Here is a 72,089-nt window from a genome sequence, read left to right as displayed (position 1 = left end):
TATCTTAGCTAAACCTTTTCAGAGTTTTTTTTTAAAATAACTTTTAAAAAAAATTATCTATTGAAAAACTATTTTTTATCCCTTTTTAACTGATACGCGGATCTCATCTTTTATTATTTGAAAATGGGTTTTTTATTGATTTACAAGGTTATTTGAAAATATATTATCGTTTGTTCTTATCAAGCTCGACATAGAATGACAAGTTGTTGTCTGATTATGGTATACAAAAAGTTATTTTTGTATTCGAGAAAGTATTGGACAGGCTTTGTTGTTACGATTTTCTTCTTTTGTTTTTTCTTTATCATTTTTATGTATAGATTTAAAATTTTCATTTTCATTTTATAACTAGAAATTAAGAACGGTTCAATAAATAAAAAGAAACATGAGAGAGATGAGCGGTGAGTTACCAAATCAGTCTTCATAAGTATTTAATGTCTAAAATTGGATGGACCGATAGAGGGGCTTGATTATAAGTAGTGAATTTCAAGCGGGAGGGTCAAACTAATAAAATTAGATTGGGGGGTGATATTAAAACAATTATAAAAGTAGGAGGACGTCTGAGACAATTAACCCCTGAGTTTTGCCATGAAGAACACGTGGAGAGCCCATGGAGCGTTGTTGGTGGCAAGTTGATAGTATATACAGGTATGGTAGTTTTACGTGGGGTTGGTTTATCCCATGGGTTTTCATCAAAGCTTTTTATTTGGTGCAAGATATTTTCTTAAGAAAAGGCATTTTAATAGAAAGTAGGTTGATGAAAAGTAAATTATTTTTTTATATTTGATATTATTATAATAAATAAATTAAAAAATATTTTATAGTATTTAACTATATTATTAAAAATAAGCTAAAAATAATTTATTTTTAAAAAATTTATTAAAAAATTAAGGATGAAATATGACATGTACAAAAGTTAAAGGAGAATGAAGTTAAAAAAATAATTATAATTTTATAAATTATTTTTATTAAAATAAATAGTAATAAAAAAATGAAGAGTAAAGCTATTAAATAAAAAAGTTGAAATACAATGAAATTATTTAAAATATAATAAATAATAGTAAAAAATTAGTGACCAAAAATTGTAAATGAAAAATTTTAAGAACAAAAAATAATAATAATCAAAATTAAAAAAATAACAATTAATGTAAAAATTGAATTTTAAAAAGATAAATTAAAAAAATATTCAAAATAATATATATATATATATATAAAAAATTAAAATGATCAAATACTAAATTTGATATAATCAATAAATTATAAAATATTTTTAATTTTTTTATAAAATTTAAAAGTATTTTATTTTAAAATAAAAAAATATATTTTTAAAAAAATTAAATTAATTTTTTTTCTTAATCATAAAATGTTTTTTATTGTTAAACCTCGGTAATAATAAAAGCGCTGAAAAAATTGAAAAAATATTTTTTTATGAAATAAACAGCGCCTAAACGTCTTATTTAAAAAAAAAGATCACCATGTCAAACCTTGAGGTCATCCCACTGGTACGCACTGGGCTTATCCTTTTATAGCTCGAACAACCAGGATACCCTTAACTTATCTACGCTAGCCTAGCTCAGGGCTTAGATTCAGGCCCCTAGCCAGGATGGTTTTAATAATCACCTGGACACCATTATAAGTATATACGGCCAACGATCACCTTACGACTATCTTGAAAATATGATAATGAATATTTTTTATTAAAAAAAATATACTTTTAATGTAAATATATTAAAATAATAAAAAATAAAAAAATTTATTTTTTTAAAAATAAAATAAATAAATAAATAAATTGATTTCCAAACATGTCCTAAATTTAACTCGAATCTCATTAGTTATTTAAAAAACTAGATAGCATGCCGGTACATTACCGCATGTTTATGAGAGAAATATATTTTATGGTGTTATGATTATAAATAAATATTAAAAAAATAAAATTAATAAAAAATAATTTTATAAAAAATTATAACAAAAAAATAGAAAAACAAATATACAAAAACATTATAACAGTTTATAATATTTTTTAAGGAAAAGTACAGTGTTTACTCCATATAATTTAGTTTTATTTATAATTGTAATTCTTAACTAACTTAATATTAAAAAAATATATATATAATCTTAGAAAAAAATATAAAAAACAAAAAGTATGAAGAAAATATTATAGCAATACATAGTAATTTGAGAGAAGACTACAAAAATTTATAAAAAAAATATTATAGAAATACATGGTAATTTGAGAGGAGACTTACAATACTTTCTCTATACATTGTAATTACAATTCTTAACCAGTTTAATATTAAAAAATAAAATTGACAAAGATAATTTATAAAAAAATTATAAAAAAATAAACAAGAAAAAAAATCACATGGAGGAACGCTATAGTAATCCATAATGTTTTTTTAAAATTATAAAGTTAAATTCTCAACCAATTTCATATTAAAAAAATAAAATTAATAAATATAATTTTGAACAAAATTATAAAAAAAACCCGACGTGGAAAAACACTTTAGTAATTCATAATGTTTTATGAGAAAAACTACAATTGTAATTCATAATCAACTAAATATTAAAAAAATAAAATCAACAAAAATAATTTTATGTAAAAAAAAAGGCAATAATAGAAAAAAATTAGGGGAAAAAACAAAATAAAAAAATTGATAAGCAATTTTTAAAAAAATCATAACGTAAAAAACCATGTTGGAAACACTGTAACAATTTACAATGTTTTAAAGAAAAAAATTATTCAAAATTTTTTTTAATCAACTCAATATTAAAAAATAAAATCAATAAAGATAATTTTATGAAAAAAAATAGAAAAAAACAAAAAAAAAACTATATAAAAATACTGTAATAACTCATAATATTTTAAATAAAAAATCACAAAACTAAATTTTTAACTAATTTAATATTAAAAAACAATATTTTAAATAAAAAATCACAAAACTGAATTTTTAACTAATATAATATTAAAAAAACAAAAAAAAACTATAGCTATCTAAAATAACATATAAAAAAATTATAAAGCATCATCCCTGTTTCAGAGGATTACTTAATACTAAAGAAATCGGACATGCCAGCAAGTCTACAATCAAGCAAATACAAAGATGCATATTTGATAAGAAAAATGGAAAAAAAGAAAAAAATCAGGAGATAGATCAAACAGATTGAAATCTACAAGGCATGGTCCAACTTAAAACAGAATAAAATATCGAACGTTTGATGACAATACATTTTAGATCATCATTTCCTATCAAAAATCAAATTTTATCAAACAAAAAACTCAGCCCCTATTGCGATTGGGCAAAATTTATTAACTTTTTATCTAAAATTATTATTTCTTATATATTTAATTTTTCAATGTATTCATATTAAAAATATAAAAAAATATTTAAAAAATAATTATTACTACACTCTAAAATATCACATTAATAATAAAGAGTGACTTATAAATTTCTATGCCATAAAAACTAATTTATTGGTCTCTTTATAATAAAATATTTGGAAAAGTCTCCCGACGAGCATTAACCATCCTCAACTTGTAGTTTTTTTGTTGTTTCAAAGATTCCCCGCCTCCTTTATCTTTAAAAAAACATTTAATTGACAAATTGATTAAATCATAAGAATATAAGATTTAAAATATATAAATAATTGTAAAATCCTTAAACAAATAATAAAACACCATCCGAGATGTATGTACTCTGCTCCGAGTGGTACACTGATTATTAAAACTTCCCAGGCCGCTTGTACATGCATCCCTTCTCTCTTTTTTCAACCTCTCTCCATAGCAGAAAGAAGGGAGAACATCCCAGGAAACCCTCCCTTCTCCAAAATTCCTCTCTCTATACAGAACAGATTATAAGGGTTACTGTCTCTCAAATTCTCTCAATCATAAGGAAAAAAACCTCTAACCTGATTTCTCTCGCCATTGTTTTCAATCCCCGTCTGGTACGCCCCTCTCAATATTTAGGGTTTGCTAGCCGGCTTTGTTTTTGTTGTTTTTTTGTTATGCATTGAATGATTTTACCGATTCTGACAAGCAATATTGGTTGTGATTGGAGTATTTGTTTTCCAGTCGAGCTTTTCATCTCAGGCTTCCATTTTTAGAGTCTTGATTTGATTTTAGAGTTTGTTTGTTTCTTTATTGTTACTGTTTAATTCCAATCCCAGGTTTTATGTTCTTGCATTTTGATTGATTCTTTTTTGCGGATTTTTCATTATTTTATTGTTCTGGATGGTTTATGGCTATGAACCATTGTTAATATTTTTGTGTTTTGATTTAATAATATCTTGGGGTTTTTATTTTTTGATTGTTTGTTTGTTTTGTTTTGTTCAGCACTGCTAAACTGCACACACTTTTTCTGTAACTACTGGTTTGGACCTGGATTGATGTTTTTGTTCTGCAAAAAGGATTGAAAAGATCGGCATTATGACGAGCGGGGTCGAGTCTTTAACTTTTTAATTCGTGGGTGAGGGTTTTGATAATCTTCTTTATGTTTTAACAGAATATTCATCATGAGTAAGGATCGCAAGACTACCGAACTTGAGGAGGGATGGGAATATATGCAGAATGGGATCTCAAAGCTTAAGGGGATCCTGGATGGATCACTAGAGCAATTCAGCTCCGAAGAATATATGATGCTTTACACGTATATTTCCTTTTCTTTTTTATTAACGTTGTTTTGATGAAATGGTTAGAAGATTCTTGCAAACGTTCTAATCTTTCTTTATTGTCAACACTTCAGAACTATCTACAATATGTGTACTCAGAAGCCACCTAATGATTATTCTCAACAGCTTTATGACAAGTATAGGGAAGCTTTTCAAGTATATATTAACTCCACGGTGAGGAGGATTGGCATCTGTTTTTTTCTCTTCAATTTTCTGTTTGGTCCATGTTTATCAGTTATCATCATGCAAGTATAACCGCTTTCCTCTAGACATTGTTATTGTCAATGCCTGCATTGTATGATTCGCTGGATAAGGTCTTTTCTTTCCATTTACAATGCAAAAAAGTAAAGCTACAAAACAATGATGTCTGGTGATGTTAGTTCTAAATCAACAGCTGTTTGGTGCAGTGTACAATGAGTTATTTTGTTATGCCATGTTGCATCTATCACTGCAATATAAAACTCTCTTCAGTTCAATGATCTTGTAAATTGAGGGTGGGGTATGGGTGGTTTGTTCTTGCAGTGTATCCCTGGGTTTTAGTTTTATCTATTAAAGAAGTTTCAGCAGTATCGTTTTATCAATGGCCAGTTTGTTTGGCTTATCCTAATGAATAATTCAACTTTTTGGCCTTTTTTACTGTTTAACATTCATAGTTATGTTTTCCTTATCAGGTATTACCGTCAATAAGGGAGAAACATGATGAGTTTATGCTGAGGGAGCTTGTAAAAAGATGGGTTAATCATAAAATTATGGTTAGGTGGTTGTCACGCTTCTTCAATTATCTTGACCGTTACTTCATTGCTCGGAGGTCACTTCCACCACTTAATGAAGTTGGACTGACTTGCTTCCGTGATCTGGTTTGCTAATTCCTTTGACTGCTTCATTTTCTCTAACCATCATTTGGATTACTCATTTTCCTGTTTCAGAGATAATTTAAATGATTTTGTTATCAATTTTCATTTTTTCAGGTTTATCAGGAAGTGCATAGTCAAGCCAAGGATGCTGTGCTTGATGTGGTAAGTTACTTGAACTTTTTTGCTTCTTTAGGCAGTGAGATTCAATTCCTCCTAATAACAAAGTTGAAATTATTGTATGTTGGCCAGATTGGTAAAGAACGTGATGGGGAACAGATAGACAGAGCACTGCTAAAGAATGTTTTAGATATATACGTTGAGATTGGAATGTCACAAATGGATCATTATGCAGATGATTTTGAAGCACACATGCTTCAAGGTACTGGTGCTTACTATTCTGTTAAAGCAGCAAACTGGATCCGAGAGGATTCTTGTCCAGATTACATGATAAAGGCAAGAATTTATTTGCATGGGTCTTCCTAGTTGTTTTATGATTAACATTTTTTATCCTAAACACTGTTTGTGGACTTGCAGGCTGAGGAATGCTTGAAGAGAGAGAGAGATAGAGTTTCTCACTACTTGCATTCAAGCAGTGAGATAAAATTAGTGGAGGTTAGTTGGCTACATATCACATGCACAAGATTATTGGTTTCTTCCTTTTCTGTGCTGAAAAATATGTATTTGCTCATTTATCATACCTGTTCTCACATATACCATGTGTTATGCACATACATAGTTTTGTTTTGATTACATGCTGTGTCTCTGCCTAATGGTAATCAGCTAACTAAACTGTTAAAGGAAGCTATAAAATAAAAATTTATCTCATCTTGTTCCCTGTCCCTGTATTTGCTGTTTAGCACACTTGGGGAGGACAAGGAATCTTGTTATTATTCCTTTTACTTGGATGCCATGACCTTACTGTCTTGGGTTTTTTTTTTATGAATAGATTGTAGACTAATAAATAGTGACATGTTATGTAGAAAGTGCAACATGAGTTATTGGTGGTCAATGCAAATCAACTGCTAGAGAAGGAACATTCTGGAGTTCGTGCATTGCTCAGAGATGACAAGGTAAATGTTGGTTTGGCGTTGCTTCAAGTCCTGATTCTTACTGGTCGTTGTGTCATATACTGCAAATAATAATATATTCCCGGTTACACCTTGTCAGGTGGAAGATCTATCCAGGATGTTTAGGCTTTATCATAAGGTTACCCATGGCTTGGAACCTGTTTCTAATGTATTCAAGCAGGTTGGTTGGCATCCTTTGTTTTTGTTATTTTGCTACCAAAAGAGCCCTTTTATCATGTATTTTTTTTTATTACTGATCCTTCCCACAATTCTCAACAACCTACCCTCTTTTTGTGCTTTGGATAGCATATTACTGCTGAAGGAACAGCCTTGATCCAGCAGGCAGAAGACGCTGCGAGTAGCCAGGTTTGTTGCCGTGATTTTATTCTTTGCATTGCTTGATCTAAATTGGCATTCTAGCATCATTTTAGTTGCTTGCTACATGTGTTAAAATTATATTATGTGTGTTCACCAAGAGTTTTTGCATTTTTCATGTGATTTTGACCATTCTTATAAGCACTATAGTAGTTGGGGGAGGACAACACTAGTCTTGTAGTTATGATAGTGTGTCTTTTACATTTCTGCTGACTCTTTTTTATGGTTATACGGGAAAACATTTAGAGCTGTTACTCTTGAGGTTGTAATGCTGACTCCATATTTCCACAGCTATTTTTTAATAATGCAACTTCAGATTCAATATATATATAAGTTAGATGTATCTTTTTTTCAATTGTTAATTGTGGTGCTAAAGGTGGTTTTTGCTTCCACAGGCTGCAAATGGTGGTGTTCAGGAACAAGTAAATCTTTTGCCTTCTATGCTTTAGATACCTATTGATAATTGGGAAGGTCAAATAATTGACTTGATGGATTGATTTCAGGTTCTCATTCGAAAGATAATTGAGCTGCATGATAAATACATGACTTATGTGACTGCTTGTTTTCAAAACCACACATTGTTTCACAAGGTTGGTGGCAGACAACATATTCCGGCTCTTCAAGTTTTGTTTTGTCATTTTGTCTAACATGTTTGCTCTCCTTTTTGGGTTGTTAAATAGGCCATGAAAGAGGCTTTTGAGATCTTTTGCAATAAAACAGTTGCTGGGAGCTCAAGTGCTGAACTACTGGCAACCTTTTGTGACACTATCCTCCGAAAGGGTGGAAGTGAGAAACTAAGTGACGAAGCCATTGAAGAAACATTGGAGAAGGTGACCTTGCAAAGGATTTTAATTAATTTGCAAATCATTGGAGTCTGATGGATTTCTCGGGGTGATATATTGAGACCTATTACTGATTATGGCTTTGAATTGTGGTGGATTTCTCTAGGTGGTTAAGCTGCTTGCATTTATTAGTGACAAGGACCTTTTTGCTGAATTTTATAGGTAGGACTGATCTCTGCCATTCATTTCATATGTTTGTTGTTTGTACCATTTCTTATTCAGTCATTAGTATACTTGATTTATATTCCCTTTTTTTTTTCTTTCTCCAGGAAAAAACTTGCCCGTCGACTTCTTTTTGATCGGAGTGCTAACGATGAACATGAAAGGAGTATACTGTCAAAATTGAAGCAGCAATGTGGTGGACAATTTACCTCAAAGATGGAAGGAATGGTGAGCTGGGGGCACTGGTATAATGTTTGTCAATGTGTCCATGTAACTGTGGTGATAAATTGTCTCTTTTGTGTTTCTTTTCCAGGTCACAGATTTGCAATTGGCAAAGGAACATCAGTCAAGCTTTGATGAGTATCTTGCCAATAACCCATCCACACGTCCGGGGATTGATTTGCAAGTAAATGTTCTCACAACTGGGTACTGGCCAACATATAAATCCTCTGATATCAACCTACCTGCAGAAATGGTAAGGATTTACATTTGCATATTAGACAGTAGGGTTTTTTCTGTATTTGTGACGTAATGGTAATCTGGCAGAGAATCAAAAACAGAATTTCTTGTCCTTTTTCTTCAAAATGAACATTTTGGAACCTTTTGTTTCAGGCTAGGGGAGTGGAAGTTTTCAAGGAGTTCTATGACCTGAAGAGCAAGCACAGAAAACTAACATGGATTTACTCTTTGGGATCTTGCCACATTAATGCCAAGTTTGACCAGAAAACTATTGAGCTGGTTGTGACGACCTACCAGGTACAGTATCAAACCTACCTTCGTAGGATAGTGGAGGGATGATTTGCATATATTTTTCCATCATTATTGGATTGAGATTTTTGGTTCTGATTATTTGATTCCTGTCTATCTTCTACAGGCTTGTCTCCTGATGCTTTTTAATACTTCAGACAAACTCAGTTACTCAGAGATTATGACCCAGTCAAACTTGAGTGATGATGACTTGCCTAGATTGCTTCATTCCCTGTCATGTGGCAAGTATAAAATCCTTAGCAAGGAGCCAAACACAAAGACTGTTATCCAAAATGATTACTTTGAGTTCAATCACAAGTTCAATGATAGGATGAGGAGGATCAAAGTATGGCAGTCTCTTAAGACTCTCTACTGTCAATTATATTTTGATGTTTTACTACCAACTGCCTGTGAAATAGGTCACTGACACTATTGCCTTTTCACATTTGGGGTTGGGGTATATACTCTGGATATTAAATACTTGAAATGGTGCAACTTAGGTTCCTCTTCCACTTGTTGATGAAAGAAAGAAGGTTGTTGAAGATGTCGACAAAGACAGACGGTATGCTATTGATGCTGCAATTGTGCGCATCATGAAGAGTCGGAAAGTGTTGGGTCATCAACAGCTTGTCTTGGAGTGTGTTGAGCAGTTGAATCTCATGTTCAAGGTATGGCATACACTTCCCTTCAAATTTATCAGACGAAGTTTAGAGAAGCTGACAAATATAATGGGAGGATCTGGGGCCTGTGTTTAATTTTATGACTCGTATCAAGATTAGAAAATGCTATAGCCCTGTTGGTCCAGTGAGGGGATAGCTTTCAAGAAAATCTTACTTTCTGGTTCTTAGATAGAGCGGATGCTCTTATGAATTAATAGAACCCTGACATTTGCAAGCATGATACCTGTAGATAGAACATGAGTTTTTCTACTCTGCTATGATACTTCTTTCTGAATATGCGTAGTTAGCCTTTTTTGAAAAATCCACCTAAATCTCACTGAGTGAGGATTAGGAGGCTAGTAGCATTGCTGCTGTCAATAAAAAGATATCGAGGGGTATCCTCAATATTAGAAGACCTTTCTTTTATGTAATCTACATATCCTTGTATGATAACCGATGGATTGTAATATGCAGCCTGACATTAAAGCTATCAAGAAGCGGATAGAAGATCTGATCTCCCGAGATTATTTAGAAAGAGACAAGGAAAACCCAAACATGTTTAAGTACCTGGCTTGATTTTTGCTTAAAAGGAGCTGAAAGGGAGTATACAGTTGCAGTTATCCAGATTAATCGTTGTAAATGGTGTAGTTGCAATTGCCTTTAGTCATTACACAAAAAATGAGAATACAGGGTCAGGATTGTTGTACATTTTCTCCTCAATGCAGCCAGCTTTCTGCAGTGGTCTCATCTAACCCGCATTTACTGAATGTCAATAGTAGGAAGGATAACTTCTTATTGGCACAAGCTTGTTTGATGCCATATGCAATGCTGCCTTGCTATTACTACATTATCTCGTTGAAATATGGTAATTGCCCCATTTCGCTTTGATTTGCTATGTTGCACTATGGCACTGAAAAAAATTAAATCTTACTCGACGGAGAATGCCATCCTTTAGGAAAGCCTGTTATGATGATTGAAACTGCAATATGGTTTTCACAAGTGCTTTTATTTTTTGAATGCATAAAGGTGTTGCTGGTCCTGGATTTCGATTCAATTGTTTGTGCGTGTTGCACAGGTTATGCTGTCGCGCATGTTGTGTCAATTGTTGTTTGTGCGTGTCCAGGTTATGCTGTCGCGCATGTTGTGTCATCCGATGGTGTAACCCTAGGCATGTTGTATCATCCGATGGTGTGTAACCTTAGGCGGAGTTGCCATGATTCTCAAAATCGGTAGTCTTATGGAGGCTGAGGTTCCGTGCTCTGTTTCTCTTTTCCTTAACTGCCGCCCTCCCCGAATACACTCTTTATTTCTTGGTTGTATATATCGACCGGCCGCCCTTTCTAGAACAGAAGTGCCAGATGTGGTAGTTGGCCCCTCCCGAATACACTCTCTTTATTTCTTGGTTGTATATATCGACCGCAACAGTCTTTTTAGGTTTCCCTCAAAATTTGACGTGGCTTCTCTTCTTTCTGGTCCAGCCTTGTATATCATTTGTATTGAGCTAATTGACCTCTTCTCGGTAAAATTGATCTAGGTTCCATGCGAGTACCCGCCTCTCTCTCTCTCTCTCTCTCTCGGGAACTGCATTTTTATGAGACGATTAGGTACCATCAATCCGTTCTTAAAATGGTTAATTGTCGTCTCTTCTAAAGGCATGCGTGAAACTTTTTCAGGTTTCCTCAATGCTTTCTCGTATTTGTTTTTCTTTTTGGAGGGGGGGATTAGAGGGATGGGGGTACAGTTGCAGGCCTGGCCCGGAACGAAACTGGCATTTAGTGTTGGTAATAGAGAAAAGGGCTTGTAAATAATTTTAGCATTGGAAAACAAGAGAATTTATTGCAGTCCAAAATAGTCTTATGTTATTTTTTCGACTGGCTAGTCCAGAGTACAACGTTGTTAACCGCACACAGACACCTTCCAAGCACTACGTATTTTTCAAAATTGACGCACCTCTACACGAATATACCTATATCTTCTTCCTCGCCCAGATCCGCTTTGAATAAGCCTTTTTTTAAGATTGTCAAAGCACTCAACGACGATTGATGCCCTTCAAACTGATAGATGCCATTAGTGCTGCTGGAGCCCATCCAAATCGGGTCTTGTTGGATATTCAAAACCTCGAAGCACTGGCATGCGTTCCAAATCCTCTTCTGAATAAGCAGGGATGAACCAGCATCTCTTATCCAACCCAAACACCTGGCATAGAAAACAATAACTCGCCATTATGATAAGCTTTTCTATTCTACATTTCAAGTACCGTGACAAATCATAGCAAACATGATCTGAATACCAAGAGTCTATTCAGGGGCAGACTCAAATAACTCTTTGTTTCTCAACTGTTATCATATGGTATGGAAAGCCAGTAATGAGGAAGCTTTAGAACCGTGTAAAGCATGGAACCTTCCAAGTTTGAATCTTACATTAGTGCAACCTGCTTCTATGTGCAGTTTGACATGCAAGTGCCAGCAGCTTCGGAAATGTCAATGTCATCCCAATTGCAATAACAGATACTAATCTAATAATTTCCCGAGTGAAAGGTAAACTCAACAAAATAAGAACACGGGCTGAGATGAATGTCAGTCCATATGGGGACATGATGAACAAGCCGTTTTCCATGTAAGGAATCAAATCATCAATTATGATGGAGAGTGGAACTGATTATGGAAATGTGTAATGGGAACACAAAGTGTATACCATGTTGCGATCCAAACCTCAATTTCAAGGAACAGTATGGTCCTTGCAGGTTTGGAATTACTTCGTGAAAGTTCAAAAATATGCAAGCAACTAGCGCAGGTTTTTTTCAGCTCTAGCAGTGCAAGTGCAGTGTAAAACCTCATTATACAATGAAATGGTTATAAATTGAAAGGTAAAAGAAATGATGAAGAAGCAAGCACACATACACAGTGATTAGATAAAGATTAACGGGAAGGACCAAAAATAACCTGTTCAAAGTTTTTCCTTCGACCAAGGTCATAACGCCATTTAGGATTGGTTTTCTTCTCGAATGCCTGAAAGTAAGAAAATAAACTTTTAATCGCGGCACCAGATGAAAACCCATGTAACATGTGAGGAAAGAAAAGAAGCAAACATAGCAAAAGGCATCACCTCAATGGTGGTGGTATTGCCTAATACCAACGATATGTGCATAACCCGGAAGCCCATAATACTCAATGCAAATGATAAGTTCAAAACTGAAATAATCAAATGATAAAAGTAAGAAAAAAAGAAAAGGACACGGACAAGAAATGAAAATGGACAAAACAGACAGATTTCCCTCCAACTTACCAAATGTGACAAAAGTGGCAACAAGGGTTCCCGGTGTTCCATTTATTACACCATCAGTGAAAAATGCTATAAACAGCCTCAATAAGGATAAAGTGACAAGAGTTGTCAAGAGAAATGTGTAAAACTGCATAAGAAACAAGCAACAAAAACTAGATTGGGAGTTTGTTTTAGAGAAGAGGATATATTTATAGCATGATACGATTAAAAATTTTAATAAAGAGAGGATGTTATAATTTATTAGCAATCAATGCATGTCGATATTCCACAATAGAGAAAACAGAGGAGGGGTTACAGGTGTGCACAAATGGCAAGAATGACCAGTGCTTTAGATGTATTTCAATGGCTATTTGCACCAGCCATCTGTAGATAATTTAGAGTACTTGCAAGAACCTATTAAAGAACACTATCTCAAGCATATGTCTCACAGAACAGCAAAGGTATGAAATAAAGTCTTGAATTTGCAGTTATTTATGGAATAGAAAGTTATTTCCCCTGTTGGTGCTTGAAGCTGTGAGCCTTGCAACCCACAGAATGGAGGACAAAATGAAAAAAGAGAAACAAGAGTTCATTAATGGTGAGGACATCATATAATCAATGGTCAGAGAGAGAGAGAGAGAGAGAGGAAGTCAGGTAATTTATTTAGGAAGGTGAGGGAAGATGAAGCAGCAGCTTTTACATGGAATCAGAAGTTTAAAACTATTATGACATAATAATGTGATTTGGAACAAGTAAGATTATTTAGCTTCTAATACAGCTTCCAAAAGCAACACACACCTTCCAGGTGCCACAAGAATTTACATTTATCTGTACAAACTCCATCTTTCACCATGCCAACGATCAATTTCTTTATAGTCAAGGAATCTATCTCACAAACATTTTTGTGATACTTTAGGACGTACATGCATGCTGTGAAGATATAGGCATACGATTGATACCATCAAAGGCAATTGTATCTTATTGTAAGTTGAGTAAAAAGATTTGATGAGTCTAGATAATGTTATATGCATATAAAACATTTCGCAGATGTTAATTTATGTTTTATGCATACAGAAAGTTGATTTCAAAATTGGTAAACCATGAATTAGCTGTACACAATGATAATTCCATTCACTGAGATAAATAATCTGCATTCCCGCTCAGGAATGTGCATCAATATACCCAAGTTTCTTATGATAGTTAACATACCAAGAAAAGAAGGAAATACTTGTAGTTCAATGCCCCAACACAATTCACGACCCATACGCAATGATGGTCCATTTTCAATATACACCTTCCACCTGAAACAATTAACAAATGAAGCTACCTTTTGTTGAGATTAAACAGCAGCTAGGCTTCTAGAAAAGAAAACCATGTAGACCCAAAGAAGAAAAACTCACAAACAGAACAGTGATGGCAACGGGGAGGTTTAAACTGGTTGCATTTTCGACAGACTCGTAGTTGTGGATTAGCTGGCTCACCGAATGTAGCCAGTTGATTTAAACCTAAATCCATGCCTTCATATCCTAATCCCACCAACGGATCAGCATCACCACTCTCCTCGTCTATTGATGGCCTCCAATTTGGCGGGACACCACCAGGATCAGTTAGAACAGTAGTGAAGTAGCTCCATAATAGCATCACCAGCTACATAACCAAATCCCACTAATAGAAATTCAGTATTATAGAGTTCATTGTACAGTTATTGGACAAACTCAATTTTAGATAGAGGACCACTACTATGTTCACAGAATAAGTTCACCAACATTATCCCACCCACTTAGATTGGTAGCTGGCTTGGCAGCCATTCACTGTGCACGGATGTTATCCAGCAAACATGGAAGCCTGTGGCAGCCTGCCACAACTCGGTGGGTGGTTAAGTGAAGGTATTGTGCTCATCAGTTTCCTTCCATATATGATGCTATACATGGGAGAGAAAGACAATTCTCCAAAGTCCCACAACTCAATAATCCAATACATCTCCTAAATTGTTCTCAATAGTAATAAGCCAGTTAACGAGCATTAGCAAGCTGTTTGTTAAAAAAATACAGGAGATATTGAATTTAAGGTCAATCCTAGCCGATGTATAAAAACTTGAGAAGATCAAGGAACCAACATGGAAGTCCTTTGTTTGGTCAGTAAGAACTAGAGGAAACTGAGTTCAGATATTACTTCTTTCAGCAAAACGAGCTAACCGAAATGAATTGCATGCGAGCTAACCGAAATTGAATCTATAACAGCCAAAACCCAAATTGCATATAAACTGATATGACGATGCTAGACATGTATTTGTGTGGCTGCTAAAAAGCTGTTTTCAGTCACAATGGTAAATGTTGCTAGCTAACATCTAAAACCTGAAATAAATATCGCAATAAAGAATCCCTCTTTGAAATCCATGTAAAAAATTCCTTCGTATATGATAAACATTCTTAACACCGGCTCAATCTGTGCATTGGTTGCTTACAATCCAAAGCAGGGTTATCATTTCTAGTATTAGCCTAGGAATTCAGCCTTTGCATGCAATACAAAACACAACAACCATAAAACATCAACAGTGACAAAACAAAACATCAAAACCTTTTTAAAAAAAATGAAAGGACAGTGGAACTTACCAAGGAATGGAACAAAACCAAGATAAGAAAAGCGACAAAAGAATCCAAGCCACCACGAAAAAGAGCTGGACCATAATTAGCTACAACAATAACATAATATGTAACCCCAATTATGCCAAGCACTAATACTATCATGATGGAACCAAGAGCACGCAGTGCTGTACAAAACTTGAACACGTTCCATGCCATTACCGACTTTCCTGATTTCTGCATACTTTGGCTTCAATTCAACCTGAAGATTAGACTTTATAGATCAAATAATGGAGATGGGATGTGATTGGGTTTTATAGTCTTTCAAAATCCAGATGAAGACTTGATTTTTGGTTTTCAGGAGTGCCAAAATTTGAAATTTATGTTGTCTGGAAATGGTGCTCCGTTGGATGTTGAAGGAAGAAGATGCAAGAGAGAGAACAGAACATCTATGTGGACTTTGGGCATTATTGTTGTTGTTGGTGGTGTTAAAAATGAGAGCTGCCTTTGACAACGAGTTTCATTGGGCTTCAGTTTTAGGTTTTGGTACTAAAAACAACTCGTGAAGCAAGCAGCCTGTAGATGCTACTGGGATTTGCTTGCCGGTTGGGCTTTTCAAGACTTGTCTAAAAGCAGACTTCTAACCTTAACAGATTGTTCGCAGAGTAAATTATATATTCGTACCTCCTAGATTTGAAATCTAAGTTAAATAGTCCCTTTCTTTTTTAAAATAATTAGCTGTATTTTAAATCTATTTCCAATTTGATGCTTTTCTTCATGCTGTGGCCCTTCTTATCATGTTTTATTTTAAAGAAATAAAAAAATAGAGCGTAAAAAATGGTTGAAGGATAAAATATTAAGGATTCCTGTAGATATGTACGAATTATTTGTGATGGTGGGGACAAATAATTTTTTTAAAATATATTAAAATTAAATATAGCAAATGGAGTTTAATGGTAGAATTCAATTATAATATGTGATTATAAGAGAGGAAAAATCAATATTTAATTTTGAAATAAACATGTTAAAGTTTCAAAAAATTTCTTTTAAAATTTACCCTTTTAATTCATAATCAAATACGACCTTGGATTGGATTTGGTTAAAAAAGAAGATCTCGGGACAAGACAGTGAAAGCAATATAGTACGAGATAAGATATTCGTGACAAGACTAATTTGTATCTAGAGACAAGAAATAAATATTAAATTATATCTATATCTGATATTGAAGGTGAAGGTAGAGTACAATAAAAACACGTATAGTCTTATCTTGTACTTTTTGTTGATGTTATCTTCAGAATATGTTATAGGTATTTTTTATTATAATTTCTTTTATATGATGTTAAATTTTTATATATCTCCCACACAGCAGGAAAAAATATATTTCCCACCACATTTTGCATATTTTGTATTTTTAATATTTCTTCCTCAAAAGAATTATGTTAGTGTAAACTAAAAAATGATATATAATAACTCTTCTATACAAGCAATCACATTAAAGTAGATTATTAGGAAATATAATTCTTATGGTATATTGCATAACGTGTAAGAATAATAAAATTAAACATGATAAGTTCAGACGATGAAAATTATTTAAAAAAAAAAACACAATCTAAGAAAAAAAAGAAACTGGACAGCCCATGCAAGCCTGGGCCATGACCCAGCTTGCTTGGGCCTTATGCTACGCCCACCCATTTTCATTCAGAGAGAGAGGGGGGGGGGGGATGCCATCCAGGACCATCATGAGATTCTAATTAAAAGGAGGTTTTTTACAAGGATAATTATTAATGCTGTAAGAAAATGCATTTAAGGATGTTTGATGTGTTGATAAATTATTATTTTCTTATAAAAACAGAGAGAATACATAACTTATGATTAGTAATTAAAATCGAGTTAAAAGGAAATAATAGTTATTTGAATGTTTCATATCTACACGGAAAGAGTTGGTGAGAAAGAATTAGAGCTACACTTTTCTCGTGGGGTGAAATTTTTTGTGTAGAAACATATCCTAAGAGTCAAATGTAAAATGTTTCTTCAGCTTGGAATTGATAGGAGGATTTAGTGACCGTTTGTACTTTAAGATTATTTTTTTATTTTTAAAATATTAAATTAATTTATTTTTAAATTTTTTATGAGCTTATGTATTGATATTAAAAATAAAAATTAATAAAAATATATTATTTTAATTCAAAAACACCTTAAACATGAATTTAGAGTGCATTTATTAACAACTTCTATTTTTTAAAATGATTTTTACCCAAAAAAATTAAAATAATGCTTTTTAAAATATTTATTTAATAATTTCAGTATACTAATATAAAAATTATATATACAATATTTAATATCTTTTTAATTAATATTTAAAAAAAAAACACAGCAAACATACATTTATAGTCACCGTCCTTTGATTCACATGATCTAGGTGTCATAAAACCAACAATGGTGATTAGTACGTGTTACTGGTACACACATAGCACAATAAAATAATCTCTATCCGCAAACCAGTGCTTGCCGCAGCAATAGAAGGGGCTTGTCTTTTTTTACTGTATCTGAGTTCGAACCCTGACGTGTATGTCTGTCATCCCCGCGGTGTTTTATTGGGTTTGCAGGGTATTCAATGGGTCAAACACATAGCACAATCTAGACATGTAAAATAATCTCTATCCGCAAAGCAGTGATTGCCCAGTGCTTGTCTCTTTTCACTATATCTTTGAATTATAGTGTGTATGTTTGTTATTCTTGTGATGTCTTACATGTTTATTGGGTTTGTAGGGTATTTAATGGGTTATAAGGATTAGTTGTGGTACACGCAAGCTGGCTTGGACAACTCACGTAAATCTAAAAAAAAAAAAAATCTCTATCCAGTTCTATTATTAACGAGTAGACGACGTTACTATAATGAAGATTAAAGGTAATTCATATTATAAATTCTACAGCTTTGCTGACCACGTTAGTAAAAACTGAGAGAGTGTGCGTATAAAAAGAAAAGGGTATAAGGGTCTATTCTCTATCTTTAACCCTTTATCTCCCTCGATCGATTAATAATAATAATAATTATTATTATTATTACCACTATTCATCTTGTGATTAAAGAAAAACACCCACGTATCCTACCTATTAACTACTTATGTCCCTGATTATTATTTCAATGCATTTTAAAATTCAGATAGGAATTAAGTTTCAAGAAAACCAGTAAATAAAATAACTGTTGAAGTCGAGTTACAAGATCGGGTCAATGGTCCGGGTGGATTCTTTCTATCACTGTGGTGTCGCGAACCGTGTAGTCCTAACAATTACACAATGCACAAAGGCACGTGCCCATGGTTCCTATTGAATGAGGCGCCGATTCATATAAATCTCAAGTTATTAATCGAGTGGGTTAGCTCAGATTAATCAGTTTTTTCTATCATTAGAGTTAAAATGCACAAAGGTATGTGCACGCGCCTTGATTCTCATCATTGTTTGAAGCTTAGATATCTAACCTGATTTAGTATAAAACCGAGTTGAACCCAAATAATTATATTTTTTTGAAAAGGCAAAATGAAATACTTTAGATTTTTTAAAACAAAAATCGACTCAATTTTATTAGATTAACTCTAAATTAATTTTTTTATACTCAACTCATGTTACGAGGCGAGTCAACCAAGGTGACCCATCGGCCGGTGTCGTCCATGTAAACCAGGATACGTTGGGGGCAGGAGTATGTGAACCTAACCTCTATACAGTATAAGTGCAGTATAAATACAAACAAAGATATATGACACCTCACACAGGCCAGCAGCGGCTACACTCTGCTGGCACAAATGATTCCAAAAATCGAAGGACCACTGCTCAAATTAATAGGGTCACTCTCTTGCCCCGGTGTCTCATTTATTAACTTCACATGCAAAACCAACCCTCTCTCTCTCCCCCTGCCTCTGCAATTCTTGGTTGTTGGCATTTAGAGCCACCGCACGCGAGGAGTTGGTTCTGTGGAATAAATGTTAGCAGTTGAGGGCTTAAGATGGATCGAGAAAGCAATAAATGTGACAAGTCCCCTGCAAAACAATCTCATTAATGTGCGAGAAATTTGATTGAGTTCCAGTCAGAGTCCACTCCTCTGGCTTCCTCTACAACCTTGATGACGAGAAAAGACATGTTCATGCTGCTTCTATTACTATCACCACCACGTGATTATTATTTTGGGGGGTCAATCCATAGTCCATACGGAACTGTTGCTCATATTTACTCTGGAATCCATCCATGTTAGCAAATTTCATACATGCTTTGCCCTGTTTTGATAAAATTTTGGGACACGATGGGACTCCATGTTCTACGATAATTGCAACCTCAACCAAACTACAACCACACTAAACACACCGAAAACCTTTCTTCCGAAAATACCAAGCATTGGATTTGTGGGATATATCAATGGGATTCACTTATTCAATGTGTAGAGTTTTCTGAAATTAACTTCAAGATTTTCATTGAAAGTAATATTTGTTTCGATGTTAAATTCCCCAAACTAACAAGGAGTCTCACATCGATTAAGAATAAAACATTTCCATCTTACATTAATAATATATACATCATCGATAATGAAACTAAGATCCATGATTATGCATGGGGCGCCACAGGCCAGTTATGGCTTGATTTTAACAGAAAGGAACTCCCGTTGATATTCTGGAGTCGCATTAAGCTCGATGCTATCGGATGCTTTTCACCCATTAATACTGGAATTTTTCCATTTTCATTCATAGATCAACGGAATTAATTTTCCCGTTTCCCTAGAATGATCACAGCCGCTGGAGACTTTTTCCGTGGTAAGTGCTCTCTCTCTCTCTCTGGTTCAATTTTGAAGGTAGTGGACAACTTTAAATGCCAGGGTGACGTTCCCGAAGGGACTGGACATCAGTAATCAAACTGTTGGGCCACGACTCTGACCCGCCAGAGAGCTTACTAGCCATTATTTTTTAACATGTTTGATGTTATAATAATTTTTATATTTATAATTTTAAAAAAATTATTTTATTAATTTTTTAACATGTTTGATGTTATAATAGTTTTTATATTTATAATTTTAAAAGAATTATTTTATAAAAATATTTGTAGTTGAGATTGAGTTATTAAAATATATATTTGGTTAAAATTATGATTAAAATTAAAATTTAATAAAAAATTATTTAATATATTTGATTAAAAATACTTTTGAAATTGAAATTATAAAATAGTTAAAATATATACATATATATATATATATATTAATATTGAAGATTTTTAATTTTAATATTATAGATTTAATTATTATTATTATATCATAAAATAAACTATATTTTATATAAAATATTTTTTATTATTGCATTCAATTATATCTAATTTCATCGCATACAAAATCCATATGACAAGACCTGTAGTTTGTATGGCTTCCTGAGTATACAATAATATCAAGTAAAATATCATTAAAAAAAATTGAAATTATGATCAAATTTAATAAATACTATGTTATTATGTGATTTTTTTAAAATAATTATATAATACTATTAATTAATGTTAAACACTGATTTTTTAATAAAATATAATATTTAAGAATTTTTTTAAAATTTTTTATTTTACTAACTCAAACTAGTAATGTATTTATATTTGGGTTAGATCAATCCGGTCATAACAATGAAACACTTTTTATTGATCACTTTATAAAATAGTATAGAACAACCCTTAATTATATCTAATTTCATAGCATATAAAATCCATATGACAAAACCTGTAGTTTACATGGCTTTCTTAGTATATAATAATATCAAGTAAAATATCATTAGAAAAAATTAAAATTATAATCGAATTTAATAAATATTATGTTGTTATGTAATTTTTTTAAAAAAATAATTATGTAATGCTATTAATTAATACTAAACACTAGTTTTTTAATAAAACACAATATTTAAAAAAAATTAAAAAAATTTTTATTTTACTAAATCAAACTGGTGATGTATTTATGTTTGGGTTAGAAGAATCCGGCCATAACAATGAAACACTCTTTATTGTTCACTTTATAAAATAGTATAGAACAACCCAAACAAAAAAGAAAAAGAAGGGGTAGAGCAGCGCGGTGATGATGGACTGATGAATGGTGGAAACGTTAGTGGCCGGTCATTCTCCATTGTTCACTTTACATAACAGTGAAGAACAGCCCAAATAAAAGAGAAGGAGAGGGGGGAGGAAAGGGGAAAGAGCAGCGCAAAGATGATGGACTGAGAGGCTGTGGAAATACTAGAGGCCAGTCGCTTTTCATTATTTATATTAATTTACTCTTTATTATTCATATTGCAAAACAATAAAGAATGCAAAAGACAACAAAGGAGAAGGGAAAGGGTAACGCAGCGGTGAAAATGATGAAAGCGGGTGGTGAAAGGGAACTGCTCCTCACTGATGGATGGCAGCCTTTCTTTTTTGCTCTTCTCCTTCTTGCCTCCGGTCTACCAAAATAAACAAAGTAGAAATGTAGCATTGCGATAAGCATGTAGAAAGTTTTGAATGCATTTAATGGTAATGCCCAGGCATGAAAATTGCGTTCTGTTTTGTAACCAATCAAGATAAAATCATGATTAAATAAAAATTCTGCTGTAAACGCTCAGCCATAAAGGCTCAAATCAGCTATGCCACAGCGAGCCACTGTCCAAGAAAGACTCATTTATGCTCACCGGAGGTTTTTTCTTGCTGTTTCCATCAAGTTCTCTACGTGGGCCTCTAATCGTTTATGGAAAGAGTCAAACAATTCAACTTCTTCGTTTTACATCATTGTTTCATTGTTTCAAACAATTCTGCTGTAAACGCTCAGCCATAAAGTTTGAGCTAGTCCCTCCCTAGAGCTTTAATTGAACACATCAACCATCGTCCCTGGATGAGTAAATTAGCAAATTCATATATAAATAATTAATGAAACAAATGCTAATATTATAATCATATTTGAAAATATGGAAAATTTAATTAGTATTTAATGAAATAATATCTTAAATATAATTTTAAGTATTTTATTGTAATGAATTTTAATTGAAACTAAGGGGAAAAGAAAACTAAAGGTTGTATAAAAAGAATTCAGCACATGGCCAGAAGGAGCCACCATCTATGAACGCCAGATGCGCTTGAGTCTGCAAGCCCGTCACCCCACGCCTGACCTTTTCTTTTCATTTAATAAAGCAGATGAAGTATTATCTGCTATATTTAAAAACAAACAAAAAAATGTAGATTGATGCGTCATCTCCTAGTGAAAATTCCAGCTATGAAAGACCTTTGAAAAGTTCAGGTCCGAATGCTTGAATCCAAAAAATCTATTTTTTTTTTTTCATTCAAAAACATTTAAAAATCACCTCAAAACTTAAAAAACTAATTTTAAATCTTAAAATATTTTTTAATTGATAAAAAAATTAAAATTAAAACAAATTAAAAGACTTTTGAGCCCCAGCCTTTTATTTCTACAAGATAAAAGTTTAAAAAGCTACAATAACACTTATTGAAATATGTTGATATTTAAATTGGGTTTTTTTATTGTTGAAAGGTTCGTAGTTATAACTATTTTTTTATAATTTTTTATTTTTTCAAATGCAGAGACTTAAACATAAATTAAAATATAGTTTAGAATCTAAACATAAATATCTAAAATTAAAAGGATAAAAAATAAGTAAATAATGAAAATGTGGACAAAAGTGGAATTTTTAGCGTGAAATTAAGAAAAGTCTCAATATGTTTTTTTTATGTTTTAAGTTTGGTCTCTTTTTTTTCTTAATTGTGTTTCTATACTACAAATTTAAACTATATTCTATTAAACTGGCCTCCAATACATTTCTTAATTTTGATCAAATAACTTGAATTCTCAATAATATACAAACAGAAGAGAATATATCAACATATAAGATATAAGAAAAACACGTGTTAAGATAAAACTGGAAATAAGAAAGTTAAACTAACAAAACGTAGAAAAAATCACTGTTACTGTTGACAATAAATTGTAAGCGGGTGAATAATGCACGACGCCACTCCTTTTCCCGCGTATTTATGTTTTGTTGTCACATTAGATACTATCAATTCTTTAGAATCGGACAAAAAGAATATGCAGATGATTAACACGTACGAGAGTAAAGGATATCGATGTTTGTTATGAATTAAAACTTAAATAAAAAACATCATAATTATAAAGACTGATAAAAGTATTTAATTTTTATTCATTTAAGTTTTCACTTATTAAAAGATTATTAAAATCTTTTATATAAAAAAACTAAAATACTTTAATAATATTAAACAAGAGAGACAAACAAGAAAACCATTCCCTTCATATAGAAAAAAATAAAAACTAGAAAAAATAATAATACATAAAAAAATAAAGATAGAAAAATATCAAATTAATTAAAAAATTCATATTTGTTTGAAAAAACTTTTTCATCAATCTTTCAAGTCTAAGAAAACTTGGCCTTGAATTTATACTCCAGTAAAGAATCATTATTTATCATAAACATTTCTTTCATGTATACATATAATACAATCTATTATTGATCTTTAATATTTTTGTATGAATTATTTTATTATGTTTCTCTGACACAATATTTTTATATGAATTGTTTCATTATGAATTTTATTATTAGTATTTTTTGTAATAGTAATTAATATATATGAAAACAACATATTATTTCTTAAATGTTTATTTTACTCAATAAAATCTTTTTATCCTTTCATACATGAGCACGCATTATGTTTGACAACCTTTTAGATAAATAATTATCTAGTAACACATAATAATTAACCATATAAAATTATTAAGCTTCGATATATATTCTCTACAACCTCCAACCATTATGAATTGACAATATACAATAAAAATTATCATGAAACATTAAGCTTTTATATGAATTGATGTAAAAGTGAGCATACAGTAATAAGATTTGTTTCAAATCAAAACCTTCAAGAATAAAAAATATTATAGTTATAAAGAGACATTCAAAATTTTTTTTTTTTATTCAAGTCTTTATTTACCAAAAGACTATTACAATCATTTTATATATAAAAAAAAACTAAAAAACTTTAGTAGTATTGAATAATATGGAATATAAAAACTAGAAAACTCAAATTTAACTAGAAAAATTATTTCCTTAAAAAAATTAGAAAAATATAATAATACAAAATTAACTATAAAAAATATCTATTTTCCTAAAAAAACCTCATGCCAACTTTAATCAAATTCCAAGATACCGGAAATTTTTATTTTTTTTAACTTACCAATTGATCTAAAAGGATGATCTATCTTTAAAAATATTAATTAAACCGTACCAGAAACAAATTTACTCAATAATACGTCGCATTTAAAATAAAAAATCCAAATAATTGGATGTGCCGTGCAAGTTACTGCTTATGCTGTCTCATACTATTATACGTATCCTTGCCAGGAAAATCTAACCACAGCCATTTTTTCAGTATCGCAGAGCTTGGTAAAATACCAAGGCTTGATGTCTACCTGTGAGTCATCAATATGATTACAAGACGACAAAGACACAACCGAAGAAAAATGAGAAAAATACGAAAAGAGACCGAAACAGAGAATACTCGGCTGCATCAGTACCATATCCTAGAACTAATTAAAAAAAAAAAACCATCACATATATCCTCGTATATATTACTAGATGGTCAGATTTACATGGAGCTCTAAACTACGCCAAAAACGAGATAGATGATAACAAATAAACATGGCAATTTCATCTCCTCCTCCTCCCTCTAAATCTCCTTCCTCTCCTCCTCCACCACCAACAGTAGTGCTCCATCTTCAATCTCCTCACATCACTCCTGTAAGTCAACTTACAGCCACCATCTTTTTCCCCGAAAATAAATGGAGAATTCAAGAATTATCTACTTTAGTCAGACCACATGTTGAGCACTTGAAAATATGCGATAATTTCTTTCTTAATTACCAATTTTCTTAACTTCGTTGACGTTGTTTGTTTCTCTTCTAATTGGTGTGGCAGATTCAAGAGTGTGAAAGAGAAGAACAATATGATGAATTCAGTGAAGAGGGAAGCCAAACTACTACTAGCAAAGCAACACCAGCTAATTTTATAGACAAGAGAGCAACGCCAAAGCACCATCCAACACCTCTCCGTGAAAAAAATGGCAAGCCGGGCGCCAAGAAACGACATGGTGATAGCAATGATGGGTGTGGTGGTGGTGGTGGTGGTGGTGGTTCAATTTCTTGTAACAAATGCCGTCCACATGCAAGAGAGAAGATTTCGGTGGTTCCCTTGGACAATAATGGCTTAAACAAGCATTCATCTATTGCAAGTCCTAATGGGATTTTCAAGTCCATATTTTCTTCATTGACTAGAAAGAGTCCAAAATCCACTGGTGATGTGTCAATAGCAAGAGAAGAGCAATGGAAGATTGCAATAGCTGAGCTTTCTCACAAGTTGATTCACGCAACAAGAAAGAGAGATGAAGCACTTCTTGAAACTTCAAGGCTCAAGTACTCAATGGCCGAACTTGAAAAGAAGCTTAACAAGCTAGAAATTTATTGCCATAATTTGAAGTCTGGACTTGATGAATGCAGCAACAACAACCCCCTTTATCAGATTGGAAAAGGTTACAATATTCACCAATATCAACAAAATGGTCTTATGGGGGTTAGTGAAAAAGTGATAGAGCAATTTTTGGTTTCAGTATCAGAAGCTAGGTCCTCTGTTAGGCTATTAAGCAGGTCACTTACCATGCAACTAAGGCACATGGGAGTAAAAGTTTACGAGAGGATATCTGTGTTGCTGCAACCTTACGATATAAAGATCTCATTCTCCAAGAATCCGAAAGGTGTGCTCTTTTACCTCGAGGCCTTGTTGAACAAAACTTTCTTTGAAGATTTTGAATCTGTTGGGTTTCAAAAGACATCTGTGAATCAAATATTGAACCCAATTGATAGATGTGAAGCAAACTACGCGTCATTTAACGTGCTTAGAGATTTGACATGGGAGGAGGTATTGAATCAAGGGACAAGGCATTTCAGTGAAGAGTTTAGCAAGTTTTGTGATAGGAAAATGAGTGAGATTGTGGCTATGTTGGGGTGGAATAGAGCCTGGCCTGAGCCATTGTTGCAGGCATTCTTTGGTGCTTCTAAAAACATATGGTTGGTGCACCTTTTGGCCAATTCCTTGCACCCTGGCTTTCCAGTCTTCAGGGTGGATAAAGGGGTGAACTTCGACTCAATTTACATGGAGGATATGGATGGAGACAGGGCAAGGAAGTTGGTCCCAACCATGGTTCGGATCATGGTAGCACCTGGGTTCTATGTTTATGATAACGTTGTCAAATGCAAGGTCCTTTGCAGGTACTATAATCCTAGTGTTAATAATGATAAGGGTTTAACCCCTTCTCATTAGGGTTTGTTTGATCCAAATCTTGAATATTTTGATTAGTTTGTACTAATACTTTTGTTGTTAATTGCAATATGCCAATGTCAATATTTGATTTTTTTTTTTTACTTTAAAATAATTTTTTAAATATTTTTAAAACTAAAAAAACTCAGAATATTTTAAAAAATGCGGTTGTATTGAATGCAATACCAAACACCATGCTTCTCCTGTGACAAACTTTTAGATGTTTTACAGTATGATTATATCAAGTTTGATCCCGCCTGTGGAAGTCCATTCCTCCTTGCGGGCTCAGCCACCGCATAATTTTAAGGTCCGACTGAAATGTCTAATCCATGCCTCACAAGCTGTTGAGGAAGAGTTTAGAGTGGTGAAGCGTAGCGTTCCATCCATACTTTTTTTGTGGTTCTTTTGCGTTTTCTATTTATCTTTTGAGTGTTTTCAGGATAGATTTGGGTAAACTTCGGGTTTTGAAGCTAGGAAGTTTTCCATGTCACCCTCTCTGTGGTATCACAAAAATGGAATAGCCATAATGATTCTGGGCAGAAATCTTTGAAAGGTAATAATCTAACCTTTCAAAGAAACTTAAGGATGCATTTCTACACTCATGGCCATTGGTGATGACGTGTTGAGTCAATGCAGAGTCATTTTTTCCCGTGTCTGAGTTCTTGTTTCTAGCACAAAATTCCCTGGTTACAAGTAGTGCCACCAGCATGATTTTGGAACAACAATGGCGATGGCTTTTGTAACAGTTGTTCTTTGGTCCGCAAGGACTCTAGTGACTGAAAGATTTAGTCATTGCTTCAATGCATCTTACAGTTTCACGGGAAAGATGGCAAACTTTATTGGTGGCCATCAACAAATTCCATGTATTTTGAAAATCTCCAAATTAAGAGTTGAGTCTTGTCTTATAATAAGATGTGCGTTGGTGCAAAGTTGAAGTTGATTCGAATTTATAGATTTAAGTTTTGTTTGATACGATTTTTGTAAATTAATTTAATTTAATTTTTGATTTCTGACTCGTGAAGTAATACGTTTATTTGATTAGACTCAAGTTAAGAACTTATTATAAAATTATGTAAAAAAATCTTGATTTCATTGAAAATTAAAAATTTTAACCTTTTAAGTTGTGTATTTCAACATATACAGCGTCTGTTCTTCGAATAACATTGTTTCGAGTAATTTTTATTAAATATATTTTAATTTAAAATTATTTTATTTAAAAAAAAACTTTGATTTAAAGTTAAAAATCACTTTAAACTTTTAATTATAATTTCGATTTCAAGATAATCAATGAACCCGTGGGATGCTACAATATTCTTCTGAGAACCAGAGGATTGACCCAGCAGAAATGAGATTACGAAGACGTGAATATCAACCAGTTTCACATCCTGATACGAAAGATGGGTAGTTTTTCCAGAAAGAAGGGAAAATAAAAAACTTATATTCGATCATGCTTTTTATACCGAGAAATGAATATAATATTTTTTTTGTGTTAAAATTATGTTTTAAATTTAAAAAAAAATGAAATTTATTTTTTTGTATTTTAAATATTTTTTATGTATTATTATCAAAAAATAAATCTTAAAAAATAAAAAATATTTTAAAAATAATCACAAAAGCAAGAAACGCAGAGCAAATAGTGTGCAGAAAATATCTTGCAAGAGACACGGATCACTAGACCTGTCAACATTCTACAACAAGGGTGCGCGTGGCCCAGATGGCCCTATCCTGTATTTTATGTAACATGTTTTTGTAGAAATACATTTTAATTTTATACACACACACTATCATATTAAAATAAAATAAAAACATTTTAAAAAATTAATTTAATGTTTTTTAAATAAAAATATTTAAAAATCACTTTTAAAAAATTAACTTTAAAAACACACTAACTACAAGCTAGAGCAGCCCTATATGCAAATCCTTCAAATTTCTTCCACTCCATCAAAATAAAAATATTTAAAAATCACTTTTTCTTGAAAATGTTTCTTTTGAGAAAGGAGATTGTGCTAACGTTTTATTTTTAACATTATTTAATTTATTAAATTAAAAAAGAGTAAGAATTAATTTTTTTTGTTTTATATAATCAAATTTCAATTTTTTTCACTTTATGGATAACGGATTTCACAATAAGAATTTTATTTTTTTTATTTAATGGACATTCCATTGATAATTTAGTAGACTACAGCAAAGACATTAGTTTATTGAAAAAAATAGAGATATAAACATTGAAATGAAAAAATAAGAAGTAAAACCATAGCGTCGGATGAAGGCTAAAAGCTTGAATATAAAAATATAAGTTGTCATCGCCCCACTTCCTTCCCTCCAAAAAAAAATTCGTGAAACTCGGCCTCATGGTTATTCAAGGTTTTAGTTTCAAATTATAAAAATATGTATTTGTAATTGACCCAGTAAAATTTAAATGACCAACTCAAAACTTAAATGACCAGTTGTAATTATATTATACTTTACCTTTTTTTTAAGCCAACATTAACATATGCATTGTTTGAAACTTTTTTAACATGAAATGACTATATATAACTACAACTACATATATTTTGTTTTTAATTTTTTAATGTGAAATAATTATAAATAACATATATTAAGTTTTATATATTAGATAAATATACTAAACTTCACCTTTTTTTATAATTTACATTCACGTCAATTATTTTTTAATTTTTTAATATAAAATAATTATATCATATTGTATTTGATATTTTTTTGATAATTTATATCAACATCTTTTGTCTCAAAACTTTTCTATATAAGATGTTAAAATTTCAAATATAATTTTTTATTTATTTTTTTAAGTTGAGATGAATCATATTATTTTTTTAAGTTTACATGAATCGACCTACCTAGGTCAATATGTGTTGGTCAAGTCAATCTCCATGTTAAATTTAACAATTATAAAAAATTATAAATCAATCGAGGCATGGAGTATACAAATACACACCCACATATAATAGAGAGGAGTTTATTGAAGCTTGACCACACATGCTTGGGCATCAAATTCATCTTGATCAGATGATTTAACCGCCACCTACGTGGCCTCTAGCCAATGTCACAGTTTTTCACGTGTGTTTTAGAAGTGTTTATTTAAGTGCGTGGTAAATATTGTTTTTTTAAAGTACTTTTTACCTGAATATACATTAAAATAACAAATGCATGCGCGCGTCCTATTGAATTTGCAATGCCAAATATGAAATAAATTCTCGTTGTAGCCATCCACATGTCGCGCATGCGCACTCCTTATTGTCCTTGTTTTATTCTAATTTGGGCACTACGTATGGGATGCTCTTTTATTTTGTCATTTCTCTTTCAATTTAGGTTATTGGTGAAATTTTCCATGATTTTATGCGTGTTGATATATTTTTTTAATGGCTTTTCGCATATTTATTTTTCTTTTGCATGAATTGACGTGCTTGAAATTAAGTAATTGGAGTTTTATTTGACTCCATTTCAACTGATTTTAATTTCATGTAGTTGAATATAAGAAAACCTTATATTCTTAATATTTTTTTATGCATTAAAAAAGGATTGAAGTTTAATCAAGTTGATGTGTGTATGCATAAAACTTGATGAGAAAGGGTATGGGGTAGGCAGTATTTATATTGATATTGATATTTTATTTATTTTATGAATAACTAGGGAACGATGGTGATTGATAGAATCATCATAATAAGATATATTTTATATTTTCGTATAAAGAATCCTGGGAAGTCTTTCTGGTAAATGAATGAAGCCAACACTGACTATCAATTTTTTGTGTGCTTTAGATATAAAAACGAAGCAACAAAACAAATAAAAGATAAAAATAAATAAATAAATAAAAATAGCCAACTATCTTGGTTTCTAGGTGTCATGTTGATGTGTAATATCTTACATGTATATTACTTGCTTGTAATTTGGAATCTTATATGTCATTTCATATGTTGATAAATTTTCTAGAATTATATTATTGTTATTGTTATATTTTTATTTTTATTTTTATTTTTAACTCTGTTTTGGTTTTTATACTGTTATTAATTTTTTTATAATTTCTAGGATGAAAAATCAAAAATAATCCCCAAGTTATTTAAAAAAAAAATATTTGATGTGGTTGGTAAATACGAGTTTAAGTTTCATATGTTTGTTTTTTCAGATTTTATAAATTTTTAAAATTACATTTTATTTTTATGATTTGATAGCTGGATTTTGACCTAAAAATCTAAACCCATACTCATTTTATTTTCATGGGTATAGGTCATCAATTTTATAATAAGCTTCAAAACTTTTTTTTTTTCCAACTGGGTTTCAATTATCAAATGTCAATTTAGGTGAGAGACCAAGACTTTTTGAGTCTTCAGAACACCGAATTCATAACTAATTAAAATCATGATGAAAATCACATAATTTATAACTGATTAGAAAAGCTTGATAATTAATTCACATATCATGATAGAAAAGTTGACATTAACATGGACTTGCATAATAAATTCACTCGGGTTAGAAATAGATATTAACCTTGTCGAGTACACACTCGAGTAACCCCAATATTACTAGCCATATTAATAATTATTTTAATCAGAACTTTTTTGTTTTTTGTTTTCAACTTTATCTTTATATTTTTTTAAAAGAGAATTGTTAGATTATTTATTTTATTTCTAACACCAAATCCTTTGATTTAAACCTCGTTATACCAAATCTTCGACATTGTCTTGATTTCAAAAAAAATATTATAAAAAAATATTATTTTAATATATATTTAATTAAAAAATACCATAAACGACATTACTAAACACACTCCCACGTTACTCAATAATCGTGATTGTGACCATGACCTCTCATAATTGGTCATGATTACTGTTCTCCTTTCCTTTTATTTTACCGGTAGTTCTATGATATTGATTTAAAAAATTCGAGATTTATTTCAACAAGCTATAAATTTTTTAAATTAAAACAAATGAATTTTATATTTTTTTGATAAAAAAATTACTTAGCGATAAATTGTTAAGCTAGGCATCCAAAGTTTTCTGCAATTAATTTTTAACATTATAGCATTACCGAGCTATAACATATTTACATAACACATGAAAGTCGTATGTTAGCTACGTATTGATCTCGAATTTATTATTTCTGAACCATAGAAAAAACTTGCTTCACACGATGTTAATCATGTTTTCAAAGAGACTGTTTCAAAGGGAAATGATTTAGTAAGTAGGAGGCATCCTTAATTTAGCAAACTCGAATCTGGAATTAGTATGGATGCTTGAACCGTAACATTGTTTTTTATAAAGATGACAGTGGAGGTTGATTTAATCTGAAGATACTTACTCTGTCTCTGCTTCACCTCCATACTCGCCGGAGATAATGTCTAAACCTCCATCTCTGCCTCCATTCAAAGGTGGACGATTTTTATATATCTACTGGTTTTTTAATAGTTATTTTAGATGACCATTGAGTTTATATATGCATATCTCCTGTGAAATGCATATATATGTTTTAGTTAACACGGGATATTTTAATTCTCCTATACTACTGGTAATTAATTTTGCACAAATTTACAGTTTTCTGTCATGTTTGTTATGATCTTAGATATATTTGCATTTCACAGCATAAATTACAAAATCATAAGTATAAAATTTATGCGCGCGTGTATGAAACATGTGGTGATGAAAATAAAACTTCCCAAGCTAACTGGGCCTAGCCCAAATGGCTTTCACTAGTCCAAAAAAACTAGCATGTCTTGGTTTTAAAATTTTCAATAGTTTGGGCTTGAGCCATACGACCAATGGGAAATCCAACCATGACACACACCGCGGTGAAGGGTGATGAGTTCAAAGACAGTGAGGCGATGCACTCTCCTTGACCTGCTCACAGTCAGTGCAACATTTAGTTTCTCTATTAATGATAATATTGTTAGTTTAATAGAGTATATGATTAATTAGTTGATTATATGTGATATTATTATAAATGAATTTTTATTATTGATAAAATTTTAATTTATTTTTAATATTTATATAATATTATAATAATAAATCTAATATTTAATTTATCAATCTAGAATAAATATAAATTTCACGCAACAAAAATATTTTATAAAAAAATTATAAAATTGTTATAATTTAAATTTTTTATTACATCAAATCATTATTTCTAAAATATTTTTAATTGATGCTCTCTTAAATATTAGATATTTATCAGAGTTGGAGAAAATGATATATTTTATATTTTTTTCTTTATGAAATGTAGAAGTTGTTCTTTTAAGTCGCGGTATAGGAGATACTTGTAACTAATATGTCGGTATTTATCATAAGACATGTACATTATATTGACTCGTATGAAAATTTTATATGGAGAAATCATTCATGTTTATGGAAAGTTTTTCATGACGGCTGTGTAAATAATCCTAAGACTCGAGATCACTAAGATATCTTATATAAAGAATGCAATGCTCTGGCCTTATTATTGGTTATCTTAATCAAGGTAACGAAAAGGCAGATATTGGGCATTGCATGAATTATATGAAAATATCTGAGTGATCAAGAGAGAATTTATCACCTTGATAAATTATAAAAAATATTTCATTCATTCTCAAATAATATCAACAGAGAAATCTTTGTCGGAGATGGAATGGGATCTAAAAGGAGATTTCAAATCTTATTTAAATGATCGATAGCTATTATGTAAAGAATAAACATTATTTAACATAAAAGACATACTCAATGCTTTAACGTTAAATCAAAACATTACTGATGAAATTATATTAATTATATTGAGAAATTGACCACTAAAATATTAATTCAAATAATTAATGACTTTTTGACATTTAAAAATCATAACATGTTGTTAGACAATGCATTTGATCTTGAAATATAAATTAATCAATTGTTGAATTTATAATAAATTAAATTATTTAATTTATATTTATATTTATATTTATATTTAGGTTACCATACTAGAAATCAAATGGTCACTCGTATTAAAAACCACTAGTTAGAAATTAAATTATGATAATTTAATTAAGTATGACTTGTTTAAAATATATTTTAAAAATTAATTATTAGAATATACTAAATACTAAGATTATATTTTTAAACATAGAAAATCAATTAAGGACTTGATTAGGTTAATTTATAAAATTATTTTGAATTGATACATGGATACCATTCGTGAAATAAATTAATATTTTATCAATTTATAAAGTTTTCATGATTTTCTATAAATAGTAAGATATGCCTTCTATTTTATAGTGGTTGTCTGCTGGATAAAAAAACTATGTAAGTTAAAAGTTAGCATTCCAGGCATAACAATCGCTTTATCCTAAATAGGAATTTAAGAGATTTCTCATTTGTACTTCGTATGAATTATTGTTGAAGGCTGGACAATTGGGTGGTTTAAGATTTATGGACCCAACCTCAAATAATTATTCAGAGCCAAACAATATTAGATATTTAGATAATAAGTCCCTCAACAACTCTAAATCTATTTAACTAGATTCTTGAGACTCTTGAATAAATTTATTTTATTGTTTTCGTTGCATGTATGACAATAAGAAACCCAATAAATATCCACCCCACATGTCATCTCAAAGAAAACCTACCAAACCACTAGTAACTAAACAAGGAACATCAACCATTGATAAACATCAACCTCCTAAACCATTAATAACTGAATAAGGAACCGCAACCAATTATAAATACCAACCTCTCTACCGATAGTACAATGACCAATAACTTATTTTTTTTATTCATTGCAATACACTTGTAAGTGTTCTCCATTGTTACATAACTCTTCGTGAGGTAAGCTAACGAGACCAGGTTTTATAGATATCTCAAATCATCGAGCAAGTCTTATGAGATGGATACAATAAAAATAACGCTATATAAAACAATATAACAAAACACACGAAGCCGCTTTTTATGCTCTTGCTTTGCTAACCCTACACATATTTTTCTAATGCTCTACTTACTATTTTCTTGCTCGATATACTCTTATTAATTTTCATTACACCAGAGGGTTTTTAATTACGACAAGAGATTTATTTTGCTGGGAAGTGTTTTCACTTCATTAATTCACTGGAAGAGTGATCAAGTTTACTCATTTTACTAGTTCAAGATCATAACTGTGTAGAGCCTAATCTAATTTTTAAATTTCCATGACTTCATCACCTAGATGATGAAGGATATACAAACTGGATATTGTATATAGCTTTCCCTTTGCACATGTTCCTAGCACCTGTCTCACTTTTACCTCTCTGTGTAAATTTTTTCCTTCATACATACCTTTATTGATGAGTTACATATAAACTATCATTGGATGGATCTTCATTACCATATCTAGTTGGCTATTAGTCTCATGTTCAATTCTCAAATTACCTTTTTAATGATCCATAAATTTTCACAGATATTTTTTCATAGATGTGATGTTAATCAAGCAATATAGTGTTGTCTCAATGGGCACTTCCATTGCTATTTCGTGGATATTTTGAATTATCTATATTTTTTGTGGTTTTTTTTTTATTATTCAGTAACAAGATTAGATGCGAGAGTTTGAAAGAGATGGATTTACCTTTCTAATATTGATGGCTAAATTTATGTTTGGTGATAGCTTTTGTTATCACAATCTTTTAAAAACAAGTTCTTTTAAAAAAAACATTTTTAGTTATGGTTTTAAAAAAGTATTTAGTTAAATTAGTTATTATAATTTTTTGTATATAAAATATATAAAATAAATAAAAAGCAAATCTTTTTAAATAAAAAACATGTTACTTTAGCTTTTACAAAACTAATTTTAAAATATAATTACAAGCAATGTCCAATGCAAATAACACGCTAACAAAACAAATATTTTCTACGTGGCTAGACAAAAAGAAAAGGCTACCATAAAACCAAATAATTTCTTTAATATTTTTTATATTTAGCTATTCTTTTTTTTTAAATAATATTTTATGTTATGGTAGTTTTTATTTTTTGCTAAACCACCAAGAAAAAAATTGTTTGGTTAATTAAAAAATTATTATTATTTTTTTATATTAGATCTTTCGTGTAATTTCAATCCTTAATTTTATAGTTAGAACCCTTTTTAAAAAAATTACAATCATAATAATTATCGTATTAGCAGAGGAGGCATCGTTGAAAAGAATTGTTGGCCCATGCTTTTCTAAATTTTTGTTTTTTCTTAAAAAACTTTAAATCAATATTTTTTATTGCTTTAATGTACTGATATTAATAATATAAAAATTATATAAAAAAATTATTTTAAAATAAAATTATTTAGAAAAATAATATTTATTATATTTTCAAATATGCTCTTGACAAAAACAAAAATCACGATATAAACTAGTGAGCTTATCTAGAAACCAAGCAAAATATGAATGCATTGCCACATTATCCTCCTAAAACCAGATTAATTTGAACGAGAAGGATATATTAAATTGTAATATATTTTTTTGAGATGTCATAAAACTACCGTTATCACTAAAAAGTCTGAGCATGTTGCAAAAACTCTATTTTTTATCTAGAATGTTTTTAAAATTAAGGGAGTGATTTTAAGAATATCAAGATATTTTAGATATAAAAATATTTTTTTATAATATGTATATATATATGAACATAAAACAGTTTTTCAAAAATTATTAAATTCTTGGATGATTCGTATAATTTTATAATATCTCAATGGATTTTTCTCGTAATTTATCCAAAAAGATATATTCTCAAATTTTGCTAAATGCCCTGAACTTACGGCCAATTTATTGAATATGAAAAATGGCAAGTGGTTATACTTTGCCGCAATCCACCGCCAGCACATGTACCTTCCAGGCCCACGTGTTCTTTTTTGGTTCCGTTAAGCGAAATAGTTATATTACTGGATTGGAAAAAAAAATTATTTAAAGGGAAAAAAAAATACCGAAATAGTTGAGAAGGAAGCTTCCTATGCTCCCTCAAGATCACAAGGATGGAACTTTCTTGGATTTTTATTCCATGTAAATTAGTTAAATACTAACAACGAAGTATTCCCAAACAAGGAACTCCCACCTTCCATTGATGTAGATAAACACTATGATTAATGAATGAAGAACTGGACGCCAGATGTCAGCTTATACTAAGATGGAAACTTGTACAATGATCATTGCTTTCGTTTTTAAATTAATGTCAACAAAAATAATTTTTTATATACAACGTTAGTAAAAATTTAAGGATTGTTTCGTACCATTTTCATTTTTTATTTTTTGTTGGCTTTTTAAAATTTAAAATTTTATTTTATAATTCAAATCTTTGTTTTTGAAAAAATATATATTTAAGCCTTTTTTTAGAAGATAATTTCTTAAAAATAATTTTTCAAAATTTTCTATATTTATTTGTTATTAAAAAAATTGATCAACAAAAAATAATTTTTAGTTAAAAAAATTTAAATTAATTTTTAGAAAAGTGTTTTTTTATTTAAGAGGGAAAATATTTTTCAGAAATTGTAGAAAATTTAGAAATGTCATATTGTTTGCTGATTATATTAAATTTGGTCCTCAAATTTTTGATTGCTATATATTATTTTTTTTATTTTTTTTAATTTCATCTCTTAGAATTTAATTTTGATTTTTATTATTTTTTAATTGAAATTTTTTTATCTATCATATTTAGTCCTTGTTCTTTTAATTGTTATTTATTTTATTTAAAATAATTTATGAAATTGATTTTTTTTTTTAATTTCATCATATTTCAACTTTTTTTTATCTATTATATTTTATTTTTATTATTTTAATTGTTATTTGTTTCATTTGAAATAATTTATGAAATTAGATTTTTTTCAATTGTATTCTTATTCAACTTTTTAATTTGTGAGATTTGTTCCTCGTTATTTTAATAAACTTGAAAAAAAATATTTGCAATATATTTTGTAGCTAATTTTTCATAATATAGTCAAACACTAAAAAATATTTTCTAACTTATTTTTCATAGTACTATCAAATATCAAAAAATAATTCACTTTTCAATATTTAATTTTAAAAAAAAACTAATTTTCAAAAGAAAATTACTTTACTGTAAACAAACAGGATCCTAGTCCAGATTACATATTTAATTTACTTAAATTGATAACTATTGAAAAGAAAGTTAACATGCAAGAAAAACACTATATGAAAAATGCTATACGTACGAGAGCACATGCATGCACGTGGGCACTCCTATTTATCATTGATTGTGAGAGGAAATGACAAATTTTGCCCTGTAAAAACTCTTAATAAGTTGTATTTTTAGGGGTAAATTGGTCTTTTCATATGTCATTTTTAATTGTTAAAGGATGTCGTGGCCTTTTTATTATTTTTTTGCATGGTGAAATGATGTTGTTACCTCTAGATAAAATAATCATTTAATCATGGTTTGGGCTTTCCTTTTTTAACATTTCATATTTTATTTTTTTCTACAGTATAATTACTATATTATCTCTTGATTCAAATTTTCAAACATTTGACTTGAGGGCTAAGTCATAATTTTACAATGATTTTTTTAGTAATGATATTTGGGTCAATATAACATAGTATTTTTGAAGAAAAACAAGTTGGTGATGTATGTATTGCAAGTATCAATCATTTTTCCATTTTCAAACAACACATATAAATAACTCTAGTAATAAAGAATGTGATTTCATCGAGCCTTTTGATTCATTTCAGCCTCTTTTATTTTTTCCAGCACAACATGTGTAGTTATTGGATTTTTGTTGTGTCATTGACATCCTCTTATTTTTTATTTCCTCCTATATATTTATGCTTGCTTTTCATATTTTTATATCATCTCTTTAAGTTATTTTTTTTATATTGTCCTTTATTTTTTTTTATTTGATTAATTTGTCATGTTTTTTTTGGTTTACAAATGCATTCTCCTTAAATTTTTTATTATCAATTGGATTTTGTTATTATTTTCTTGATATTTATATTTAAATTCATTTTGATTTTTTTTAATTTCACCCTTTATTTTTTTATTCCATATTTGATGCACTTTTTTTTGTGTGTTTTTTCTGCTTTGGTTATTTTTTCAAGTTGAGAATTTTTTTGTCAATTTCATCATCTGACATTAAATTAGTTGACAATTAAAATTTTTAATTTCATGGGTTGTAAATTAAAATTCTTAACTGGACCTAGATTTTTAATTTCATGAGTTGTAAATTAAAAATATCAACCTAGGCTTAAAAGATTTACTCATATCAATTAATATAGGTTGAAACAGTAAATTTATCATTTTTCCTTATAATGGCTTTCATACTCACCCTCTTTTGATTATTATGGATTAGTCACTTCTTAATTGATTGAAGTTACTATAATTTTTTTAATTCTCTTTTGCAAAGTTAAGTTACTACAACGCCTATAAATACAAAACAAAACTTAACTTGTGTCTAAGCTTTTTTTATTTATATATAAAAAAACTTTTAAAGCTTGATTTAAAAGGTTTAATCGTTATTTTAAAAGCAACCTGATCTTTTTTATTTAATTTCAATAATAATTAAAAAATTATTTTTTTTTAATTTTATTCGTTGATATTAAATTGATTGAAAAATAGACCTTGTTAGTGTTGTTTTTGCTTTGTTTGGGGGTTACAATGATCTCAAATAAATGTTAATTTTAGTATTAATGCTCAAAATTATAAGCATCTAATTTTTATTATATAATCAATTAAGAAACATTTTTAAAAAAGTTATCAAATACAACTTTATGGGTTGTGTGTGACGGGGGTCATTCAATATGCCATCTTTTCAATATTTTTTGTTTTGTTTTTCTTTACAAGTGGATCTATGCTTTTTTATGATTACATGGTTTCTTTTAGACTAGATGGACAAGCTTTTACATAGTTTAATTAGAAATTTGTGTTGGACAGGGAGTAAGGTTAGGTGATTTCAAGATTTATTTACTTACCTAGGTTTAATAACATTGCTAAAAGTGTTGGACAGGGAGTAAGGTTAGGTGATTTCAAGATTTATTTACTTACCTAGGTTTAATAGCATTGCTAAAATATTCCTATGCTGTTGATATTCTTTTTTACATTTTAAAAATTTAATCTAGCCCTCAACAAAATATAAGTTAATGAACTAGGGTTATCTAAACTTTGAGTTCTTATCTTGTTGTTTTATCCTATTCAAGTCAAACTCCTTAGTGAATTGACTCTTAACTCAATCAGCACCTTATGTGATTTTTTGAACTCAATTTTATGCTAATTGCAGAATTAGTGAGTGTTTGACAATTCATTTATTTTTAGATGTGTTTCAAAAATATATTTTACTTTAAAAATAAGATTAATAGTTTTTAGTATTTTCGATAATTTTAATGTGTTGGTGTTAAAAATAATTTAATGTATTTTTAAATAAAAAATATTAAAAGAAAACATTTTATATTATAATACCAAACACACATCTATTCTTAAAAGTCTGTTTGATATTTTGATAGTTTTTTTTAAAAGTATTTATTGTTTTAAAATGCTTTAAAACAATTTTTTTTAAAATTTATTTTTAAGATCATCATATTAAAATAATTTAAAAATTTAAAAATATTAATTTATAGTATTTTTTTTATAAAAAAACACCTTTATAATTTAAAAATATAAAAATATTAATTTATAGTATTTTTTTTTATAAAAAAACACCTTCTCAACTTATAACAAAGGGTACATTTCACAAAATATTTTAGAGAATACATAAATCATATTTTATTACATCCGAACTTATAACTACCAAACAATTCCTATCAGCTAAGAAAAAGAAAGAAAGAAAGAAAATAAACTAGACAACCCATCGAATTAATGTCGTGTTTGCATTAAAAACGATAATGGTGCTTTTTAGGAGAGAAAACGATTAATGTAGGTGTGAAATTGATGTAATTTGCTCTAGTAAATTGACGGAATTTTCGTTTTCTTCTCAAATAGGGAACGATTCTTAATTGTAGTTTTTTAGAGGAAGAAATACTTCTAAGTTCTACATTAAGTTTAAATAATTGATAATTTTAACTAATCCGATAAGCAACGGCTAAAATTCCATTGCAGACGCCGGTATATATCTTTCAACTCCTCTATTTCACGAGGCAACGCGAAATTGAACCGGCATTGGTCAACACGCTCGCCACCACAATCCAACCTTTATAAATTTCAAGAACTCATTTTTTAATCAATTAATAAAAAAACTTATAAAGTGGTCATTTTTTCATCCCCCCTCTCTCTTCCCCCCCCTCTCTCTAGCCCCCATTTTTGCCTCCTTTTGATCTCCCTCCTTCCCTCCCTCTATCGCTTCTCTTTCCCTCCCTACTTCGATCACTAGAAAACGATCTCGGCAACTATCGTTTCTGGATCCGCCGATCAAGCAAAGACTAGAAAAGAGAGAGAATCGGAGGCTTTGGAGTTTTGATTAATCGTCGACATGTCGTTCTCGGATTCTGATTCGTCGTCTGCTTACGGTGGTGACTACAGGAATTTTAGACAAATCAGCCGTGAACGTAACTTCAATATCCCCTTCTCTATCCATGTTTTCAATTTTAGGTTCAGTTTGATTGATTCTAAAGCAAGCAATTTAACATGATCTTGTGCTCTTTTTTTTTTTTTTGTTTAGTTCAATGGAGTGATAATTTAGTTTATTTGTTTATTTTAAGCTTCAAACCTAGTTGAGTATTTTGTAATGTAACGTAAAATGACTGGTAATTTTGTTATTTCTGATAACTGATCAGCACCTAATAAATAGAGATACTGGCGAAATTTAGTTAGGGTTTGTCATCTCAGTCGCTAGGAATTTTTTGAATTGCTACCTTATATCGAGAAGAATGAAATGATTTGTGCTGGAGATTTCGATTTTAATCTGGCGAAGGTTAGTCGCTAATGCGATATCTGTATCTTTGTTTGGATTCTATAAATTTTGAAGTTGAGATTATTGGAGTTGAATATCTTATTTCTCTAAGAAGAACGGCTTTGATATGAAAAAATTTCTGCCCATTGGAACAAGTTGCTTGCTAAACAGACGAAAGCTTAATGGACCACCTTGAATTGGTTGATGCTGTTAATTTCTTTTGTTGAATTTGTGAGAAAACTACGAAGGGAATGTCGTCTGTCATTCTAAGTTTATATTTCTTTTCAGGTTTATTGCGTGAAATGCTTCGATCAGCCAAAACAGGGAACTCAAAATCAACTTGGAAGGTACCTCGCCTGGTCCGTCATTATTTTGCAATGCCTGTAATCTATACTGTTTTCTTAATACCACTTAGAGTAAATGTTCTTGTATTTGATGAAATTTCAAATAAAAATCCTAACATTTCACAGCATCTCAAATTGATTTTCCTATCGATCTTAGAAACCCGACACCTATGTTTTGATACAAATGGTACATGCCCATCTCGTGTCAACTGTAGCTTGAGCGTATCAAGATGAAATTAACTGTTAGTGAAAATTTGGGACTCTATTAGAATCATGCGTGGTTGCCTTACCCAATGATTGGTCAGTTTAGACAAGTGTTTTGTTACATGTTACGTGATTAGAGTTATCCTACCATCGTTTTCCATCTTTTAGAATGCGCATTTCTCGTTAATGTCAGTTCTTGAATCTCTTACCTGCAGGTTCTCATCATGGACAAACTTACTGTGAAGATCATGTCATACTCATGCAAGATGGCTGATATCACGCAGGAAGGAGTTTCATGTAAGGAATAAAAGGGAAACTCTTAAAATTTGGGACAGTTCAGAACATTTCATTACAATTATTAAAATCCATTCGAGAGACAGTTGGAGAAATGTTTGCTTTTTTGTAGTTTTTATGTGCAAAATATTGCTTGGCATGTATTGTATGCATTTAGATCACTTTAGAGAGCAGGTGGCTGCTAGCATCAAAGAATATTATTCTAGTATTTGTTGAGATGGAGTAATTTCATTGAATATCATGTCATTAAAATAAATGATTTAATTTCACACATGGCTATCCATTGAAGCATTTCATTCTCCATACAACCATACCAGAATTCTGATTGTTGCAAATTACTGAAACATGTTGCTCTACAACATGATATTCTCTTAGCTTATGTGTAAAATTCCTCAAATTGCATTGCAAATGGGATTATATGGTTTAAACAACGGGAGAATGAGCATTTGAATTTTAATTGCTGAATTAACCATTCACCTAGTTGCTTGGTTATCATTGATTACCATTTTTCTCATTGCAGTGGTAGAAGACATATACAGAAGAAGGCAGCCGTTGCCCACCATGGATGCTATATACTTCATCCAACCTACAAAAGAGAAGTAATATATTTTCCTTTGGTTGACTTTCCATGTTCATTATCCTGCCCTTAAAAAAGAAAAAAAGGAATATTGGATTTTTGGAGCTTTTCCAATTTAATTGCTTCGCAGCAATTGGAACTTGCTTGAATAACATTAAGGCATATTTAATTTATCTTGAATAGATTGTATATAGAGCACGAGAGAGATTATAAATCTGAATGTTAGTTCTTAAGGCAGGTGAATGACATTTTGAAATGCACTCAGTTTAGTAAACATGATCCTCAACCCTTTGGGGTATTGTCTCTTATTATTAACTGGTTTACTTAGTCTAGTTGATAGGTTGACTAAGGGACTTTACCTCATGATGCCTGTGCTCTACGTTGAATTTTTTGTTTTTGTTTTTATTTAGTAATTCTTACACCCATTACATTTTGTGATACCTAGTAGTCTGTGCAGTTTTATCACATCTTTAAAGAAAGAATTGAAGTTCTTATCTGCAGTGAAGGCAATGCATGGGGACTTGTATCCCTGACTCTTGTTTTTTCTGTCCTCATGTTGCTAATTCTGCCTCTTATTTTATTTAAATAATGCTGGTGGTGTTCTTTCTTTCTTTCTTATATATATATATATGTTATCATAAGGGGTTGTGTTCTTACTATTAGTTTTATTTTGCAGTGTTATCATGTTCTTGTCAGACATGGCTGGGAAATCTCCTTTGTACAAAAAGTATGTGAATAATTTTTATTCATTGTTTTCTGGGAGTCAATTTTAACTTCTGAAAGTCCTAATTTACTAATTATTCTCAACTTATTTTTTTTTGTCTGTATATGAAGGGCATTTGTTTTCTTCAGTTCCCCTATATCAAGAGAACTGGTTTCTCATATCAAGAAAGATTCGAGTGTATTAACTCGCATAGGTGCATTGAGAGAGGTATAGGTCTCTTTCTCATTAAAAATTTTGGTCTTGTGCATCAATAATTGTGCTGAAGCAATTTGATTTATCAGCTAGATATATTTTCTCTTGATCCATCATTGTTTTATAGCTTACAAATTGATATTGACATATTTCTTATTTTGATGTGTGAGCTATGCAGATGAATTTGGAGTATTTTGCTATAGATAGCCAGGTTTGGTGATGCTACTTCATTTTTCCAGTTCAATATCATATGCAAAATATTGATTATCTTTTCTATTTTCTTATTCATTAAATTATAACAATAGCTATTTTGCCGAGGAATAGAACTTTTGTCAGGTTGAGTTTCCAGCAATGCTTTAGAGATGCCTGATTTCATCAATGATAATTAGCAGCTCCCATGTTTCTTTTGTTTCCAACCAGAAATTAGTGTCACTAAGATTGATTTTTAGAGCTAGATACTATCTTTTATTTGAAAATAGTCATCATTATTTTCTCCAGTGCAACATGGTATGTCAAAAGGCACATGGCATGGCAATCTGTAACAATTTCATTTTCTGACACTAAGTAGCTTTTTTGGTATTTATGCTTCTTCTTCTTCTCAAGAAAGCCTCTGGTGTCTTGAGCCTATAACTCCACGAGAGAGATGGGATTGGAAGCTTCAGTCAGCTTATAAAAAATAAAGAGCTTGTGAAAAAGAAAAGGAAAAGAGAGAGAAATAAAGATGCAATTGTTCATGCACCAGGTGTTTATGCCACAGTGACCAGTGATTATTTTTAGGGTAACTTAAATGACCACGCTCCAATGGCAGGTTTCTGAAGATCCAGTCAATGATGATGCCAATGTGTCACAGATAACTTGAAACTGCACAACCTTTTTATGGAAAATAATCTTTGTTTTTCTTTTGTTTTTTAAATAACTCTCCTAAGGGATAGTTTGAGCAATTGAAAGCGGGTAGTATTTTATTTTCATTTTTTTTTAACAATTATTTTTTATATAAACTTATTGTTTGATCCTTTTCACAAATTTCTGATCACAGTTCAAGAAGCTTGTTTCTTTTGTTTGTGAATTTTTCTTATGTCAATCCATAATTTCCTTTTCTTGCGCCTACCTTCATTATGTTATTCTTTTCCCATTAGTGGTGATACGTTGTTCCACACAGGGTTTTATTACTGACAATGAAAGGGCTTTAGAAGAACTTTTTGGGGATGATGAGGATAGTCACAAAGGTGATGCATGTTTGAATGTGATGGCTTCTCGCATTGCTACAGTTTTTGCTTCACTACGGGTATATAGAATGGCTTCCATATGTTGATTCACAATCTCTTGATAATATTCTTAGGCATGATTATGTCTATTTTTCAGGAATTTCCTTTTGTGAGATTCCGTGCTGCGAGGTCCCTTGATGTAACAACAATGACAACTTCCCGTGATCTAATTCCTACAAAGCTTGCTGCTAGAATTTGGGATGCTCTAACACAATATAAGCAAAAGATTGAACACTTTCCCCAGACAGAAACCTGCGAACTGCTCATCCTGGATAGATCTATAGATCAGGTCTTTAAATGCACGTTGCTTATAAACTCATCTCTTACTTTTTGCATAGCTTGGTTTCGTTGCTCATGTGCTAATTTCACAATTTTTAGATTGCTCCTGTCATACATGAGTGGACATATGATGCCATGTGCCATGATCTGTTGAATATGGAGGGAAATAAATATGTGCATGAGGTAAGTCAATAGTTGAGAGTTCTATCGATACTCCTGGATTTTCTGATTTGCTGTTGGATCTCTTTGGGATACTATTTATCAAGGAGTTTCCCTCTTCAGGTTCCTGGCAAAGCAGGTGGTCCACCTGAAAAAAAGGAAGTTCTTTTGGAGGAACATGATCCTGTTTGGCTTGAGCTTCGGCATGCACACATAGCATTTGTATGTATAGTTCCTATACATTTATTAGATTTTAAACATCCACCTGGTGAATGCTCTAATCCTTGGTTTCCTTATTAGGCTAGTGAGCGGTTGCACGAGAAGATGACCAACTTTGTATCAAAAAATAAAGCTGCCAAAATCCAACATGGTTCAAGGTTGATGAAAATTCTTTATTATGTAAATTGCTGACCATTATCATGATGTGTGTTATATTTTGTTAGTTTCATTAAATTTAACCTCATAGGAGCATTGATTAATGGTTCAAAATTCGCAAATGAGTTAATTTAATAGAAAACTCAGTCCCTCTGCCTAACAATAAAGGGATGAGTAAGAAAAGGAGACCTATCAGGACACAAGTTTTCAAATGCATGAAGTGACTCATGCTAGTTATAAGATGTTGCTCTAATTACTGATCTGTGTTACATTGATATTAGATTCATTAAGTTGTTTATTTTGTTTATTTATTTTTTATGGAGGGTTTTATGAATCTTATTTTTCTTTTTTCTTCTTTTAGTTTTTCAGAGCTCTTGTCATGTGTGCTCTTTTAATTTACACTTCTTGTGATGCCAACTTCATTTTTTCATGTCTTGCTTGGAACCACCTGGTTCATAATATTATGCAACCTGAAATTCCATTACCAAATGGTCTAGAGGCATTTTTTATGAAAAGAAAAGAAGGTTAGTTATTGGAAAACAGGGACAAGTTGACATTGCGAACAGTAATCTGTCATCCATACCTACTCATTTGTCTCCTCTGGAAGTGCCCACGTCAAGGGAGGGTTGAGATATCTTGGATTTTCGTAGGAGCTGGTTTGGATGATGAGTAGAAGTATGTTAATAATGGCATGGACGATGATTTCAGGTGCTACTTGTTGATGTTGGAAGTGGGGACCTCCTGGATGACACACACACGCGCGAAGTTTTGTAATTGAGAGGAATTGTTTTTCAAGGAGGGAGGTGGCTGTGAAGTATGGGGAATGGGTGGATGGATGGCAGATGCTGTAAGAAGTAATATCAGTGGAGTTAGTAGAATAACTGATACTTGTTATCTTAAAGAGAAATGTTCTTCCTTGTTTATATAAGTACCCTTGGAGCTTAGGAATGGATATATGATTGTTTCTATACCAGATTATTAGTTGCTGTGATGGTATATCTCCAACCTTGAAGTTTAACTGTTGTGTAGAGATGGTGGTGAGCTTTCTACACGGGACTTGCAACAGATGGTTCAAGCATTGCCTCAATACAGTGAACAGATTGACAAGCTCTCTCTCCATGTAGAGGTTAGTTTATTTCTTCTGACAGCAAACTGCTCTTTTTTCTCTTTTAGTTGGCACATTTTTAACACTAGGAATACAATTATAATATGATGCTCTTATTTCCAAACCCGGTTCAGAAGTTTAACTTCATTCTTCCTATTTGTTTAGCAAAATGACTCATGGGCTCTAGACTACTTTACCAGCTTATGCTTTTTTCAAGGCAATTTGACATATAGTGTAGCTATTATACTTTGTGGTTATTTGAAACTCATTTCTCCTTTCTAGATATCCTTTCCAAACAACTATTTTGATGAATAAATAGCTATTTTAATGGATGTGTATTTGAACTCCAGACCTTCTCTGCGGAGATGGTGTGCAGTTACCACTAGGTTATGCCTAGGTCTCATCCCTAAAGATTGAATGTTGGTGTCTTGCAAATGAACAATGCTTGGCCTGATGACACTATGATATTGCCATTTAATGCTCATGCTTGATGTTATCTCTGAATCCTAAAGTTCTTTGGCTTTAATGTAAACTCCCCCGTAGGTTCTTCAATTCTTCCTCTTCCCTCCCTTTCCGCATGTTGCTTTTGAGTTTCAAATATTTTCGCAACACATTATATGAACTTTCCTTCGATACCAATGAGAGGAACGTTTTTCTTGGTGGAAATGCCATTAGATATATGGTTCTGTATTTTATTTGCATGGTTTTTAGTAACTTTGAAATTGTACAATGGATAGACTACCATAGGAGTTATTGTAGTTGCATTTCCGGGTTCCAGATAAGAAGTTAATTATGTGCTCTGCTTAGAATCCATTATTCATGGGAGCACAAATGAAGTTCAATTTTTTTTGCAAGATGGAAGCACATATTGCAATTAGCTTAAATTGTGCTTTTTAGTTTTTCTCCCCTTTTGAATACGTTTGGAATAGTGTGTAATCAGAAAGAGAAAAAAGACCCACTGGTTTATGAAATTTGCAAGTGTTCCATGGCTTTATACAAATTGTGTTTTATGGATGCAGATTGCTGGAAAAATTAATAGAATTATCAGGGAGTTGGGGCTTCGAGAGCTTGGTCAGCTAGAGCAGGACCTGGTTTTTGGAGATGCAGGAATGAAAGATGTTATTAAATTTCTGACTACGAAAGAGGTAAAACTTGTGGTAAATTGTAATGGATGCATTTCAACCTGCCATTAATATTTATAAAGTAGGAATCTCACTCTTTTGCAGGATGCAACTCGTGAAAATAAGTTGCGGTTGTTGATGATTCTTGCAGCTGTTTTTCCTGAGAAGCTTGAGGGTGAAAGGGGTCTTAATATAATGAAGGTACTTTTCTTTGTTTTTGTGCTGGTTTTCATTTTCAGCCGGCAGAGCTTTTGTGATCTTTTGAATTCCTGATTTGATGTTATTGAGAACATTTTCCTTGCACATCAGAACTAATTTTATGAATTTATTTTAGCTGGCAAGATTACCGCGGGATGACATGAATGCTGTGAATAATATGAGATTGCTTGCGGGGGCATCAGATACCAAAAAAAGATCAACTGGTGCTTTTTCCCTGAAGTTTGATATTCATAAGGTGAACACAAATGTTTGTTGAAATGCTGTATCTGATCGTCAATTTTGAAGCTGACTCTTTCCTTTCTTCTTCCCAATCAATTGCCAGAAGAAGCGTGCGGCCAGGAAAGACCGCACCGGTGAGGAAGAAACAACATGGCAGTTGTCCCGCTTTTACCCCATGATAGAGGTACATCCGAGTTCTTAGTTGATTTTTCATGTACAGTTACACTTTTTATGCTTTGATAGTTTTTCTGCATGTGCGTTGCACATGACCCACACATGATAAGTTGATTTTATCTCTTTAAAGTATTTATTATTTTAAAATGTTAGCCTCGAGCCTTTTTAAAGAATTTAAAAAACTTGAATGCATGGAAAGGAAGAAGCACCAAGGTGTCAATCAAAACCAATGTTATGGATGAAAATAATTCAATAACCTAAATATATTGATTTTAAATTCAATAATATCTTTTGTTTAAGTATAAAAAAAATATAATTTATCTTCATTTTATTTTTTTTTGTGATGGGGATATCTTTTTGTTCCCAAGTGATAATATGAAATCATTTCCTGTCAATTAAAAAATCATTAAATTCAATATAGTGACTTAAATTATGTATTCAATAGATATTTATAAATTTTCTTTTGTTATTAATGTATAGTAATAACATGCATTATTTCATAAATCATGTAACTCTACATCATTGTTCTTTGAAAAGAGGAACGTAATTCAATAGTTCATTGCACTAATAAAACATATTTAATCATGGATTTAATAAAATCTCAAAATATAAATTTTGTTAAAATCAAATTCTGTAATTTACAAGAACCGCTGACCAAAATTCACTTTTAGTCTATTTTTGGAAAGACTTGGACAAAATCAACAAATTTCAATAAAATATTGATGCCATCAAGAACTTAATCTTAATCAATTCAAGAGATTTATGAGATCTAAAATTTTATAATTTGCATGCATTTGTTCATGCTTAAAAATATTGTATTTGTTAAAACCTTACATTTTCAAAGTACTTACTTTCTCTTGGTATGATAGAAAGCAATATCCTACTATAAAGGAAGGAAATTTAGTTTCCTAGATGTTAGAAATGTTAAAACTAATAGTACAACTAAACTATCCATTCCTTTCAAATATTCCTAGTGAAAAAATTGATCTTTTATTAAATTCTCAAGAGTTTTAAGGATTTAAACAATCAAAATTTTGATATTGCATAATAACATTGTTTTGTCTTTACTAGACATGAGCCTTCACTAGTTAACATTTTTTTTTCTTTGTAGAAAATATATCTAGGTGCTGTAATCATGTTTTAAAAAAATAAAAGAATAATGACTCGGGTTATAGCCCCCGATTGAGTCTAATAATCTGATTTTATTTTAATTAGATGATAAAAGAATAAGTAATGATAGTAAACATACAATTTTTTGTTAAGAAAAGATTACGATATCTTGAAAAAAAAAACCTTTAGAATTACAAAATTAGATAAAAAAGACAAAAAAGGTTTGAGTCAACCTAAAATAACGCGATAGACATGTAACCTGAGTAATAAAAGGGGAGTCAACTTATAAAACCTATATCTCATGTCATGAGATTGAGATAACTCGATAGAAAAACAATAAAAAGAACCACAAAGCCAATTTTTTTAAATAAAAAAACTAATATCAAACGATGAAATTAGAAAAAAATAATTTTAAAAAAGGATGTCGACTTGCGTTAATTTTTCAAACTCATGATCTAAGTCATTAGACTAGAACATACATGGAAAAATTGTGAAGCCCAATACCTTACAATTCAAACTTTGAAGGATGAAATCGAAAAAAAATGAGAGGATAACCCAAAATTTTCGATGGGAAGAAAATTAACTTTAACAAAAAAATAAAATCAAAAGAACGAGAACTAAGTTGAAAAAAATAATACAACATGAACTTGGATTGAATGATGAAATTAAAAATAAATAAAACTCTTACAAAAGGACCAACGAAAAAAAATTAGAAATCAAAACAATAAAAGATCAAATTGAAAAAAATAATGTATAACAAATTGAAATTAAATGACTAAATTGAAAACAATTAAAACTTCTATAACAAGGCTAAAAACAAAAAATAGAAATCAAAGAATAAGGACTATAATTAAAATACAAAAAAAGAAAGATAAACTTGTATTTTTTAGAGGAGAGAGGAAAGGAAAAAAAGTCTATTGAAGACCAATTGTCTTGCCGCCGCCGAAATGTGTTGTACTTTGAGGAACAAAACACGGCGATGCTTCCAACTAACAATGGAAAGACAGGTTGCTACCGGAGGCTTTACCCACGCCACTCAAAGAGCGAGAGTGTCTCCCATGTACTGGCATGTAGAAAGCACATGTCAACAATTTTTTTAAATTAAAAAAATCAATAATCAACATGAAAAGACCAAATTATCTACCATGTTTCTGAAATTTAGACAAAAAACTTGTGTGAAAGGACCGAAGGCCCCTGGGTTCATGGTTCATTCTTTTGTGATTCCTAGGGTAAAGATGACTTTTCTTGGAAGGATAAAAGTGTCATTTCACTATTACAGTGAATAGTAATGTGTGTGCAATGTTTTTCCTTGTGTTTTTAGCTTGATTTTTATTTATATATATTTGTTATTTATTTTCATGCATTAGTTTTTATCACCTTAATAATTTGTAAAGAAATCAAACTCAAAATGAGTTTTAATGAACGTTGTATTTTGAATTTATTGTCAATCGAACTTAAAAACTCAATTTTCTTTAATAGTTCCAAGTGTTGCAATTTTTTTAATATTTTATCAATTAAATGCTTCCAATCTTATTGTATTTGGCAAATCTGCAATAATTATAGGTTTGTTGTATGTTTCTTTTAACTTGTCACTTATTTACTTATTCACCTAATAATTAATTTTAACTACATTTATTAAGTTTACTTTTCTCTAAATAAATATGTATTAAAAATATTTTAGCATAAATTTTGAAGACAATTTTTTATCATGCGTTTGTAAAGTGAATTAAAACTTCAGAAAAAAATTATCACACGAGTAGATGATTATGTGCAGAACATATAAAAAATTGATACATCAAACTTTTATATTAAATAGTAAAATTGTGATATAAAAAAATCAAGAAAAGTTATGAATGAGCATCCTGCTCACACACACACTTCATTTGTAACAAGAACAAAAAATATCGTACTGTATAAATTCGGTATGATGATCGCATAATGTTGTTTTTATCTGTTATTTTTTTAGGAAAAATCATTATAAAAATTGAAAATTAAGATGTAATTATTTCACATTCATTGATAGTCATCTATACTTGTTAAAGTGAATAAAAAAAAAACTTTAATGTGATATACAATGACACCACTTTTTATATTAGATATATATTTTTGTATTTTTAAACATATTTTGTTTAATATATATTTTCAACAAGTTATTATAGCAAGAGCAACTTTTAAATAAATGGCTTAATTTCATTTGATTTGTTTATGAAATTTTTTCATTTTCTGAAAATCAATAATGTCATTTTACCAATATCTTTAAAATTCTTGAAACTCCTACTTAAATATTTATTTATTTATTTTGAGCTCCTGATGAATAGCAAATTGAAATAGGAACTTGAATCAGAATCTGTGTTCAAGAGATCTCTTGATATATCCCCTTTCATAATTGGGTATTATTTCAATTTTCTTCTTTAATCTATCTTAATTTATGAATTTATTGAATTGATAATGTAAAATGATGCAAAAAATACCACAATCACCATACTAAAGAGCAAATAAGAGCTATCTAAGTCTCTCAAAATTAGCCTCCAAACTTAAGTGCATTCCTTGTGCAATCTTAGCAATAAGATCAGACAAAACTAGAAAACATGGAATGATTGAATTTAAAGCACTAAGGATACAGTTGAATAAAATAAGAAAATACAAAGTCTAATCTATCAAATTTAAAATACATGGGTAGAATTGAACATTTAACACGAAAGGGGGTAATTTCAAGAGTTTCGTCGCATAGAACTTATAACTCTATTGTTATTTTTATCTCATTACTTATCGAATTAAGTATAATTGTTTTTATCTAGATAATATAGTGATTATATTTGTAACTGTTCCAATTAAAATCTTAGATACTTCATCTGTTTACTCGATAATCTACTTAATTAATTTTACTTAACTTGAATCCAAACTTGATGACTTTAAGTCACCAATCCCATTTCGAGTTTCATTTTATTCATTTTGATCCATTATGAATCGGAAACTGAGAAAGGAATTTTAATTTTTCATGAATACTTGAATATTTATGGGGTCTCTCAGTCAACCTTATTTTTTAATTTTTGTCTAAATCATCCCTTTTAAATTTGAAAATTCTTCTGATTTCCCCCTTCCATCTTTCTCTTTATGCATCAACTGAATTGATGATATGAAACTCCTTTTGTAGCTTAACACTACTTACAATCCAAAAATTAGCAAAACCACACAAAAAGATTATAATCAGGAAGGATTTAGTCTTGGGGCAGAAAAATCAGCCTAAGGATACTATTAAAAAAATAAAATTGGGTCCGATTGCAATTTTAAGTCATTTCTTAAGATTGTTTGGTAGAAAGTTTTTATTCAGCCTTTTTAGTTATAACAATACATATGATTTTTAGTTCATCAAACAAATTTAATAAAATACCTTTTTGCAACTCTAAAAATTTACTCAAGTGATTATTCATGTTATAATTCACGTCACAACTAATCTTTAAAGAAAATGCAATCATGGGGATAAGTTTGTTAAAAATTATAAAAAAAACACAATAAATGTATCAAATTTAAAACACATGGATTCGATTGGACAAAATTTGGAAAACAAGGTCTAAATATCAAATTTAGTATGTGTTGGGTAATGTGATGCGGTGTGCTTTAGCAAAAAGTGCTTATCAATTGAAAATTCATCGAAAAATACTTAAAAAAAATATTAATTTGATGTCTTTTCAGGCAAAAAGCAGTTTGAAAACTACTTTGAAAATCAAGTTAAACTTCAAAAACAAAAACACTCCCCCTTAAATCATACAAACATAAGGATAAGTTCAAGTATTCTTTCAAGTAGAAAATATTTTAAAGTTTCTTATCTCATATACTTATAAAATTAATGTAATTTCTTCTATCTAGATAATGTATCTATTATTTCGATATTTTCTTTTGATATATTTTGTATTCCATAGTAATAAATTCTACAAATTTAGTTGTTTTTTTTCCCTATACATATGTGATACAATTGATTGAATATTGCTATTGAAAAAATCGAGATTTTCTCATATTTCAAAAATTAGAAATAAAAAAATAATTTATAATAAATCATAATATACTTAATATACTAATGATACATATTCTTAGATAATATTTCTTTTTATGTTTCTTACATCAACCGAAAATAATGAAGTTTTAACTATCCCAATCCCCCCCCCCTCCCCTTAATACTATTTTAAAGAATTATGAAGTAGCATTCTCAAAAAGAAGTTTAAGAATCAGCAGGCATGAAGTAATGTTCCGTTTAATCTCTATCTTCCAACAAGAAGTTAAACCAAAGCATGAAGTCTTGAATGTTGGTAAGATTATATGAAAAGATGGTACTCACCTAATGCAAATCTTTTTTCAGGAACTTATTGATAAACTTAACAAAGGAGAACTGTCCAAGGATGAATATCCATGTATGAATGACCCAAGCCCATCTTTCCATGGGACATCCCAGTCTACACCAATGCATCATGTTCCAGCTCCCCATTCAATGAGATCGAAACGGACACCAACATGGGCTCGACCACGGAACTCCGATGATGGTTATTCAAGGTAATATTTCTTATTCTTCTATGCAGTCTATTGAATATTCCATGAATAGTGGGAAAATAAAACATGGATTTCAACTCTTGATAATTTCTTATTTAATCCGAACACATCTATTGGATCTTCTGTTATGCTTTTGTGATCTATCAGTCATTGAATTCCCTGCTTGGTTATGATCTCCTGATTGATTTAGTTAATTGCTTATATGGGCTCATTGTGCCACCATAGTGCTTTATGCCTGTCTTTGGAGTGTCAAGGAATTTGATAGGCTAAGAGTAACTTAATTGTCCCTGTGGCTTTATTTGTAATGTCATTGCTTTGTGCTACCCTGCAGTGATTCAATTCTAAGACACGCATCTAGTGATTCGAAAAAGATGGGCCAGCGTATTTTTGTATTCATTGTAGGTGGAGCTACGAGATCTGAGGTAAGAAGATGTTGAATCCCAAATCAATGATTATGGTTTTCCTTTTCGCTTGTTTAGTGTTTTAACTCTAACTAATCTCCAGCTAAGAGTTTGCCACAAGCTCACTAGCAAGTTACAGAGGGAAGTAATTTTGGGTTCTTCAAGCCTTGATGATCCTCCACAATTTATTACGGTAACTAGTTTTCCCTGGAGTCTCCAATGATCCTTGTATATTGTTACTTGAGCTGAACATCTGACCAAAATATAATGCAATTGATTTTAAATTGCAGAAGCTCAAACTGCTGACAGCGAATGAACTTTCCCTGGATGATCTGCAGATATAAATGTGTCGGGATTAGAAGGTGAATGTGATGTTTTTCTAGGTTTCTGACCCCATTTGTAACTTCATCAACAATTCTTACATTATATGATATCCAATTTTTAATGTAAAATATCTGCCCCTTGATAGTCATAGTAGTGTGGTTCGTGTTTAATGTTACAGGAAAAATTCTGCCTATGGCTGTAGCTTGTGTTCTGTAATACATGCCGGAGCTGCTGGGAAATTTATGATGTCTATAATGCTACCTTACTAATTAAAACAGGAAAAAAAAAATCATTTGAATTACGAGGTCCTTTACAATCTATAATAGCGACCAGATGTCATGGCATGCTGGTTTTATCATGTTGGATATTATGTTTTTAGTGTACCTCCGAATCTCCTCTGTATTCCAGTGAGCTGAACTGTGAAAGGTTGTTTGGGTTCAGCGGCTCCTCATTTCAAGATAAAAGCCCGTCCCCACCACCCCCCACAAAAAGAAAAAGAAAATAAAATTGTCATGGGGATGAAGAAGAATGAATTCTAATTATCAATATACCAGCCCAAGCAAGCTGGCAAGGAAAGAATGCTGGCAAGAAACTAGGTGCAGAATCCAGTTCTCTTCTCTTTTTATCTGATTGCATACAGCAGAATCCAATATTCCAATCTTTTTTGCATCGTTTGTGGATTCCTACTTGTACCATACCGTTCTAATAATCTTTAGCACAGTTGATTGCCATGTTGTCAATCACGTAACTAGGAATCCGTAGGTTAAAATAACCAACCTTGTGTTAAAATAATAACACGGCATCACGCTATAATCTGGGCTAAATGCCTATGATTCTCTGACGATGCAATCCTCTAAATTATATCATAACAACGAGGTAGTGGCTGGACTCGAGGTTGAAAGGTAGGGTGAGGTGGAAGTTGGAACGGCTTCATCGGTGCAAATCACACGGATAATGTGGGGCATAATCCATTCTTGACATCATCTTTCAAAATATATATATATACATGATAGTAGGATGGATTCATGGTAACTTGGATACAATTTAATATTATGCATTTTTAATTTTCAATGAAACCATAAAACATATCTTGGTTTGTATAGAGATGAACTCAATTTATTTAGATCCTTTAATATACCCTATTCTTGTTAGATGGTTATATTAACAATTTACAACTTACACTTATAGATAAGTATAAAGCTAGAATTAATTTTCTTATTTATGGTTATAACAAGTCCTCATAATCTAGATATGAATATAAATATTTATTTTCAATCGTTGATAAGTTGAATAAAATATAATAAGTTAGGACTTTAATATATGTCTTAAGGAAATATAATTTTTATATAAAAACAATATTAATATGGATTATAAATGATTTTTAATGTATGAGATGAGTTTAAGTTAGAGCATATATGAGAAATTAACTTGTACATACTATATGAAAAATAGTAAAGCTTTTATCTTAATGAATGATGGTAGAGCTTTGTTTTACTGCAACTAAAGATTTTTGTCAAGTTATTATCAATACAAAAATGACTTATTGAAAGGTAAAGCTGAAAGGAATGTTATATCACTAGTACTATAAGGTGAAAAATTATATGATGTAGTTTCACAATATGAGAGCATTGTATTTAATTTTTATTTTGGTAAGTAGAAGTTTTTTTATTTTGATATGACCTATAATTGGGTAAAACAAAGTATTTATTATGAGTTTTTTTATTGGAAGACTAATGTCATTTACCATAATTTAAATATAATGCATATCAAGAAGAATATGTTTGATAATATTTTTACAAGATCATGAACATGAAAGGGAAAACAAAAAATAATATGAAAGTTAAAATAGATCTAGTTTATAACTGTCAAAATATAGAGTTGCTTAATGATGAGTTATGTGTTGCAAAGTCCTAAGCCATATTCTTCTTAGATAAAAATGCATAGTTTCTTATCTATAAATATTTGAAGAGTTTGCGATTTATTGATAGACATGCTTATATTTTTACCAAACAATATCAATATGTATTATACATACATCCATTTTTTAGAAATGATCATAATAAAATTGATTGATTATTTATTTTGGTGACTAGATCTGACAGTCATGTTTAAATTATTAAGAAGTTAATAATAAAGTAATTGAGGAGATAATGTATTTCAAATAAAATTATTAGTTGATTCATATCAAGTTGTTCCATTTACCGAGTTAGAAAATTTAATTTTTATTTTATAGAGAAAAGTTAGGTTGACGTTGATATCGATGAGTTGAATGCCAGTGAACATAGAGAAGTAGATGAAGATAATGAGATGAACCAGGAATTCAATAAAGAAGAAGATAGCGATGATGAAAACAAAAAGGATGATTTTGATTAAAAAGATGTTGAACTAATTTAGATCTGAAACATCATTATGTAATAAATTGACATTGTATAATTAAAATATTTGTTGATGTTTTATATTAATCTACTATATTTTTTTTTATTTTTTTTGTCAAGTGTTTATTGTTGTGGTTATGAGTTTAATATGAAAAATATTGGCTTGAATATGCTTAGTGTTGTTGTTGTATATTTAAGAAGGCTACGAGATTTTAACTAACCTAAAAACAATTAATGAATTTTCAATGGATAAACCAATGGATTTGCAGGCCACATGGGCTGTGCTTTCAACTCGGGCCCATGGATCCAAATTCACAGCTCAAAAGGCAAAAACTTGTCCGAGGATGGATAGGCTCAAGTAAAAGGCCTAGACTAAAATTTATTACTCAAAAGGCGATAAAGCCTAGTCTAAAAAACACAACCCTAATACAAGTAGTGCTTAATGACAAATTAAAACGAAACAAACAAGAAAATATTTGCCCAAAATTTTACCGTTTCTTGCTGCTCAAAATCAACAAAAGACATACACTCACTTTATGCATTTTCCTTTTTTTTTTTTTTTGAAAACGAGCCATATCTTCCCCAAGTCAAAAGGAGTTAACACCCAACTTAAAAGAAAAACCAACCGCAACCATAAAGTCTGCTGCCATCTCTTTAGAAAACACATGATTCTTATTCTTTAGCAAAAAAAAAAAAAAACTAGTAAAATAAAAGCAAGAACTCTCAAAGTGATAAATGGGTGAGAGAAAGAATCTTACCTGTAATTTTAGGCCTCCAACCTTACTTTCAGAGGGATACGATAACTTATAATGGTATGAAGCTTTCAAGATTTCTCCATTGGAAACGCTGGTTGTGAGATTTTTTTTTTTGGTAGTAGCAAGACAAAATGGAGGCGGTGCTTGACAAGAGGAAAAGGTGATGGGACTATCTCATTGTGGGTCTTTGCTCCTTACTGTTATTTTCTCCTTCCTTTTTCACCATCATTCTTTTCTTGTTCATCCCTACGTCTTCTCCGTGAGTGAGGTTAAGTATATATGGGGTGAAGTGTGTGGGGTGTTAGGACATTCAAGCTTTCAAACACACATCAATTTACGTGGTTTGACAACTTCCCTACTCCACGGAGCTACTGGTTTGTATTAATCAAGCTCAAAAGCAATACAAACAACAAAACAAGGAGGAGGAGAAAAAACTTCTCAACTCAACTCAACTCTCACTCTAAGCTCTCTCTGTGTTTCTCTCTATTTCGTGGTGATACTCAACTATCAATGGCACTCTCTATCTATAGCTGAAGTGGGAGACAAGCTTCTTCCTTTGGTCAACAATGGTGGGCAACAATTTCTTTGGTTAGACACCTACCATTGATTTTTGCATTGCAATCACATGGCTGCCACCTACTATTTGTGTCCATACATAACAATCTCCCACTTGGACACAAATGATGCTAGATCTGTCTTTTAATTTTGAAGACCAACTGAAGCTTTACACAGCTTCAGTTTATCAAGAGTGACTCCTTTGGTTAACATGTCAGCTGGATTCTTGCTTCCACAAATCTTTTTAAGTAACAGTTGTTCATCGTCGAGCAATTGCCGGATGAAATGATATTTGATTTGTATGTGCTTTGTTCTAGAGTGAAATGCTGGATTCTTGGCAAGGAAGATTGCACTCTGACTGTCACTATACAAAGTACCTTTTCCATGCATCTTGCCCAATTCTTGCAGGAAACTCTGTAGCCATACTAGCTCTTTTATAGATTCTGAAACTGCAACATATTTAGCTTCTGTCGTTGAAAGAGCAACTATCTTTTGCAAGGAAGAACTCCAAGAAACAGCAGTGCCTCCTAGAATGTATATATAACCTGTAGTACTCTTTCTGCTATCAACATCTCCTGCTAGATCAGCATCTACAAAGCCTTCAAGTTTCAAACCGCCAGCTGTGAAAGTAAGACACGTCTCCGATGAGCCTTTTAAGTACCTCATGATCCATTTCACTGCCTCCCAATGCTGCTTTCCAGGATTGCTCATATATTGGCTTACAACTCCCACTGCATGGGCAATGTCTGGTCTAGTACAGACCATAACATACATCAAAGAGCCGATAGCTGAGGCGTATGGAATCTGATCCATGTATCCACGTTCTAGCTCAGTTTTTGGTGACTGGTCTCTACTGAGCTTGAAATGATTCCCCAGAGGTGTACATACTAGCTTAGCATTATCCATACTGAACCTGCTGAGAACCTTCTTGACATACTCTGTCTGTGAAAGCTTTAGTATGCCTTTGTCTTTGTCTATGATGATTCTCATGCCAAGTATTTGTTTAGCAGCTCCCAAATCCTTTATTTCAAACTGTTTTGACAACTGTTGCTTTAGCTTGTCAATCTCTTCCATGCTGGATCTTGCAATTAACATATCATCCACATATAGCAATAAGATGATATAGGAGTTGTCAAAATGTTTGACATAGCAACAATGATCAGCCTGACTTTTTATGTATCCCGTACTACAGATGAAGTTGTCAAACTTCTTGTATCACTGTCTTGGAGCTTGCTTCAGACCATATAGACTCTTCTTTAGCTTGCAAACTTGATTCTCCTTTCCTTGTATTACAAACCCCTCTGGTTGTTGCATGTAAATGTCTTCCTCCAATTCACCATGAAGAAATGCTGTTTTTACATCTAATTGTTCAAGATGTAAATTTTCTGCAGCTACTATCCCCAGAACAACTCTGATTGTTGTAAGCTTCACAACTGGAGAAAATATCTCAGAGTAGTCAATCCTTTTTTTTTGCTGAAACCCTTTTACAACAAGTCTTGCCTTGAATCGTTTGCTGCCATCATGCTCAGTCTTTACTCTGTAAACCCACTTGTTTTGCAAGGCCTTCTTTCCTTCAGGCAGTGTGGTTAACTCCCAAGTCTTGTTCTTCAACAATGACTCCATCTCGTCCTTCATGGCTAACTCCCACTTGCTTGAGTTTCCATCTTGTAAGGATTCTTCATAAGTTAATGGTTCACCATCATCTGTCAGCAAAATATAATTCAGTAGAAGTGTGAATCGTTGTGGAGGCTTTATAGTCCTTGAAGACCTACGAACAGCTGGTTCACTTAGCTCTGCATTGTCTTGTGTAGTAGTGGTGGGTACTGATGTGCTTGAACTTTCTTGTAAAGACTCTTGAGTGGTAACATTGGGAAGCTCTTCTAATAGTATGAATTTAGATGTTTGTCGACTCGTATATGAATCAGTTATCTCTGGTTCTGTACTTGATCTGTCTTTGTACAAAACTTTCTCGTTGAAGATCACGTTCCTGCTTCTGATAATCTTCTTGTTCTGATCATCCCAAAACCGAAATCCAAATTCTTCATCTCCATAGCCAATAAAGAAATATTTATTTGATTTGGCATCCAGCTTGTTGCGAGCATCAGAATCTACATGCAGATAGGAAACACACTCAAAGACCTTTAAATGAGAAAGCTGTACTTCTTTTCCTCTCAGACTTCCTCGGGCAGTCTGAACTCCAAGGGAACTGATGGTCCACGGTTGATCAAGTAAACTGTAGTATGAACTACATCAGCCCAGAATGTTTGTGGTAACCCAGAATGCAACCTCATGCTTCTAGCTCGTTCATTGATGGTCCTGTTCATCCGTTCAACAATGTCATTCTGTTGTGGTGTGCCTGAAACTGTATTTTTCATTCTGATACCGTTGACAGCACAATACTCCTTGAAACCTCCATCAATGTATTCTCTTTCATTATCAGATCGTAAGCATTTCAACTTCAAACCTGGTTCAGTATCGGTTATAGCCTTCCATTTCTTGAATATATCAAACACATCAGATTTATTTTTCAGAAAGTAGACCCATCCGTTCCTGCTGGAGTCATCAATAAAAGTCACATAGTACCAAGAACCTCTAAGAGATGCTACTGGAGCTGGTCCCCATAAATCTGTGTGCACCAATTCTAACTTTCTTGGTCTTAAGGTCCTTCCAACCTTTAAGAAACTGAGCTTCTTCTGTTTTCCGATAACACAACTTTCACAAATGTCTAGATCAATATTTTTTAACTCTGGCAGCTTTCCATTTGACTGAAGTATCTTCATCCCCTTTTGACTCATATGGCCGAGTCTGCAATGCCATAACTGTGTCTGATTTTCTGCTTCAGTAGAGACAATTATATCTACTGATCTTGTGGTCATATACAGGGTGCCAGTTTTCTTTCCACGAGCTAAAACCATTGCTCCCTTTGATACCTTCCACATTCCTCCACAAAAAAAGATTGAATGACCACTATCATCAAGTTGTCCGATCGAGATCAGCTTCTTCTTTAGTCTAGGAACATGCCTTACATTTTGCAAGTTCCATATAGATCCATTCATTGTCTTAATTTGCACATCTCTTATACCCATAATATCCAATGGTTGCCCATCGGCCAGATAGACTACCCCGTGATCTCCAGCAATATAGTTTTGCATCATTTCATGGTGTGGTGTACAATGAAATGAAACTCCAGAATCAAGAACCCAATCATCAATAGGACTATGTACAGCAAGAATCAAAGCATCTTGTACCTCGTCTGTAGTGGTGTTTGGAGAATCAACTTCAGGTTTCTTCGATTTTGTGCAACTTCTCATGAAATGACCAGGTTTGCCACAATTCCAACATCCAACCTGCTTCCTGGGTCCAAACTTGTTTTTACTTCTGTACCTGGATTTTGATCTGCCTCTGGATAAGCCTTTGTCCTGTCTCCTTCCTCGAGTGTTGATGTTGAGAGCTGAACCTGAACTTGAGCTTTCACCCGAGTCTTTCCTTTGTACTTCTTCAGCTAAAATCAGATCTCGGATGTCATCATATTTTAATTTGGATTTTCCAGCTGAGTTGCTTACGGCTGTTCTCATACCTTCCCAACTGCTTGGAAGTAAGGCTAGCAAAATAAGTGCTCGGATCTCATCATCAAACTCAATCTCAACAGATGACAATTGATTTGTGATGGTGTTGAAATTATTGAGATGCAGTGTAACAGAGGTGCTTTTCATCATCTACAGGTTGAACAACTTCTTCATCAAGTGCACTTTGTTATTTGCTGATGGCTTCTCATACATCCCAGACAAGGCTTCCATCAATCTTGCTGTGGATTTCTCTTTTGTAACATTATGAGCAACTCTTCTTGACAATGATAGCCGGATAATGCCCAAAACTTATCTATCAAGAATTTGCCAATCTTCTTCCGACATGTTTTCTGGTTTGCTCCCCAACAAAGGAAGATGAAGTTTCTTCCCATATAGATAGTCTTCTATTTGCATTTTCCAATATCCAAAATCAGTTCCATTAAATTTTTCAATTCCCGCAGCCTTTATTTCATCAGTCATTTTTAATCTTTCTCGAATTCGAATCTGCAAAATCTGACCTTATAGATGTGTCCGGAATGCCTAAAAATATTGGAAATGACACTAAGATCACCCAAATCGGACTTCGGATGGCTCAGATTTAAACACTCAAACTTTGGGATCACTAGACGCTGCAGATGAAGCCACGTGTCAGGAGGAATAGTCGATGCGCCACAACTGATCAAAACCCAGTATGCTGACGTGGATATGCTGACGTGTCAGCCACGTAAGATATGTGGGCCCTATAATTCTGGCATGGCAGAACCACGTGGATTTTTGGCTGACTTGGCAATGATGACGTGTTGGCTGATGTGTCAGGTTACATGGCTGCTGACTGGGCAGAACTGCTTGCGTGGCTGATGACGTGGCAGGTTAACCCGACTCAGATTGCAGGAAACGGGCGAGGAAGACGCGTGACCCGCGTCGGTGCTCGTGGACAGTGCTGGTGGCGGTGTGTGCAGGAGCGCGCAGGCATGCAGGACGTCGGTTTTTCACTGGGTTTTCACCAGCGGATTCCTCTCGTCGTCCTCTTCACGATGATATGTTCAAAAATACGTTTTGAGAACTTTGATTTTTGAGTTTGGATTAAACACCATCTTTTTCAAGAACAAGCTCTGATACTAGTTGTTAGGACATTCAAGCTTTCAAACACACATCAATTTACGTGGTTCGGCAACTTGCCTACTCCACGGAGCTACTGATTTGTATTAATCAAGCTCAAAAGCAATACAAATAATAAAACAAGGAGGAGGAGAAAAAACTTCTCTACTCAATTTAACTCTCACTCTAAGCTCTCTCTGTGTTTCTCTCTATTTCGTGATGATACTCAGTTATTAATGACACTCTCTATTTCGTGATGAAGTGGAAGACAAGTTTTTTTATTTGGTTAACAATGATGAACAACAATTTTTTTGGTTAAACACCTACCACCGACTCTTGCATTGCAATTATATAGCTGCCACCTACAATTTGTGTCTATACATAACATGGGGGGTGCTAACAATGGAGGCTGTGATGTGCACTGGTGTGAGGATAAGTTTTCCAAACCTGGGGACTAAGGCTTGAAATGATTACAGGCAATGTTTTATCTTTTCATGGTAGTGTTGTTTTTCTCTGACCTTTTTAAGTCCACTGGCGCTAAAGGAAGGGCTGATTTCGGTCAAAAAATGAGAGAGGAACTGCTCGCAACAGTGGAAAGGCTGTGAAGAGGTGTGGTTTTGGGGCAGTGTTCTTGACAGTGGAGATGGTGCTGCTGGCCCTGTGTTCGGATGGGACAGGAGAAGATAAAGTGCTGGAACTGGAGGCTGAGGACTGTGCAGGTGCTGACTGCTGCTGGAGGCTCACGGTGCTGCACTGTTGGACTGTCGCTAGTGCACAGGAGGATCTGCCGTGTAGATAGGCTGAGGCTGCTGGTGCTGAGGAGGAGCATAGTCGGCCTGAGAGTCTGCTGGAACTGAGATCACCCGGTTGGCTGGGCCGAGAAGAAGAAGTTATTGATTCAGGGCTTGGAGCAGGGGAAGATGAAGCTGATGGAGTGTCAATGGTGTTGATGGAGAATGAAAAGTTGCTGGAGGAATGGATGTCAAAGTGCTGGTGCAGAGCTTGAATGGAGGAATGGAGGCTAGGAGAGAAGAGTGAATTATTTTTCTCTTTCTCCTCTCACGGGATTAGTGTGTTTTCCTAGGAGGTTGGAGGGTGGCGCTCGTGGGTGCGAGAGTGTTTGCGTGCGTTATTCATGCTCTTTAACTTTTTTTTTTTTTTTCAAGATTGTTTGGTGTACCAATAAATATCAGGTTTATGATATTTTAAATAATATAAAAAAGGAGCTATGAATAACCCAAATTGAATACTCATGATTAATTTTAAACATTCAAACTCTAAAGTTTTCAAGTGATTTTAAACCGTTAAAGTGAAGGTCGTATGACTCATCTTGCTGCTGAAACAAAATAATTTAGTATTGAAATGATCAAATTCCAATAACTATATATAGAGAGCTTAAATCATATATGGGTGGTATATATATTTTTCTTTATCGCCCTTGATCTTAACAAAAACCTTGTGTTTTCCTTCAACTTTTTTATTCTAGATAAATTATCTTTAAATTGATTAATTTTTAAATTTATAATAAATATTTAATTTTAATTTATTCTAGTTTTTTCTACTTTTTTTGTTAGATTTTTTTGTGAAAAAATATTTAAACAACTAATTAACAGGCTTACTTACAGAATAAGCCTATCAATATATTTTAGAGAGTAGAAAAAGAATCACTAAAAATGCCACTATACTATTTAATCACCAACATGTATGAAATTATAAAGGATCTTTTTCATCGGTGATATTCCATCTTCACCAATGGAAATATAGATGGAAAGATGCTAATATTTTGTTTTTGTTTGGTGTACTTTTTTCATCTATAAATTTATTAGTGATTGTATTATCGACAAAATAATTGATATAATATAAATAACTAATGATAACTTTTTCAAAAAAAAATAACCATTAGAGATTGTAATATCGATAGAATGATCGACATAACATAAATCACCAATAATAACTTTTTTGACAAACTATAATCATCCACGATTGCTTTGGTAAAAATCTTGCTGATAAAATCAATGTCTAAATATCGACAAAATATTTCATTAGTAAAATCAAAATTAGCTTATGGAAACATAAAGTCAAATATTATATACAATAAACATATATCAAATAATTAAGAGGATAAGAAATTGATACCTTGACTTTTTCAAAAAGAATAACACCTTATTTGCTCTTTAATTGTTTATCTTTTCATAAAAAATCATTTCCAATTATTTTTGATAAATTTTTTAAAAAAACTTAATTTAATTGCACCATCACATTTAAGATATCCTAACATCCTCATTTCAAAAACTTTATACATATACAAGATAACATTAGCAACACTGAGCAATATATCCACTGTAAAAAAAAATATTCATTTAAAATCATATACAATGCAACAGATAAAGTTATAAAGTCAATCTTTTAAGCTTGTTTATTAGTTAAGTCATTAATGTAAAACATAGATATTTATTAATCACATATTTATTATAATAAAAACTATAAATGATTGGTGTGTATCCAAACTAAATAACCAACTAAATTAAATATATCAATGTATATAATTGCGGTAAAAATTAAGTGCTCAAACAATTATACAATACTTTACATTTTTTATTTATTGATGGAAGACACAAGACTTTATGTAATATTTTTATGGCCAGACCAGAGACTCTTTCTTTAACCTAATTTTATACTTTATACCCTCTTTATTTTTATGTTTTAGAAATGTTTTTGAAAAAATTTAATTTTTTTTATTTTTCTTACTTTAAATTAATATAATTTTTGGTGTTTTAAGATTATCTTGATACGTTGATATTAAAAATAATTTTTTAAAAATAAAAAAAATATTATTTTGATACATTTTTAAATGAAAAACACTTTAAAAAACAATTGCAATTATACTCCCAAACATAGGTAGATATGTCTCCCCCTACTTAAAGTTTAATAATTTCTAAATCTTTAAATATCATTTATGAATTATATATAAAATAAAATATATAATTATACATGATATTAATTTAAAAACATGACATGGTGATGGGTTATGATTTCTCAACTCAACTTAATTTAAGAGATAATGCGTGAAAGTTACAACACAAAATGAGGCTATGTCTTTTTGGGTGTTCAACCCCAAGTTGGATTGGGGTGCACTCACACTCAACTCTATGTTGGGTATGGACACGTCCATGCCCAATTCCATGTTGGGCTCGGATGTGACCACACCTAACTTTACGTTATGCGCGGACGCGTCCACGCCCAATCTTATGTTGGGCTCGAGCATGATTACATTCAATCTCACCTTGGCTCCAAGCGTGACCACGCCCGACTCTAAGTGGGGCGTGAAAGCATCCGTGCCCAATCTCATGTTAGGCGCGAGCGCGATTACACCCACTACTATGTTTGGTGCGGACGCGTACACGCCCAATCTCAAATTGGGCCTGGGCGCAAACGTGTTCACGCCCGTCTCATGTTGGGGTTGGGCACGACCATGCCCAACCCTATGTTAAGCGCGGATGCATCCACACCCCATCCCATAATTGGGAGTGGATGCATCCCCGCCCTGCCCTACTTGGATCCAGGCACGGATGCGTTCATGCTCAATCCTATGTTGGGCCAGGATGTGACCACACCCAACTCTATGGTGGGTGCGGATGCATTCATGCCCAGTCCCATGAATGGGCCCGGGCGTGACCTCGCTCAATCGTAGGTTGGGCGTGGTGCGACCAAGCCCACCCAATGTTAGGCGTGGAGGCGTCCACGCCTAGCCCCATGTTGAGCCCGAACTCGCCTAGCTCCATGTTGGGCCTGGAAGCAACTGCGTCCAACTTCACGTTGGACCTAAATGCGTCCACGCCCCACCCCACTTTGGATCTAGATGTGTCCACACCTAGCTCCACGATGGACTTGAATATGTCCACGCCCCGTTTTCCCCTAGGCTTCGAGCGTGAATTGAGCCCAACATCCCTCAGATTGGGTGTATAATTGATGGGTCACTCTACACTAAACACCCTATACTCTGGGTTTAAGATAATAATTATGATATCTATCATATCCTATTAAATACGAATAAGCAACCTATATGTTTTTATTAATTAGATGTAATGGCACGAGTAGTAGAATAATATTATTCTACTATTATAAGATTACATCTTTATCCCTTATACATTGTATGAAACAAGTTAAGTAAGATAATAACAAAAGAATCATGAATATACAAGAAGAGGTGGACCATGGACTCTAAGGCAAAAACACACTATTTGCTTCTTTTTTTTAAAATAAACATCTTCTTCCTTCTCCTTTTTTTTTTTTCTTGTTTTTATAAAAGATCATTAATACATTCATTAATATCTTTGACTACATAAAAAATACCTGAATTGATTTTTAGAGGGTCTCTCATCAAAAGTTTCAAGGAATTTTTTGCAGATATTTATTCTAGAAAGAGTTGATATTTCTCTAGAAAAAGATTTGTAAACAAACATGCGTGGTCTTAAAGTGGAAGTCATTAAATGTACCACAACGGATGTAGGGTGATTTCAAGAAATAATTCACCGTAAAATATTCCGTGTAATTTTTATTACCTCATCATTTGGCATATGTAAACTATTTTAAACAAATATTTTTTACGTAACATACTTTGAGTGGTGTACATTTTACCTCTAAAATATCATCTTTGAAAGCGAAAAAAAGTAATTATACGTAAAACAAAACCACAGTCAATCAGTAACGATTGGTTGTTGCCTTGGCCAACAACCTTTGAAAAGACAGAAACTGTCAATAAGCCTCCTTGCTCCGGAGCTTCAAAACCATGTTACGACATGAAGTTTTCCTTAACCCAAGAGAATTTGAACTAGTGATGTATGGCTTGTCCATCAATTCCAAGTCGCGGAACTGGTCTAAAACCACGAAACCTAAAGTATTTATTAGCCTTTTTTTGGTATTTTTTTTTCTTTCACTCTTCCTTCTTCATTCACAACTGCCATCACCATGTTCATGACTCCAAGGCCTTGTCCTTGTCCCATGCTTTTTATTACTTATTTATTGCCGCTTTCTCTCTTGTTCTAATTAAACCAGCACTGTGCATTTGAGGAATAGCAAGAACTAATTAATGAGAGACGAGATACTCAGATAGTATAATGGTATAAACCCTAATCATCTAGACGTAAATGATTTATTCATCCTAACTAGCTCTCCATGATGCCCCATATTCAGTTGCAATAATCATCTTTTTTATATATATACTTTTCTGCCTTTGCACTCGAGTTTTTTTCATCGTTTTTCTTACTTCACGCAATTGTCTAGAGGCCAGGTTTCTTAATTCATGTATGATAAACATACAATATATGTCTTTCTCTAGTGGAAAATCCTGATTGTATTCTCTCATGTCTTTTGGAACATAATCATGTATTATGCTTGTTAAATCCAACTTTCTTAGAATTTAAATTAGCATGAATGATTATCATGTAATTGTTTTAATTTATTTTAACGTTTCCTTGCATAATTAAAAGATCTTCCGTGAGTAAAATAATAAAAATATTCGTATTTAATATAAGATTTTCCAAATAATTAACCGATCATGTTCGGCATAAAAAAAACTTCTTCTATAAATACTAGAATAATAGTGGGTATGATCACTCATAAAATTTAATCTAGTTAGCTACAGCCAATAACTTTTGTTTTAAGCAATATTTAATCCAGTAAGGCTTCCAATACAATCCATCTCCTTCTTTTTTGAGTCATTCTTGTTAATTTTTTCACGTCTTATCAAGTATAAATTATCATTAATATAAGAAAAAGTTCATAAGACAAATCTTAAATTGGTTAATTTATCTTCATCAGGGGAGAGAGAGTACTTGGCAACTTGCTTAATAAGTCCAAAATTGGTTGCCTAAATCATCAGCCTCGCGTTGCACTATTGTACACATATAAAAATAATATTAACAAATAAAATAATTAATTAGGTTTATAATTATGTCTTTTTTTATTAATTAAGGTTATTATAAGTAGTAGTGGTATATTAGTGATTATGTAATAATTTAGAGTATAAAAATAAAATATAACCCTAAAATAACTTGCATTCCTTTTTGTTAGACAATCAAAACCTACATCAACTTATAGAGAAAGATTAAGGAGGAGATTTGATCTAGGATCAATTTTTTTTTAATCAATTTAAGGTGTGAGTTCTTTATCCTTACCTTTTAATTTAGTTTTTGCATGCATATTAAGGTTTTCAAATGTTTATGAATTAAGATTGTTATGATATTAGATTTTTAATCACTTTTAAAGCGTAGGTATTATACTAACAGAGTCTTAGATGGATCGGAAGTCATTGAACGGATTTCATATATTTTTGGTATATTAATTTGAAGTAAAGGTGAAATTAAGAAATTAGAAGAAAAAAATGATTGGTTGATAATTATGGGCCTCTAAAATCTAATCTTCTTATTAGTGTCATAGGCAAAATTTTATACCTAATTATAGCATGTTGGTTGCCCAAATTAGAGTTATGAATTAAAAGTTATGATTGTTAAAGTAAGTCAGTTGAATTTGTAATTTTTCAATTTATAAGAATAGAATTTATTTTTAAAGTTTATTTTCAATTAATTAAAAAGTGCAATTCACTCCAAATATTTTATGACCCTAAGGTTTGAAATAATTTGGTTATTTATGTTGAATTATGAGTTTATTTTGTTTATGTTGTAATTGCTTTTTGAAAATTAAATATTGATGTAAGAATTATATTTGGATTGGTGTTCTTTTATTTGAATTAGTATATAATTTTATCCTTTAAAATTAAATTAGTTAAGACTTAAGTTTCTTGATTTAGTATGATTCTATAATTTTACAAGTTACAAGTTTGAAAATTTGATCCAATTTTGAAGATTCACACAAGATTTTGTTTAAAATTAGTTTTTTTTTTCAATTTCATCCAATAACATTTTTTTATTTCTTAGATTTCATCTTCATTCTTTAATTTATTAATGTATATGATGGTTGAATAATTTGATCTGATACACTGTTATAGTTTTTAATCCTTATTTTAAATATTTTATATTATGCATAAAAAAATAACGCAACTGATATATTATTTTTCATTGCAGTGATTGAATTTTAATCTGGTATGCAGTGAATCATGGGCCCGAACCCATTGTATGGGGAAAAGTGATTCAAATAAGAGTGCCCAATCAAACTATGTTAATAGAAGATAGATTTGCCCTAAGGGATCAAGCCCACATTGTAAACAAAGCCCATTAAAGAAATCGTAAAGGCGTAAATCCTACTGCCCCACTTTTCTTTTTAATTGTTAAATTTTAACAATTTTATGATGAAAAAATTATCCAGAAATTATTTTTATATTTTTCATCCCTTCTATACTATAAATATTTAATACTTACCAGTTGAATATTTTAAAAATCATATTAACTTGAAAAAACAATAATGCAGATGAAATAAGTGGAGAGCATGGCAGCAATCATTTCTTTCGTTGTTTGAGAAAGCTATGTTACAACTGAAACTATATATATACACTTTAATTAATTGAAAGAACTGAAAAATAAAAATTAAAAGATGAAGATGATGACCAATCCCACCCACGTTGTCGTATGAGTATTGTCACAGGGGATCCCAGCTGCTTTCATGCTGGGTGCCTGCACATAGGAATCGCTCTCCACTTGTTAATGACCAGTGACCGTGTTAGTGTTAATCTTGATGGAGGTTTTGATGTAATTACACAAAAGATTGCTTAATTAGGCAACTTAACCTCGAAGATTTCTTATACAGTAGACACCATGATGAGACTCTCCTGTTAGTTAGTTGGGTCAAGGTGCCTTTATTCATTCTAGGCAAATCAAAGTCCTACTCTTTAGCCTGGGGACCTATAAGTCATGGGATTTAACGCCCGTTTGGTAATGTAATATTTTATATAAATATTTTTTAATTAAAAATATATTAAAATAATTTTTTTTTATTTTTAATATTAAACATAGCAATCTTCCAAATATTTCTTAAAAAACATCAATCTATATCTTTTTGAAGAGAATATCGGTTTGAAAAATATTTTGAGAAGTGATTTGAACCGTTTTACATTAGAGAAATAAGATTTTTGAAATGTATATATATATATTTTATTTCATAAACTGTCTCCACCTATTGTATAGAATTTATTATTGAAATAACTTAAGTGAGTGCTTCGCTGTTTAAAATTTAAATTCTTGTTGGACCACTTGTTCAAATGTAATTCAGTCTGTTCTACCACATAGTTAAGATCAATTATGATATGCATTTCTCTATTTTTAAATTTGAATACATCATGATCAAGTTGTTGATATCATTATCTTGTTTTTTTTAATTAATAAATTATCTTTTTATAGCTGTTTGAAATATAAAATATACCATGATCCTATTTAAATGAGATTCTATCTTCTTCTTTTTTTAATAATTTATAGATGGATTTATCCAATAGACACGCTTAAACGATTAGTCATTTATCACTACTACAACTTTTGAACTTACAGTAAATTACTATCCAACAAGTTTCAGAGCAGGATTGCATCATTTTAAGGAAAAGAATAAACAAGTTCAAGGCTTAATTTCGTCCTAGATTGAATAATAATAATAATAATAATAATAGAAAAATAAACAAGCCACCCCTGCAACAAGAAAAGCTAAAAGAAAATAATTTCAAGAGATAAAATTAATTAAGAAAGAACGTGTTAGTTTTTGTATTTTAAAAATATTTTTAAAAAAAACGTG

At 31.5% G+C, this 72,089-nt stretch overlaps 5 protein-coding genes across 6 annotated transcripts; 4 read left to right on the top strand and 1 right to left on the bottom strand.

Annotated features, from left to right (window-relative positions):
* Nucleotides 1-3,702: 3,702 nt before the first annotated feature.
* Nucleotides 3,703-10,257, top strand: LOC105132230 (cullin-1-like). Its single transcript, XM_011035590.1, has 20 exons — nt 3,703-3,939; nt 4,497-4,640; nt 4,737-4,836; nt 5,334-5,519; nt 5,631-5,678; nt 5,766-5,969; nt 6,051-6,128; nt 6,497-6,586; nt 6,684-6,764; nt 6,890-6,949; nt 7,354-7,380; nt 7,462-7,548; nt 7,639-7,788; nt 7,907-7,962; nt 8,070-8,190; nt 8,276-8,437; nt 8,575-8,718; nt 8,837-9,055; nt 9,210-9,377; nt 9,843-10,257. The coding sequence occupies exons 2-20, from the start codon at nt 4,507-4,509 to the stop codon at nt 9,942-9,944; spliced, it is 2,217 nt and encodes a 738-aa protein (XP_011033892.1). The 5' UTR covers nt 3,703-3,939; nt 4,497-4,506; the 3' UTR covers nt 9,945-10,257.
* LOC105132302 (uncharacterized) lies at nt 10,029-11,172 on the top strand. Its single transcript, XM_011035712.1, has 4 exons — nt 10,029-10,233; nt 10,492-10,536; nt 10,571-10,731; nt 11,083-11,172. The coding sequence occupies exons 1-4, from the start codon at nt 10,047-10,049 to the stop codon at nt 11,170-11,172; spliced, it is 483 nt and encodes a 160-aa protein (XP_011034014.1). The 5' UTR covers nt 10,029-10,046.
* On the bottom strand, nt 11,154-15,827 carry LOC105132229 (probable protein S-acyltransferase 14). Its single transcript, XM_011035589.1, has 7 exons — nt 15,242-15,827; nt 14,030-14,276; nt 13,839-13,930; nt 12,654-12,777; nt 12,474-12,559; nt 12,311-12,376; nt 11,154-11,564 (listed from the first exon to the last, which is right to left on the bottom strand). The coding sequence occupies exons 1-7, from the start codon at nt 15,452-15,454 to the stop codon at nt 11,436-11,438; spliced, it is 957 nt and encodes a 318-aa protein (XP_011033891.1). The 5' UTR covers nt 15,455-15,827; the 3' UTR covers nt 11,154-11,435.
* A 9,037-nt stretch (nt 15,828-24,864) lies between these two features.
* Nucleotides 24,865-26,690, top strand: LOC105132228 (uncharacterized). The gene is made up of 2 exons (XM_011035588.1): nt 24,865-25,014; nt 25,192-26,690. The coding sequence occupies exons 1-2, from the start codon at nt 24,916-24,918 to the stop codon at nt 26,587-26,589; spliced, it is 1,497 nt and encodes a 498-aa protein (XP_011033890.1). The 5' UTR covers nt 24,865-24,915; the 3' UTR covers nt 26,590-26,690.
* Nucleotides 26,691-40,637: 13,947 nt separating this feature from the next.
* On the top strand, nt 40,638-55,409 carry LOC105132227 (SNARE-interacting protein KEULE-like). Of its 2 annotated transcripts, XM_011035587.1 has the most exons (22): nt 40,638-41,035; nt 41,668-41,726; nt 42,143-42,224; nt 42,742-42,820; nt 43,475-43,525; nt 43,633-43,729; nt 43,893-43,925; nt 44,874-44,999; nt 45,077-45,268; nt 45,358-45,441; nt 45,541-45,639; nt 45,718-45,794; nt 46,822-46,918; nt 47,917-48,042; nt 48,124-48,219; nt 48,353-48,472; nt 48,560-48,640; nt 54,095-54,285; nt 54,614-54,704; nt 54,787-54,876; nt 54,974-55,045; nt 55,186-55,409. In XM_011035587.1, the coding sequence occupies exons 1-21, from the start codon at nt 40,960-40,962 to the stop codon at nt 55,025-55,027; spliced, it is 2,001 nt and encodes a 666-aa protein (XP_011033889.1). In that variant the 5' UTR covers nt 40,638-40,959; the 3' UTR covers nt 55,028-55,045; nt 55,186-55,409. The 2 variants fall into 2 exon arrangements, with proteins under 2 accessions (XP_011033889.1, XP_011033888.1); XM_011035586.1 differs by having other exon boundaries at nt 54,974-55,365.
* Nucleotides 55,410-72,089: the final 16,680 nt, after the last annotated feature.

This window comes from Populus euphratica, unplaced genomic scaffold (genome assembly GCF_000495115.2).
Source record: "Populus euphratica unplaced genomic scaffold, PopEup_1.0 scaffold39.1, whole genome shotgun sequence".
In the NCBI taxonomy this organism is placed as follows: Eukaryota; Viridiplantae; Streptophyta; class Magnoliopsida; order Malpighiales; family Salicaceae; genus Populus; species Populus euphratica.
Note: the sequence above shows the minus strand (reverse complement) of the source record. Positions and strands in the feature narration are given on the sequence as shown.

What these genes read in the sequence shown, in the direction of transcription:
- LOC105132230 (XM_011035590.1), top strand. Translation starts at nt 4,507, where the DNA reads ATGAGTAAGGATCGCAAGACTACCGAACTTGAGGAGGGATGGGAATAT. An exon ending in TTGAAGAAACATTGGAGAAG is followed by an intron (nt 7,789 to 7,906) that starts GTGACCTTGCAA and finishes GGATTTCTCTAG; the next exon opens with GTGGTTAAGCTGCTTGCATT. An exon ending in ATAGGATGAGGAGGATCAAA is followed by an intron (nt 9,056 to 9,209) that starts GTATGGCAGTCT and finishes GGTGCAACTTAG; the next exon opens with GTTCCTCTTCCACTTGTTGA.
- LOC105132302 (XM_011035712.1), top strand. Translation starts at nt 10,047, where the DNA reads ATGAGAATACAGGGTCAGGATTGTTGTACATTTTCTCCTCAATGCAGC. An exon ending in ATCCGATGGTGTAACCCTAG is followed by an intron (nt 10,537 to 10,570) that starts GCATGTTGTATC and finishes GTGTAACCTTAG; the next exon opens with GCGGAGTTGCCATGATTCTC. An exon ending in GAACAGAAGTGCCAGATGTG is followed by an intron (nt 10,732 to 11,082) that starts GTAGTTGGCCCC and finishes TTCTTTTTGGAG; the next exon opens with GGGGGGATTAGAGGGATGGG.
- LOC105132229 (XM_011035589.1), bottom strand. Translation starts at nt 15,454, where the DNA reads ATGCAGAAATCAGGAAAGTCGGTAATGGCATGGAACGTGTTCAAGTTT. An exon ending in GCAATACCACCACCATTGAG is followed by an intron (nt 12,377 to 12,473) that starts GTGATGCCTTTT and finishes TCTTACTTTCAG; the next exon opens with GCATTCGAGAAGAAAACCAA. An exon ending in GAAGGAAAAACTTTGAACAG is followed by an intron (nt 11,565 to 12,310) that starts GTTATTTTTGGT and finishes TTTCTATGCCAG; the next exon opens with GTGTTTGGGTTGGATAAGAG.
- LOC105132228 (XM_011035588.1), top strand. Translation starts at nt 24,916, where the DNA reads ATGGCAATTTCATCTCCTCCTCCTCCCTCTAAATCTCCTTCCTCTCCT. An exon ending in AATCTCCTCACATCACTCCT is followed by an intron (nt 25,015 to 25,191) that starts GTAAGTCAACTT and finishes TTGGTGTGGCAG; the next exon opens with ATTCAAGAGTGTGAAAGAGA.
- LOC105132227 (XM_011035587.1), top strand. Translation starts at nt 40,960, where the DNA reads ATGTCGTTCTCGGATTCTGATTCGTCGTCTGCTTACGGTGGTGACTAC. An exon ending in ACTCAAAATCAACTTGGAAG is followed by an intron (nt 41,727 to 42,142) that starts GTACCTCGCCTG and finishes TCTTACCTGCAG; the next exon opens with GTTCTCATCATGGACAAACT. An exon ending in TGAAGTTTGATATTCATAAG is followed by an intron (nt 48,473 to 48,559) that starts GTGAACACAAAT and finishes ATCAATTGCCAG; the next exon opens with AAGAAGCGTGCGGCCAGGAA.